Source organism: Aythya fuligula, chromosome 1 (genome assembly GCF_009819795.1).
Source record: "Aythya fuligula isolate bAytFul2 chromosome 1, bAytFul2.pri, whole genome shotgun sequence".
Taxonomy (NCBI): Eukaryota; Metazoa; Chordata; class Aves; order Anseriformes; family Anatidae; genus Aythya; species Aythya fuligula.
Window position 1 is genome coordinate 204,034,893 of NC_045559.1, and position 72,089 is coordinate 204,106,981.

Genomic DNA, 72,089 nt, shown 5'->3' on the forward strand with positions numbered 1-72,089 from the left:
GGAAGAAGCAGAAGTGACAGCTCTCTGCTGCACCTGCTGCATTATCGGCTCGGTGTTTCAGTCACCCATAGTGGTGCTGATCCAGATGTGGGCTTGGAAGTGTTTTACGCTTTCTAAAACACAGAAAAATTATTCCAGGATCCAGTACAGACAACATCATCTGCTCTAGTGACAGCTGCAGAAGGTGAAGTGTTAGAAGAAAAGAGGCAACAGCAGTGTCTCTTTTTCATAGCACAGAGCTGGCAGTACTAGCACCAAAAGGCAGCCTTGTCCCTACTAAATCTATCTACGGAGGCAGCCCTAGGACTGGGGAAATGATTTCTCATCAGGCCTCTTATTTGGCCTGCCATTGAAGGCTGCAAGCCTCACAGTGATACTCTGATATCAATCTGAAAGGTGAAATGAGAACTGGCTTGTCCACAGTTTCAGTCTGGGCTTGGGCTGGCTGTAGAGCTTAATTACCCTTAATGGGAAGTGAAGGCTGATGAAAACGGAACCATGAGAAGGCAGGACCAGCCCACGAAGCCACAGGCAGTTTGGGACTGGACTTTTCTAAGCCACCTCTGATTAGTCTCCCTGCAGCTCTCTCTACAGATCCCTGCAGACATCCATGTGCCCTGGCCTTGCCATTGGCAAACCAGCTGGTTCCTTGGGCAGAAAACCCTTCAGTGAGGTGCAACACAACCCAATGGCCAGAGAGAAAGCTCATTCCACTTCCCAGCACTGTCCTGGCCATGTACCCCAGGCAGACATCTCCTCGGGTCTAGAAATGTGGTCCAGATCCTGCTGCCCTTGTCTCTGGCCCTGCTGTGTCCCTGCCTCTGCCCAGCATGGATCTGATCCAAATCTGATCCAAATCCGACCACTGCTCATGCCAGCTACTTCTGCTTGCCATTGTCACCGATAAAAGCCAATAAAAGCCTTGTGCTAGGAGGAGGCCTCTTTGGATGTCAGCCTACGTCATGATTTAGGCAAACAGCGATATCAGGATAACCATGACCAGAAACTCCAGGGAAGCTGTAATGTTTTGCACCAGAAATGCCACCCCTGGAATAATCATTCTGAGCCTTCCAGGTGCAAGAGGGATGGAAAGAAAGCAGAAGGAATCCATGGAGGGCAATTCCTGTTCTTCGTGCACTACAGGGAAACACTGAATGAGATTTAGAGCAACAAGGAGGAGACCTCCATTCAACAGCAGCCAGAATGCACCCCAAGGACAACTGGAAAACTGTCAGAACACAGCTCTTAGGGGTCCCCATCCAACATTTCCACAGTACTGTAGATAACTGAAAAGCTTCTCCCAGGCCCAGATCAGAGGACTGGCCCCTCAGGAATGTGCTGCTTCACCAGACCTGGCTGCTGCTCATCAATTTTCCACGATTTCCAAGGCTGGATTGCAGAGCTACGGGCACTAACTACCAGCATCTCGTGTCTGCTGCCCATCCACGGCACTGCTGGACCCAACAGAGCAACACACAGCCAGCCTGAGAGGCTTATCATTATCGGCTTAGGAGATGTAGGTCTGCAGGGAATTTTAATCAGCAGAAACACTTTCACACCCAAAGAGACAAAGATATTACCAATTCCCTTAAACAGGCACCAGAAGAGCTGAGCTGCAGGACTCTTCCTCCATGCATCCTGATGATATAAGTCACTCCAAGGACCACAGGATGGCCATGGGGATCCCCAGCAGCTAATCCTATGGCTCTTCAGCCATGGATGTACTTTGAAAATTTAATTTCCCGGCCACGGAAGGATTTCCTTATCCACTTGAGACACCCCACTCGCTTCTCTTGCTGCTCTGAAATGCACCCTACATGATTGCCACCCCCCCAAAAAAAAAGCTGAACTGGGTGACATAAAAGTGACTTGCTGTCTTTGGAACATTTTCACGAGTCGTTTTGATCTGTTTTTTTCTCTCCCTCTCTGGCCTGCTGCAGTGTGCCATGCTGTGCAGCAACAGATAACAGGGACTTAGTGAGGTGTTAGCCCTGCTCTGCGTGTTTCAGACACAGGGATTAATACCTGGGGGCTTGCTGGGGACTGACTCCTGCAGAACCTGGGTTTGAAGTACAGCAATATTTACACCAGCATTCGGTTTTTGTCTTGCATCTGTCAACACTATTCATGAGAGTCTCCTTAAAAATCACACGGTTGGCATGAATATAGATAAAAGCACTTTATTTTTACTCTCTATTTTTTTTTTTTCATTGGGTGAATTGTAGGTTATTTGATGGCTGGGTCACAGTTCAGGCTGATTATTTCTTCGTGCTCCAGGAGGCAGAGAAAAAGAAACATTGGGGGTGTTTTCACTTTGTTATCTCAGGTCTTATCTTTACTGAAGAGTTCAAGCATGTGATTAGCAGATGAGCTGCTCCAGCTGGATTAACTGAGCTTGAGCAACACTACAAAATAACCATCTGCAATGGTCCCTGCAGTTTGAATGGCCTTCAGAAACAAACATCTCAAGGGTTATCTTTATGAGTGGCAATTAAAGGGCATTAAAAATAGGTGTGGTCTGAGACCATGTACATTGACCCTCATTAAAGTTTTGTGCAGGCTCTGGAAAAGAAGCAGGTGAAATCAAAACAAGATTGCTTTCCTTCGGACAGGATCCTCAGAAAGACTCTAATACAATTTAAATAACCACCTGTAGAAATTCCTTCTCATTAGCTTTTCCGCCAGTCTGAAATAAGGCCAGTTTATTCCCAGTTAACCGAGAATATTTATTCCCAGTTAACTATTTCCTCAACCCTGTAGGCACAGTGGCAGTGGAAAGGTTTGGGAGGACCACGGGGTCTTCATGGGAGGGGGCTTTGCAGGGAGTCAGCAGAGACAGAGCTGCAGGACACTGCCAGAGCAGCCCAAAGGGCTTGGACAACGTCTGAAACAGGAGAGATGAAACCCTGGTTTAGATAGCACGGTGCTGTGTCATGCTCCATAATTTGTTTATTGATTGATTGATTGATTGATTGATTTTTCCCTGGTGCTCCCAATTATGGATGAAGTGGTATTAGAAAATGGGGATATAAGGAGATCACTGCATATACTGCTGGTAAATTAATAAAGTGTGTTGTGATGAGAGGGCTCTTATGCAGAATTCAGGAGCTGGGCAGCCCAGATGCTGGTAGAGAAGTGAGTTGGGGCTGCATGGACGTGTGACTTGGGGCCTGGGGTGGTTTCTTCATCTGCTGCTGACTGGTCTTCTGTGTAACATCTGGAAGGTCATGCACCAGATGATCTCAGAGGTCTTTTCCAACCTAAATAATTCCATAAAACAAACAAACAAACAAACAAACAAACAAAGAAGACCTGGCCTAAGTCCTGCATGGTAGAAATTATAACTGAGAGTACATAACTCTTGAGTTTTTCTTTACACTAAAAGGAACATAAAATTTGCGGAGAGTATACTCATTTCCTATGCAGCCTGGGGTAGTTAGTTAAATGTTGTGTTTCTTCCAAAACTTTAAATGGTGATACTGTTTCTCTTCTACCACCAATATCTGCTAGAGATTTGGGTAGCCTGATAACAGGGGACAAAGGTTTTCAGGCGATGGGCAGGACTAGAGATGGAGGAAGAGAAAGAGCAGTAGTATATGGCCAGTGCAGTAGTTCAATATCCAAGTTAATGTCTCTCCAGTAAACATTTGAAAGTTCAGATATATAGATAAAGTTGTAAAACTGGCTATTTTCCTCAAGCTGCCAAAAATGCTGGAGGCTAGGAGCAATTTACTGGGACAGAAATATCCCGGGATTATTTTCTCCCTGGGGTTTGTAAAGTCTTGATGTAAAACAAATGCAAGCCGGTGTCATGTTCAAACTTTATTTTAGGGAGAAACGCCATTTATCAGATCTGGCAGGATCTGATAAACCCTCCAGTGAGGTTATGTGGTTGCGGGAAAGTTTGCAACATAGCAAAGTGTAAGTCATCATGCAAAACGCCAGCCAGCCATTCATGAGTCAATTGACGCATTTGGAAGCCGTGTTACCATTCACCGTGAACAGAGCTGGCCAAAGCCCATCATTCTTTGTCTGCCAGAAGGTTTTGTGTGATTTTATTTCTTTTTCCTTTTCATATTTTTGGCTGGGCTGCACTGAGAGCGTTTATTTCTGAACTGTCCGAGGAACTGTGGGCTTCCTGAGCTCTACAAGTACAGGGTGGGTTTGCTGTTCTCCTCGGGTTTTCTGTTAAAGCCATCAATGAAATTGTCATTGTCATGGAGCTGCTGTGGCTGGCTTCCAGGCTTCTTTGCAAGAGCCAGGCTTGCAGGGTTTATATCAAACACTCACCTGCTTTCAGCTTCCCTGCCTACGAGACAGACCTGCTCGGTATCTTTATTTACAGACAAAACTCCTGGCAATTTCTAAGGTCTCCAGACACAGATCCAGGCATGTCTCAGATCTTGTTGAACCATACTGCAAGAAAAACATTTTAGATTAATTGGGCAAGTGCTTTTTCAGTTGATACCACGTGAGACACTCACTCCATCTCCTCCAACACCTAATTTTAACTTGCTAAATAGTCCAGCCTCACTTAGCCTCATGTAAAGAAAGCAGTGAACAGTAGCCACTTTTTAGGTCAAATCATAGAGGGATCTAAGATGTTTAGAAATCTCCCCTGGAAGAGGAGTGTTTCTCTATTTATTGCTATGTAACGAGCTTCTGGAGATGAGGTTGTCAAATTAAACACTCGGGTTTCGATGCCTAAACAAATACAGATATTAATACCTCATCTGGTGTCATAACGCCAGCCTCTGCCAGCTCTAATATTGACTATCCAAACTACCTGCAACGTCATATATTCCACACAGGTCAGTGCCAGAGACCTCAGATTTCACAGGCTACAAAAGCAGCATCCAAGAAAATCAAATAAATGGAAACGTTTGGGGAAAGAAATCACCTGAACCTGACTGTACAGGACTGCTCGGGGGCTGACAGGTAGCAGCCCTGGTACAAAGCAGATAATCTGGGGAGAAAAAAAAAAAAAAAAAAAAAAAGGAGAGAAAGGGATTCCATGTGAAAACTTGAAAACAGGGTAATGTGCCACAGCAGGACACTCCCACCCCAAAAAAAACAGAACTGTCAAAACTGTGGGACATCAAACCTTCCTGTGCTGGCCTGCCAAGAAACTGATGTCAGATTGGGTTGACATCAAGCTCACTCCAAGTCACAGAAAGGACAAAACGAAGAGGAACTCGTAATGAATTACAGGATGGAGATTAACTAATGCCAGTCAGTGACGTTGAGAGATGATAAATCTTGTCGGTTTGACTTTACATCATTTTCTGATGGAGTCCTAAGTCTGGCAGATAAAGACAAGTGGTGATGTCTCAAACTCCTACAAGGTATCAGCTAACAGAAAGGTGATATTGAGGAAGAGAACTAGTGCTGCACAGTCAGTGTGCCCACATCATAAAGAGACAAAAAATGATTAATTGATAACACGAAATAAGATAGTAGATGTGAATGCCTCATTTGGCATTTTCTGGTGGAGCCTCTGGGGAATCTCATTTTTTTTTCCAGTGTTGTTCAATAACTGTATCACATTATCTTGAAAGAAACAGAAAAAAAAATCATTATTTATAAAACTTGCAGATTGGTCTGGACCTTTCATTTAGGAAACACATTTGAAAAGCGTCCTTTAAACTGGACCCAAATGGGTTTGTATACTTTTGGGAATAAAAATTCCATGTCACACTTCCAAGGCAGGGGTTTTACTGAGGAAACCAGAGACGAGCTTGCAAGCAGTGATGCTGCAACTGTGCTCATGTGAGCAAAAGCATTAAAGTGGAGAGAAATGAAATGAAATGGGTGACAAAAGATGCTATCAGCTCTATATTCACCCATTATGGAGTGGAGGATTGCTAACAAGTGCTGTTTCTAATTTATCCGAGAGAGGGAGAAGGGAAATTTTAAAATGAATGTGGAGAGTGCTATAGGGATGAAATCCTGAAAGGCACGCTCTATGGCAAAAGCCTGAAGGAGTTGTTTATTTATTTTACCCAGAGGATGACTAGGATGTGAGCTAATTATGGTGTGCAAGTGCCTTCAGAGAGGTGATATTTATTGTGCTTCCCGGCTTTTTGTTTCTCAGGCAAAGGCAGAGCGACAGCCAGGCGCAGGAAGCAGAAGCCAGACGCACTAGACACGAGGTGGATATTTTTAATGTTGACGGTAATTAACAGTTGGAATAATAGACAGGGGAACCTGGCAGATCCTCCAAGGCTGGAGCTTTTAATTAAGGCTCGGAGGACGTGAAGAAAGGCTAACGCCGGAGTTGCCATCCCTCAGTTTTCTCTAAAATCAGTGGAAATAGAGACTTTTCTGCAGGAAGAGTCAGAAAGGGAGCCAAGCCTTCCCCTGCCTCTCTCTGCTGGCTGCAGAGGGTTTCCAGCTTTAGTCAGCAGTACCCTGTGGGAGAAGTCATTACAAAATGCATTTTATTTCCAGCACGCTTGAGGAGCTCAGCGCAGCAGCTCCTGGGAGGCTGCTTGGCCAGGCTGATGCGGGAGGTCAGAGCAGAGATTAGAGCACCCTCTTCTGCTCTGAAAATTTAAAGCAAAGCGAGACAGCTGTGCCTCAGCCTTCCCTGGGGAAATGTTATGGATGTACGAGCACACGCATCGCTTGCTCGCTTTGGTGAATACTGAAGTGTTGGGAATCCGATGATATACAAATAATAAATCACATCACAGACAAACACTGTATGAGGTGGTTGTTGCAGCAGTGATGAGCTGCAAATTCGAGGAAAAAGCAAGGTTTTGGGGACATAGGATCTTTAACACTAATTCTAGACAAATAAATTATCTTATTAACATTTTTTTTTTCCTTCAGCTGCAAGACTTGCCTTACTGAGACAATTCATGCAATGCCAGGACCTGAGCTTGTTTTGCAAGCATTGCAGAGCCCTTTCGGGTGAGAGACCTGGCAGAGCTATTTGGGGTAACCAGCTTGCCATACAGAGGGTGGACTCCTGCCACTGGCATTATTTGATTGCACACAGTTCTGTTCTTTCACTGGGGAAACAAGAAGCAGAAGAAAAAGGAGAAAGTGGTGCAGGTTTCAACCCACTTGGCTATGTAAAAATACAAATTGTTACATGTCAGAGTAAGCACACTAGTAAAAAGACCTCCACATCATTATTTTTTTTTAATCTTTCAGTGGGGGCTTAACACACTTTTTTTTTTTTTTTTGCTTTCTTTTTTTTTTTTTCCCCCCCAACATGGGACACTTTAATGCTATAAACATCCCCCATAAATGAGCCAGTGGAGCTACTGCAGGAGGCTTTGAAACTGCTGATCCTGAGTGGAATTAAACTGCGCAGTACCATTGTCAATATAATAATATTGAATAAAATAATAGTAATAGTAATAGTAATAGTAATAGTAATAGTAATAGTAATAGTAATAATAATAAAGACAACAGGGGACATATTAGACATGTATGTAGCTATAGGTATATTTGGTTATAGACATATACATAAATTAAACTTTTACACTCAGTTCAAAAAATCACACTCCTAGTGCACGAGCTTTATTTTATTTTACTTTGATCTGAGCCTGGCGTGTAAGCCTAACGCATGAGTAGCATACATAGCAGTGTTCTGAGTTTAGGCCTGACGTTTGATGTCTTTTAAGTACTTTCCAAAAGTGAAGCACTTTGGTAATTCCTGATAACCGTCTTGAGCTGCTCCAGTCCCCAGTAAAGCACATTTCCAGGAACCTTCCTGAATCCTTGCAAGGAAATGAATGAACGGAAGGAAATGAATAAAACAAATGGAAAGAGCTGCTCTCCCCACTGCATCTGAGTGACTTTGTGGCTTCCTCTAATCATTAGTCACAAAGAACAAGCTACTACTGAACACACATCAAGGAGATTGTATGATTTATATGACATATTTCAAGTTAATACCGCTAAAAGGTTGAGTTACAAATGGTTCCCTCTAGACCAAATGCTGGTCCTACGGCCTCGGCTAAATTATTGCAAGGGGCTTCCTAGCTGGGGCAGGTGTGGTAATGTTCGAGGTCTTTCCAGGTTGACAGTTTTTTTGCCAGGTCTGCTAAGGAATGAAGGTGTCTGGGAATGTGGAGGGGGTTACTGGGGGCTTCAGCTGTAGGGAGAGATCTAAAGAGCCCAGGGAGACAGGAATATTATGCTGCAAATGTAAAAAACTCTGTGTATGTTATGATGGGTACTAGGGAAAAACAAGGAAGGTGGGACTGTAAAAAAAAACATCAGCAGGATGGTGGGGTCTGAAATCAAATATTTTGCTTACCCCAGGCCTGAAAAAGCTCTTGGCTCTGCTGCTTCAGGGTGGAAGGGGAGCTGTGGTGCAGAGACTTAAGGATCTGTTCTGCAAGGGGCAGATCCCAGGAGCTAAATCCCACTAATCCAAAGGCAGAGCCTTAAGACGCCATCCCTACAATTACTGAGTTAGATATGAATAAGTCCTTGCACTGAGGCAGTTCGGAGTAAGGCAGCCTTGGAGTTCTGCAAGACCTTCACCAAGGTCCAAAGATCTTGGGGTGATGCACCCCGAGTCATGAAACCCTGGAGGAGAAGGATGGTCCTCACCAAAGGGGGCACAGGAAGATTTTGAGACTGCTGGAGGGTCCCAGAGCTCCAGCTGGGGGGTCCTGTGCAAACCCCAGCCTGAAGGAGGTGGGCACTTGCACGGAGGCCCACCATGCATCACCTCTCCCTGGGGCAGGATCCACGTCCCAGGAGATCCATCACCACCAGTGAGATGCTGCTCTGCTGGTGGGTGGCTTTTCCTGGAGGGCTCTCTCCATAAAGGACCTGCGGGTGTATTTATAGCACACTCAGCCTCAGTGGATGAAGATCCAGGATAAAAATACTTCTCTGGTGATGAACAGGTAAGCTGGTAAGGGGGCTGCTGCTTTTAGAGCACAAACTTGTTTGGATCAGCAAATTTTCTCAGCCATGGGATGACACTATTGATGGTGGAGGAGCTGCTGCGGGTTTGGGATTTCTGTGCCTGGCTGTGAGGGGTGGGTCCTTTACTCCCCAAAACATATGGCTCTTAGTCTTTAAAAACAGATATTTTACGCCAAGCTTGAACACATAGCTTCTGCCATGGCAGTTGTTTAACAGTTCTTAGCTAAATTCCAATCATAATCCTGCTTTTCCCTTGTTTTGTGACTACCTGGATTTCAACCTTTCCATATGCCAGGTTTAAAAGACACTGGCAAATGAGATAAGTTTGACCTTGAAAAACCTTTTCAGAACGTTTTAATATCATATGCATTTACATATACAACTCTAAGTACCTACATATATGGGCCAGTACCTGTTTGTGTGCGTGTGTTTATGTGTATATGGGCTTTGGTTCATTTTCACAGCTCACTGAGGTTTTGGGAGTGGCAAAAGTTGCTGGCTCAGTGCATTTTATCTTTTTGTGCTCTTATTTATGTGTTTTTCTATGTGGTTTGGGATTTATCTTTCGAAGAACTGAAAAAATGCTGTACGCATAGGCTGCATTTTTTGCTGCAAACAGAGTCACTCTTCACTGGCTTGTTTCAAAATATATTGCGAAACTTTAAAAAATGTTAATATAGGTGTGCATTTTAGGACCACAGGGAGTTTAACTGGCAATTGGTAGGGTTTTCTGTGTGGTACAATGGCTTTTGTGGTGCATATCCATGGGGCTATGCAGGTTTTTGGCACCCCATACACTTGCACCTTGAGAGCTGTTGTATAATTTGGGCTGATTCAGCTCTACCTACATGCACAGAGCAAATACGTATACAGGAAGGCAAATGTAATCTGCTTTTCTTCCAGCAGCAGGTAATGCACTGCTTGGCTTCCTGACGAGCTCAGCTTCGGTCTCCCTGCCTGTAAAACAATGTCATTTCTCCTACCGTGTCCTAACAGCTTGCTCTGGGTGCTGTCGAGGCACATTAAGTTGCAGACGTTCAACACTGGAAATTCACTCAAGACGTTTTTCCACGCTCTCTGGTGGCTGCTGTTGGGAATAATCACAGTTTCCCCTCCGGTGCATTGTTCCATTTTTAAAATTGGTCTGCTCGGACCCTGGGACTGTGATCCCTTCTTCTCCAAAGCCTTTCCCCATGCGGCTGCCAGGTTAGCGGTGGAACGAATAAGCAAAGACCCTTCGCTAGACCTTGGCCAGAGATTGGATTATGTGGTCCTGCAAGAAGATTGTGAGACATCAAGAGCTCTGGTTAGATTCATTGACTTTGGAAAATTTTCCTCAGCTTTTGTAGGCCCTCTGAACCCTGGCTTCTGTGAGGTGGCTACTCTTTTAGGGGAAAACTGGAATAAAACCATCTTCTCATGGACGTGCATCAATTATAAACTGGATTCCACCACCCATCACCCTGCATTTGCCAGGACCCTGCCCTCTCCAACCCAAGTTTTGTTTACAATCATGAAATATTTTAACTGGGCTCACGTTGGCATCATTGCTTCCAACCAGGATGTTTGGATGGACACAGCCAACAAGTTAGCAAGTGCACTCAGGAACGAGGGGCTTCCTGTAGGCATTGTTACAGCCATGGGTAAAGGAGAAAAAGGCATTGAAGACACTTGGAACAAGATTAAAAAAGTTGGTGGCATTAAAAGTAAGTGCTTTGAGTGCTTTGAGTCTCACTCCTTTTCTTTTTACTTTTTTTTTTTTTTTTTTTTTTTTTTTTTTTTTTCTCCAGGGTATGGCCTGCATTGTTATCCATGAACATAACCTAGAGAATGAAATTCTGAAGTTATTTAAGTCAAGCAGAACTTTATCTCTGACCTTAACAGAGCCAGGGTTTCATGTGAAAGAATGCTGGGCATTTTGTATGTGAAGGAGATAGAATAAAATTGTAGTCTACAGCATCAAAGTCTGTGTCCAGCTCATGTGAAAAGACAGTATTTAGTAGAGATAGGTGTCTCAGCTTGACCCTATCAAGTGTAAAGAGGGGTTTGTAGGAAGGTTTTGTATTGTTGGTGTTTTGAATTATCAGAAATCTCAAGCTTTGGAAATGCTGTGTCCTTGCTACCTGGGTTCAGTGAATTTTTGGGGGTGAAATCCAGTGCTACACACCGCATACTAAAGCAACAAAAGCATCCCTGCTGGTGTACAACGCATGTAGTAAAGAATGCTCTGTTTTCTCTTAAGAAAATGGGTAAAAGCCTTGTTGTCCTGGTTCAAAGCCCTTCAGAAAGTCTGTGACACAGCTCTGATCCTGGATGTACATCTTTGCAATCAGCACTGCAAATCCAGCTGAGGATGCATTTTAAATAAAATTTGCTTTTTAGGCTAAAGGCGAACAAAAAAGGGTAGGAAGGTTGTGTATAACTTGAGTTTTATCAGTGCTCAGCTCTATGACGGAGAGCAAAACCACCTTGGGTGGGTTCATCTCATCTCCATCACTACTCTGTTTGAGCTAGAGATGATGGGCTGCTTCCATTAACAAAGAACCAGTCCCTTCTCAAACACGATTCATCTGGCCAGCTTAAGCTCCCTGCTATATATAGTACGTGACAAATCACTGCCTAGAAGTACCTGCTTGTTTCCTGTAATTCGAACACCTGAAAAAATGCTCTTGTTCACTTCAGCTCCTCATTTGTCAGGAATACTTTCTTTCCTAAGGAGTGTCCGACCAAAATCTCTATAGCTGGTGATGGGATGAATGGGTGGAAGTTGGGCACTGCTGATGACTGTGTGGTGTCCTTCAGCTCAAGGCACACAAAGGGACAGCTCACGTCTCAGTTAATGACAGCATAGGATCATGATTGCCCTCCTGTTTTATTTTGAAAAGCCCAAATGGATTAATAACACTGTCTGTGGTCCTTGTGTTTCAGTTATACTTCTGTGCATGCATTCTGTGCTCATTGGAGGGGAGGAACAGGCCACCTTGCTCACAAAAGCTCAGGAAATGGGACTAACGGATGGAAGATACGTCCTCATTCCATATGACACTTTACTTTACAGTCTTCCTTACCAAAATATCTCATTCTATGCCCTCGACAATGACACCAAGCTCCAGGAAGCATATGATGCTGTGCTGACTATTACACTGGAATCTGGGAACAGGACTTTTTATGATGCATTCAGGGAAGCTAAAGAAAATGGTGAAATAGCCAGGGAGCTGGAAGCTACACAGGTAAATATTCTTTTTCTTGAGCTTTTCCGGGACATGGTAACAGGACACGTAGTTCAAGCAATAACTACAGAGAAAGGACAGGGGAGAGAAAACCCAGACTGTGCGTGCTTGTATTTTGAGAAAAATATGGTGAAGGTTGGGTGTTGTCTGCACTTGTTTGGAAAAGGTATTTCTCCTGATTGTCTGGCAATCTAAGTCAGTTCAACTGCAGAGCCATGATGGGAATTCAAGAGAAATGGGCTGTCTCCAAGGCTCTCAGATTTAGTTTAACTTAGTTAACTGCAGTAAACCCAAGCTAAAGTGGTCTCTTTTCAGGTGGATAAAGTCTGTGACCCCAGCTTAAAGCACCAAAATAAGATTCCCACATCTGATAATTTTTTGGGGGCTACAACAAACAAAATACTGGATGCTTCTAGGTAGAAGTGCTGATTATTATTGCTGCCTCGTGCTTCTTAGCACTTCAGTCAAAACTGTTCTTTTGAACATGCCAGAACAATTATCTCAAAGTCTATCTAAAAAACAAACAAAAACCAAACCAAACCAAACCCTAAAGTCAAGTTCTACCTTTTAGACATTAGAATTGTAGAATCTGTTGTGCTGGTGAGGAGATGCAGGATTCAGCTGCACTAATCTTTGAATCTCACTAGGATCTTCCAAAAATTTAAGCACTTTTAAGGCACAATTTATCAGATCTGCATGGGTGTCTACTTTAGAAAGAAAGGAATCATGTCTTAAGCATCCATATCTTTTCCTTCACTGCAATGAGAGCCCAGGGTAACTATACTGAGTGTAGGATTCTTCACTGTAGGTGTCTACATCTGGTCAACAAATCCTTCCACAGACATCAAATTCTGTAGTTCCCAGCAGCACTTCTCATTTTATAATGAGTGTATTGGCTATAATCTCTCTTCAACTACCAACTGTGAATGATCATAAGTCTACAAAAACAACCATTTTTTGGGGGGAGAGGGAAAGGTACAGACTCTTAAATCAAGTCTGGCACAGAGGGGAGCAATGCAAAAGGCTCTGGTACCCCAGAGGACAGGTTTTCTGTGGAAGTGAATTTTATGTTTTAGGAATAATCAATGCTTTGACAGAGAGGACTGATAACCTGAGTATGACATTTTTCCTAGCTGGGTAGGGAGCCGAGTCTCTTGCTGTGATCTTTTATTTGTGGAAGATGTTTTAGCTCAATCCTTTGAGGCTGGCTGTCATAAAAAGCCAGATGAACGTCAGGTTCATAGTCTTGCTTCTTCCCATAAAGTAATTTGACTTGATTTTAAAAATATTTTGAAAGTGTATTTTGGGAAGCAACCATAAGAAATGTTCACATATGTTTTGGACAGAGCTACCTTCAATCTAAGATTCTTCAAACCCGTTTTTCTGTGAGCCTTGATGCTCACGGGTTCAAGTACCTCCCTTTAGCATTTTTGATACTTCAGATGGCCAAAAGTTTTCAAGATCTTATACCTAGACTTAATGTTGAATGGAAAACAAAGATATTCAAGTCCTCTAATATATCCTCCTAGATCCAGCTATCAGTCTGAATTTGCACAGAAGGTCTGTGACAAACCTGGAGAACAAAACCTATTGTCTCAATTCTTGAGTTTACAGATAAGCCAGAGGGACATCTTCTGATGTCGATGTTAAACCAGAAGTTAGCAGCAGTATGTCCTGACCAGAATTTTATCTGTAATTTCAGGTTTCTCCACTCTTTGGGACAATCTATGATGCCATTTACTTCATGGCAATGGCTATAAGCAGTGCTCGGAAAAAAGGAGCCTGGGTCTCAGGAGTTAACATAACAGAACACACGAAAAATGTCAGTTTCCCTGGATTTAGCCAGTGGGTAGAGACAGACAGCTGTGGGAAGTGGCTGAGCAACTATGTGGTACTGGACACAGATGGTCATGGGAGCCAGCTCTTCCCAACCCACTTGCTGGACATGTCTTTAGAGGATGTGACATCCCTCGGCCAGGACATCCACTTTCCCAGTGGAGCCCCTCCCAAGGCAGACTGCAGCTGTTGGTTCAATCCAGACGTTCTCTGCACTGGAGGTAAGGAAAACAAAATATTATGGTCAAATGTCATCAGGCCTACCCTTCTTATTTATTTCATCTTTTTTTCTTACGCTGTGTAATTATCTACTAAGTTAGATTTCCCCAAAGAGAAAAGACCAAACCTAAGAAATTCCCATGAAGATGACCAGTCTTCACACTACTTGTAGTGGGAGTCCTGTGCAGAGATCTTACATTTATCCACAAGATTCTCTTACTGTTTTTTCAGATCAATAATGTTGTTGCCACTTTTGGATTCTGGAAAGAGTTTTCCAGGTCTAACAGTCAACATCTGCAAGTAATATATGCTAGATAGCAACCAATATATGCCAGTGGCTCCACCCAGCAAAGTGTCCCTGTCCTTTTGAGGGACAGGGAACTAAGAGGATTTGTGCTGAAGACATTGTTCTTAGGTTGCACATGGCTCTCACCATCAGCCCTGGTAAACTCCAGCTTCTTTAAAGAGTTAGGTATGTGGTGTTAGGGCTCATCAGAGCTCATCAAGAAAAGAAAATAATCATTACTCAAAGTGTTGGAGTAGACAAATGAAGTGGTCATTGAAGACCTAAGAAGACTGAAGAAATATTTTCCTGGGTTTGCTAGACTGAACACCGGTTGCACTTACTGTTTTTAACTTGAGGCAACTGTGCTGCAGTTTTAAAGTCAACAGGGAAACCTAATTCTCAGGGTAGGATACTTAGCTTCCACTTGACATATTTGTTTATAATAATACACGTTTATTCCTACTGTTCTGGGATATGACTTAAATAAACAAACTTAACCACTTCTACAGAATATTTCATTCAGCAGCTGAGGAAAGCACTCCCCTTGGCTCAGTTGTAGCTGATTTAAGTCAGAGTAGCTCCATGGAGATTGGAGATATACTGATCTTAGAGCAGTCGACAAGTATATATAATCTCGCCATATATCTAATTCTTCATTGTCACTAGGAACAGCACAGCAATTCAGCATCCCATTGCAGTCTACAGAAAGATTCCACTGACTTTTAGAGAGATCAGGTTTTATGTTCCCACCTTTACAAAAGCATAAAAGCATTTGTCAGGGAAGTGGCAGTTTATTATTATTACTGATATTTCAGAAACTGGATTTTATGACTGGAACTAAACCTAGGCCTCAGTCTGGCTTTTGTATGGAGTTAGGGGTAGAGGAGGTGTGGATGTGAAGCTGCCAAGGTGCTAAGAGAGGGAGAGAAGGGTCTGGAGATCCCCAAGGAAGAGCCCCCAGCCCCTCGCTGGGCAGCCTGTGCCAGGGCTCCGGCACCCGCCCAGCCCAGCAGTGCTTCTTGAGGGGCAGAGGGCACCTCCTGGGCTCCAGGCTGGGCCCAGGGCCTCTTTGGCTCTCCCCAGGGTGCCAAACCCTTTGATCTCTCCAGGAGCTGGCTTCCACACCTACCGTCTCTGGCAGCAGGCTCCCAGACCCCTTATCTTACTCACTGATTTGACTGACTTGGTGCCTTCAAGCATCACACACAGGCAGAATAGAGAACACCCTCACCTAGGAGAAAAAAAAAAAAAAAAAAAAAAAAAAAAAAAAGGAATAGGAGATGGTAGGACAGATTGTGATAAGCATGTGCAGTGTTTAGCCAGAAAAATGCACGTTTGTGTATGACCAGCATCCCATCCTCTCCCTTACCCCATTCTTGAGCTTCAACCCATCCCCAGTGATTCCTTTTCTCCATTTTTATCCCTACCTCTATACATCCCAGAAGAAGTTTCACATACTCTCACCGTCCCTTTAATGAGTGCAACACAATCCCCCAAAGTCCCTTGAGTATGACTTAAATTTGCCCATTCTGGTGAGCCCATTTTAACCTTGTTTTCACTTCTAATGAGTTACAAAGTTCTGACTGAGTTTCCTAAAGGCTTTACATGGTGACATGAGCACTCTCATCTTTGGTATTGCCTCTGCTAACTCCTGTTACTTAAGGTTTGTTTATCTGGGTGCTTATTTTTCACTTCTTTTGTCCTTTTACTGTCTCTCATTCATCCCAGTGAATTTTGTGCTTCAACCAGGTCTCACGTAGCCTACCAGGTGCTGCTTCAGTGAAGGAAATGGGACTTAGGCATTTTTCAGTTGTGGAAGAGTCCTCTCACCATGATGGGTTACAGGGGGCTATCTGAGGAAGCTTAGGAGACAGCACTGGTAAAATAAAAACCAAAACAAACAAAAAAACACCAACAACAACAAAAATAAACAAAATAAACAACCATACCAAACACAACTGGATGCAGAAGAGAACATCAGCAAACTCCACATTATTCCTACCACGATGTGGTCTGGTATACAGATTCTCTCTGAAATTGTTGGATGACCATGCAGGGATGTGAGATGGGATTTTCATACCCCTACACTGTACCACTATCTAGTTGGGAAGGCATTTGCTCCTTTGTGCAGCAAGAAACCCAACCCATGCCCCTGTGACTGAGTTATTCGAGGGTATTCTCTCTTCAGTAATAGGTTTCCCAGCAGATAACCACAGGTGCAGAGCACCAGGTGTCCTGCAAGTCTGCCTCTAAGCTGATCCAGTCCCTCTTTTTTCATGGCTCTAGACATGAAAGCAGAGTGACTTATATGCATAAGGACAATCAGGGACTGGAGCCCTGGGCTGAAACAGAAAATTAGTACAAATCTAGCAGGAAAATTTCGACTAAAATGTTTTGTCTGCCCCTGGAAAATATGCAATTTTTCAAAAATTCCTGCAGCTTTCACTGGGAAGCTCCATGTCTCACAAAATGTCCTGAGACTTAGGTGCAAGAGAGACTTAGAGTCATGAACTTTTTATCAACCCAAATTTCTGCATGCTTGTTTGTGTTAGAGGATCTCTGAACACAGAGAGAATAAAGTAAATATAAATCAAAGACAGAAGAGGCAGAGGCAGCAAACTCTTCCCGCTGGAATTGAGCTCATCCATTTATGTCAGTTTTCCTTAGCTCCCTAGCAAATAAACTCATGAGCAAACCATCTCCAGTACGTTCTGTCAATGGGCCCATTGAGACATCAAACTCGTCTCCCTGCTCTTCTGCTCTTTTCAGCATTAGACATCAGTAGCAGGGAATGAAAAATCCCAGATGGACTGGTGACTCACACTGGCAGTCAGTTTGGTACCACATGATAAAGCTTCTTCAGTGTTTCGGTTCCTGGAGAGAAGAGGGTCAAATGTTCAGAAGTTATGAACTTTGTAGAAGCTGTCTGTACGACTTAATTCTTGTCTGTGAGTCCAGTTATTTACTATTTTTCCCACTGATTCAGGACTCTGTATCTCATTAAAAAAAAAAAAAAAAAAAAAAAAAGGAGAAAAATGTGCATGCATGTAAGTAAAAAATTAAAGTAGTTTCATGCAAATACAGTGAGCCATTGTGTATTCTCAAATTAACATTAAATAAGAACCGTTTTCTAGCATCTTTCTAGCTTAATATTTGACTTTGTAGTCTGAAGGCATTATATTTGTTATTTTAATATTATTGCCTAAATCAAATTATTTTTTCTTATTTATTCTAATTATTTAAATATCATTCCAATTCTTAATTATTATTCTAATGAATCAATTTTCTAATCCACCGATTTTTCCCCCTCTCTTTGCACAGGGATTGAGCCTACAATCATGATTTTGGGAGCAATGCTGGTATTTGCCCTGGTTCTTTGTGCTGTGGGCCTAGCTTATCTTATCAGGTGAGAATTGCAGCACTTATTTGATTTAGAGCTAATTTTACCTTCTGTGGGAGGCTTGCCAGCAGCTTGGGCCATGTGTTGCAGGTTTGGTTGCGGTCTCTGCCCTCCAGCCAAATGTCTCTTCATTTTATTAAGGGATTGAGGCTTGGGTGGTGTGATCACTGGTTCTGCAGTCTTGGGTGGAGCCATTTCACACTTAATCCAGTCCAGTTTTAGAAGAAGATTGTAGTTTGCTGCAGGAAGGATTGACTGGATGATGTCTCTGAAGCATTACAAAGATGAGTATCTCTTTGGAAGTGCAAAGTATGCCCTACAAATCAACAACAGGAATCTGCTTTGAGAACTTCAGGGTGGAGAACAAGAGGGCTGCCATTTTAAATGTCCTTTTTCTTATTCCAGATCATTCTTTTCTGCATTTCTGTCTCCTATGTGATTTACCTACCTAGCACATACGCTGACCCTCTTCCTTTTTTCCATGCATTGGAAAGAAAGAGAGAGAGACTCTCTCTGGAAAGGGTTTGGAGCAATGAACTAGAACACCTCTTTATTGTCAAGCCAATTTATTCCCTGCTACGAGCTGGAGTCCAGGTCCCTGGTCACTCACATTGCATATACATTGTTCTGGGCATAGGATTTGTCTCTTGAGGAAGAGACAGCTTCCACCAATTGTACAAACCACACTTCTGTCCCAACTGTATATCCAAGGTGGATATGAGCCAACATGAACTTTGGTGGCTTGATCTTTGTGAGGACAGCATAGCCACAATCTAATGTACTCTTCTACTCCAAACTCTCCCCTGGAGGAATCTGTCTGTCATTGGTGACACCTACATGGTACAGGACTGAAATGAGAAGGCATATTTATCCAGCAGCAATGGGTTCAGCAGAGCAGGGCTCCTGGAATTTCCCATCCAGCTCAGCCTGTCAGATCATCCTCAAACGTGTTCTCTCCCCACTCCTGAATCATTCCTCCAAACCCATATGATGTAAGGCCACCCAACAAGCAACACCTCAAGCAGCACCCCTGTTTATGACACACAGCTGCTTCTAATACTTGATAATTGCAGGCACCGAGGAGGTGGCCTCCATCCACCCACATCTTAAAGCCCTGCTCTATGCCTTGGCCACCAGCCTCTATGATTACACAAATAAAAGACATTTTTTTTCTGCCTATTCTACGTGAAAGCTGTTCCACAAGTATCAGACTGTGCCTGGGAAGGCTTAGTCGTAAAGTAAAGATGTATGGCCATCTGCAGGGGAAAAGAGAGAAAAAAAATAAAGTCCAGTGTGACTCAGACAATGATTTATGTTAGGGCAGGGCACGTCTGGAACTAAATTTAAACCACAGCGTGGACTGAGTTCAGATGTGGGAGCACTGGTCTAAGCTCTGCCAGGGATCTGCTACATGACCTTAAATGAGTCACTCCACTCTCTGTGCTTCGCTTTCAGCAGCAGGGTGCTTTCCTCCATGCCTGGGGGAGAGGATGTGCATGATCGAGCAGGTTTTTCTGCAGGGCAGGTGAAGGGTACATGAGTGATGAGCTTTTTGCATGGAGCTGACTTGGGTGGCTAGGGACAAAGCGGTTAGAGAATGATGATAATCAATCAGCCAAGGTGATGCGGGCATATGGATGAGGCTCCCTCTGAACTCCAAAGAGCTGTGCTGTTCTGAAATGCCCAGATTGGTACATGCAATGAAAAAGTAAATCACGGTGATCTGCGGACATATTGCAAAATGAGTTCTTCCACAACATGGTTAGTAAAAGGAGTCTTACTGCCAACAAGATCAAATATGTTTCTTTGGAATCAAATATGTTTTTTTGGGATCTCATCAGGAAAAGTTCTAGTTGTCTTAGCAGGCAATCAAACATGAACTTAGTCTTACCAGATGACCAGACATCTGCTGGAGTGTAAACAAAATACTTGAAAAAAAAAAAAAAAGTAATAATGGGGGCAATTGAGAGCTTTTATTTCCCTTTTCTGTACTTGTCTGATGAATTTTTGACTGTCTCATAGACAGGATGTTTCGTGCTCAGTGTTAGACCTTGGCATTCATTGAAAGAGTAGTGTGTGACTTCTATCTTGTTCCTGAGTCCACAAAATGTCCAAGTGCTGTCATGTCCGAGTGTCAGATGAATCCCAGCTGAAAACTACCCATGAAAATCTGGAATGTTTCATATTAATTTGTGCAAGACTGTCTGAACTAGCCCATGAACGTGTTGTCCTTGCTAGTGCATCCTTTCCTGCTATGCCAGTTTTAGAGAAGCTGGGCAAGTAGCAGGCAACATCTTTTTTTTTCTGACAAGTACATTGAATTTCCTATCTCCCCTGAGGCAATTCTGCAAATCTGGTAGTCTTTCCAGGAGTCCAGAGTCATCCCTTGGAAAACAAGCAGCAGCATCCCTGGGAGATGCCAGAAGAACATTTGTCCTGTGCTGCACAGTATGCGATAGACATCCCATCTGGCTCAGATCCTGGAAGTAGATCTGAATCAGCAGAGTCTTCTGCTTGATATAATCACTCATGGCCAAGAAGAAGAGCACTGTCTCAGCAATATTGCTTCCAAGACCTCCACGCTGCATTGCCACGTACAACAAACCTCTCATCCCTTGCAGACTTCCCCTCTGTTATGAGTTTGCAGTCATTACAAGGAGGTAGCTTGCTGTGGGGTTCGTACTGCACCATGCTACAATATTCATCTAGCATGCTTGGATGGTGACTGTTGTCCGGGCTGCTTTTATAAATTACCAAAGGTTCAGCCCTAAGAAAGGCTAGTGTGCCTGAAAGCTGGTTTGTTTTTTTCACCAGATAGGCTGGTCTAATAAATCCTGCTATTCTCCCTAGTACAGAATGGCTGGGGATATGAAAAAGAAATGCAAGCAGAACAAAGTATGCAATTACATACACCTCCGGTTCATATTTGTAAGCAGATTAACTCAAAGCCTCTATTTGTGCTGAGACCCTCTGAGATTAAAGATTTTGCTGTTTGTGAATTGGTGGCCCTTGCTGTTTGACTCAGAGGATTTCAGTCCAAGTGAGGACATCTTGGCTTGTCTTCTGCTTTCACCCACGTCCAGCACCACTGCACTTTCCTAATACTGCAGTGAAGCCAGACATAGGGGGATCACTGTCAGAAACTACTTACCTGGCTAAAAGTGGTAACCGTGGCTCTCTCAATCTCCCAGGCACAGCATCCTGAACAGCCAGTTATTCAGGGGGCCTAACAAGATAATACTGACCCTGGATGACCTTATCTTTATCAACCCAGAGCTACATAAAAAGGTAAGTCCTTCTACTCATGCAGTTAATCCTGTGGGACCCTCAAAGACAGGTTTTCTGCATGGCATTTCCATACCCCTGTAGCTCTGGGAAGGTCCTTCACTTTCCCATACCTCATTTCCTCCTGCACGTCAAATATTTTCCCATATGCTGAGTGGTTTTGAGTCTCAGGTTAGATGCACTCACAATGTTAGAGCTGTTAGAAAGTTAAAGGTTGGAAAAGCCCTCCAAGACCATCTGCTCCAACCACCCCCTACCACCAATGTCACCACCAAGCCCTGTCCCCAAGCACCACGTCCAACCTCTCCTTGAACACCCCCAGGGACGGGGACTCCCCCACCTCCCTGGGCAACCCGTCCCAAGGCCTGACCGCTCTTGCTGAGCAGAAATGTCTCCTCATCTCCAACCTGAGCCTCCCCTGGCACAACTTGAGGCCATTCCCTCTGGTCCTATCACTAGTTATGGACTGCTGCGGGGCAATCCCATTGCTTAAATTGATGGCATGTATATATTGGGCAGAGCTGGGATGGAGGATCACAACCAGAGGTGTGAACTGTCCTGCATCTGCTTTCTTTGCCTTTCAGAGGCTGACCTTGGACAGCCTGACTGATGCAAACAGTGTAGCAGCCGAAACCAGAAGCCAGAAGTCTCCAACCCGCTCCTTTTCCTTGAAAAGCACAGCTGCCACCCACGAAACCTCCAACGTGGCTTTGTATGAGGTAGGTATGGACACTGTACAGCCTCCCACTAATTTGGGTCACTGAGCTGCTTAGGTGGGGAAAATCTTGGGCTGCAGTACTGTAGATCCTGGGATGTTAGTACTGCTGATGGCCCCGGAGGGTGAAAATAGAATAAAATGAAATAAAATAAATAATAAAATAAAATAAAATAAAATAAAATAAAATAAAATAAAATAAAATAAAATAAAATAAAATAAAATAAAATAAAATAAAATTCACTCAATTCTTTCCAAAAATACAACTTTTTGATAAACGGCATGGCAATTCTTGTAAAGAGACAAAGGAAACTAGATTATTAAGGCCAGAGAATCTGTAGAGGGTTACTTTCTCTTTTAATCAATGTATCATTGTTTTTTAGATACTAATAATATTAATTTAATAATTTATATTGTTAGTTAGATACTAATAGGTACTTCCAGCTATGAAGTTCTGTGCTAGGTAAAGGTCCTGCCTCAACCCCATTTTTGTAGTGTTTCCTCTGGATTCTCACTTGGGTGCAATACAGAAAGAACCTACTGCCAAGGACGTTGAAAATCCCCAACCACTTTTAGAGTCAAGGATCTGGAATTCGGATCTAGGTCTCAGTGTTAGACGTTGTTCAGAGACTTGCTCTATCATTCACCCACCTGTATTGTGGACAGGGTGACTGGGTGTGGCTGAAAAAATTTGAGACGGGAGCAATTCACCATCTGCGGCAAAGCTCCACCAGCATCCTGAGGAAGGTAGGAACAGGGGCTGAGTGGGGACGCGGAGGGAAGGTTGTCTGGGGGCCTTTGCAACAGCAGGGCATTTTTATTCTCCTTGTCTCCTGTTTATACCCATTGAAACACACTTCCTGGCTTTCAGTAATTCTTGCCTGATTAAACCTGGGAGAAAGGACCATGCAGGATTGCATCTGACAAACCTGCCAGGGACCAATGTGTCCCAGCCCATCCTGGGCATCGTACTTCAGAGCTGGTGCAAGACTAAATGTACAACGAGTCCTCTAAACAAAGTTGTCTGCAAAGACAGAGTGGTTTGGGGGAAACCACACCATTTTGTATCAGGGCGGGGTAATGCACTGCTAGCTATTTTTATGTGCTGTTTGCTGACAGTCTAGCAGTTTGGCACAGACATAGCTGTGCATTTCTCTGGGATTTGGTTTGTATTTCCAGCTAAGACTCCCTTCAAAAGTTTAGTTTTCTATCCTATTATTATTAGCTGACAAGCAAACGCACTTATTTTCCATATTCAAGGCCATTAGCTGTTGGCAGTTATTGCTAACAAATGAATGGCATTATTATGCATAGAAATACAGCAAATTTACCAGTGTATTTAGCCAAAGCCACCATTGATGGATGACTTTGGATACTCCAGGCATGGTATTGCTTTTCAGATCAAACCAGAGCTGAAGCAAGGCCCCACATGCTGAACTCGGCTTACGCCACCTAAACCATTTTGTCCTGGTGAAAAATCCAGTCCAGCTTGTCTGAAGAAAAACACGTTGCGGCTCAGTTTGTCTTTGATATCTTACTTTTGTTGTCTTAATGGTTAGACTAAGATGAGCAAAGCTTAAAAAAAAAGTGTAGGATAGATGAATGTAAGCAGCAAAGATAATGTTTTCTTCCCCATTCTTGTGTGAAAGGTTGTTTGGAAAGACAGGAATGGTAAGGGCATCTGATGATGCTGAGCAGATGTCTGGCTGACTTGGTCTCCTGTGATTCACTGTCTTGTTTCAGATGAAAGATTTGCGTCACGAAAATGTGAATCTGTTCCTGGGCTTTTTCTCTGACTGTGGCATCTTTGCCATAGTGACAGAGTACTGCTCCCGAGGAAGCCTGGAAGACCTACTGAGAAATGAAGATATGAAGCTGGATTGGATGTTCAAGTCCTCCCTCCTGATGGATCTAATTAAAGTAAATCCATTGCTCCTGCTGAGGCCTGACCAGCATGTGATTTTTAGATTGACATAGCTATTTCCTCCAGGACTGTGAGATTTTAAGAGTAATGTAGGGAAAAACAATGTGACTGTAATTATTCTGGTATACGTGGGTTTTTAGTAGAGACCTCTTAGTCTTGTTCTGTTACCATCTGAGAAATACTGTTTAGAGTAATAGGACTACATCCTCAACAGCAGGCTGAGAGGTTAAAACCACACATCAAACTGGAACTGATCACCTAGAACAGTGAATTTGGTGACAAAATCCTACTTTCCAGAGCCCTTTTCCTGTCATAAATCAGAAATGGTTCCAGCACAGAACCAAACCATAGGCATCCTCTGCCACTGGGTGGATGCATCTGTGGTCACTTTGCAAGAGTGTTCACACACTTCCAGTCATGTCCTTTGTGTTTTTATCCCATAATCATGAACTAGGAGTCCGGGGTAGATGACTTGAAGAGGGTATACTTCCAGAAACCCACCTTCTGCTCCTCCTTTGAGGAGGAGGAGGATGCCAGGGCATCCAGCTCTCACCACCTCTGTAGCTTCCCTTCATTTAACCATTTGGTACCACTTGTGTCCACCTTCATAACCTCATCCAAAAGTACAGATTCTGAGTGCAATGAGTCCTAAGGCTACAAAGAAGGAGGCATTGGACTCCTAATGGTGCTAGTCTTTTTCAGTATTACTTCAGGGTGCAGCCAAATTCTTGTTCCTAAGCAATTTCTGAACTTCTCCCCTAGTTTCCTGGACTGATTAATGCTGGTTGTGTAGTTTGGAGCCTTCCAGATGATGATATCTTAATTGACTTCTGCATTTGCCATGGAGTCAGTGCTGTATTTGGTGCTCTCCACAGTGGCTTAGTGCCTCTGAACGCTGATGGATAACACAGTCTCAAAGAATAGTCTCAATCTTTTCTGTATTTTATAGGGAATTAGGTATTTGCACCACCGAGATTTTGCCCATGGACGTCTGAAGTCTCGTAACTGTGTTGTGGACGGACGGTTTGTGCTGAAGATCACTGACTATGGTTATAACGAGCTCTTAGAAGCACAGAAATGCCCTTATATTCAGCCACCCCCTGAAGGTAGGTGCCCTAAGGAAATATTTGGGGGAAATATTGATCCATTGATTTATCAGCCAGTGGTCACATGAGGATTTACATCTCACAACATCCAGGTACCAGTATACGATGAATTGTTGTAGAAAAGAACATGCAAAGTTTTTCAGACTTCCCAAAGGTTTATAGCAGAGTGTCGTGGTAATGGAAAGAGATTTTGTTGTAAGTAGTGACAGAGCTCAAGCTTTTTGTAATTGGAGAAGGGTTTAAGTGCACCTCAAATCTGAAGCAATTCTGAATTTCTCTGACTGGTGGAATTGGCTTCACGTTCTTAGCTCCAACCCCATCTTTGAAGTTTTATGTTAAGCCAAATAAAAAGAGATAAAAAGAGCCTTTTTTAAAACAAAACAAAACAAACAAACAAAAACAAAACAAAGCAAAACAAAACAAAATAAAACAAAAAAACTAATTTATCTGAAACAGTCTCTTTGAAATAGGTCCTTCACATGCCAGTCACCAAAGGCTGCCACACGACATTACCACCTCTTAGGGACAGCATCTCAAGGGACCGAGTTTGAAGATTTTGATGAGATTTATTTCCGGGTGAAAAGAAATTGCAAGCACTCATCTTGAATTCCTATTGTATCCCAGCTTATCCTAGAAAGCTGGTTTCAAGTGGCATGTAGTGCTTTGATCCCTCTATCACAAGATTTGGTTTCTATACATTACCTCAGCTATGTAAGCTGACAGAAGACCCATCTTCTTCTCCCTTACTTTAATTATATGTATTGCAGTACCTGAAAATTTCTGTATTCCCATTGCCCACAGTGCACAGCTGCCAGGGTAACAAAATCCCAGTTTGAAAAAAAATCATTTCCTGATAAGTCTGGGTATGTTTTTTCCAACTATGTCTTTCATCACTTGAAGTATAGGACTATAAAGACTGGTCATACTTCAGACTGCCACAAACTTCTGTGATGGAAACTGCTTTCATCTGAGAACTACGTAAAATACTTTATTAACTCTTTCGTCATTGATAAACAGCACCTGTAACAAGAAACCCAAGCTTTAGCAACAGCATTTTGTCTGAGTGATGTTTTTTCAAACAAACAAAAAATAATAGTTAAAACTTCTGACACTGGTCAGATGACTTCTTATACAGAAATTCAGGACTACTGTTATACAATGTAAATTATTGGTACAGCAGAATTTTTTTTAAAAGGTAGAGTGAAATTTGGAAAATTTCTCAACAGTATGGAAGTTTAGTATTTCTAACACATTGCAAGAAATAAAAGATTCAATAACCAATGAAATATGTTTCCACCTCTTCTCAAATGACTGAAATGAAGTATGCATTTAAATACGGGGAGAATCACTGCAATTAGCAAGTCTGAACCCAAGTATAAGAAATTTGATACCCTTGGTTTTTTTTTAGAATTGCTCTGGACAGCCCCTGAGCTGCTGAGGGACCCAGACATGCGCAGAAAAGGCACATTCAAAGGAGACATTTACAGCTTTGCGATTATCCTGCAAGAAGTGGTTGTTCGGGGCCCACCATACTGCACGTCAGACCTCTCAGCTGAAGGTAGGCCATGATTTCTGTTCAGTTTTAAGGCTTTACACAGAGCACTCACAAAAAGTCTGCTCAAGCCCCTTGGGTAAAATGTTGCCGTGAAAGTGACGTCTCAATCTCATGACCATTCTCAGTGAAAAAAAAAATCAAAAGTATATTTTCAATAAAACATCCGTAATGAACATCAAAATGTACACTTCTGATCTCAGCCTTGGTTTATGAGTAATCTCTCCTGTTAGTGGGGTTGGGGCACTGGGTCACCGCCCTAGATGCTTCAGAGCTGGCCAGCTCTGCTGTAGTTTCTTCCCACCCATTATTCCTTTTATGTCTGTTGTAAGAGGGGTGAGGTTTTTGAGCTGGACCCCATGCTAGCCATGTCTTTTTCCTGTTTTGTCCATCAACCCATCTATTTTTCCTTAATTGCTTCCCCATTTAAAGGGGTTCTGTCTCCTCGGCAGAGATCAAAGTGATGCATCATGACCCTGGTGACTTCTACTGAAGGCAGCTTGGATCAGAAATAGCAAATAGGTGATTTCCTTGGGAACTGTTCATGGTGCAGCTCACGTTTGTTCAAACCCTGTTGGGAGGGCATAGGAAGAGCAAACACACTGCAATCAGGGTCAAGTCACAGCACTTGGACAGGGAGGGGGGTTGAGAAGAGTCAGAAAAGAGCTGATTTCAGTGAATGCCCATTGTAAACCCACTTAGGTTGGACAGTCCCCAGGTGGGGTATGGCCATTTGGTGCCTGGAAAAACGGCAGTGGTCCAAGCTGCTGCTGCAATGCAGTGACAATGATGATTATGGTGTAATTCAGAGGTGGACTATGATGCAATCTATGATGTGATTTGCAGGTGTTCTCCCTCCTGGACCCCTAGAGGAACCCCCAGTAGATGTTGAACATAGTGCACTCCAATTCCCAGACCTGATAAAATGATAAATTTCTATTCATTGCTTCCTAATCCTCAAGGAGCTTTTGTACATGGTGTGAACTTTAAAACTCTCTGCAGAAGGCATTTCCCCTTGGCTGCCCCTGGAAATACTTAGCCAGGTGTTTTGGTTAATTCATTTGGTGGAGACTGGTGGGATGGTCCAAGGAGCTTTAAAGTAAGCTGTCAACGCTGAAAAGCTCTTGGTACTCACCGTAACAGCTGTGGAAATGCAGGGTCTCTGCCAGAAGGAGGGTGGTTTTCACTCCAGATGACTGCTCTGCACTTCACAAGATGAAACCTTCGAAAACAATCACAGTTGTTGTTGTTTTTTTTTGTGCAGGAACATAAGAGTTCTACCTTACACTTTTTTTCAGGGGCAAGGTTGGCTCCCTGAAGGTATCTTCTCAGTTTAAGTTGCAGAGTCAGGCTAAAAAGCAGTAAAACAAACGAACGAACAAACAAAAAACCACCTTGTCTCTGAAAATCTCTCTGAAGTTTCAGGGCTCTGGCTTGCAGTGAGCTCCCCAGTCACCTCGGTGTGGCTGCAGGAGTGCAAGCTGCTAATGTGGGATTAGGAGTGAAATGCCAGGGCAGGGAAGAGGGAGCTACAACAACAATTTCCTCCAGGATATTCTTAACAAGAAATACCTAAACTGAAGTCAGGGTTGGGTTCAGACGTCACACTCTCCCATCCATATTCCAGCTGTCAAAGAAACCCGCAGCTCAGCTCCTTCGCTGTAGGGCTGCTTTATCTAAAAACTGCAGATTCAAGGACTGATTTCTCAGGACCTGTGAGCCAGGCATTCATTAGGTTTCACCTCTAGCCAGGGAGTCACTTCCCAGATGTTGTTTTGAACCCAAGCTCTCCCTCTTAAAATACTTTCTTCTGCCTCCATTCCCATCAACCTCCTACGTACTGGTTCCCAGTTAACAATGGAGCGTCAGTGGCTGGTATCCTTCCTGTCTGGGCTTGGACATAACTCTCTAATCTCTTAGAGGACCACAAATCCTGATGGAGAGAGTCGGAGGCAATTTCATTAAATACAAGCCTGAAGGCTCACACATCGATCTGTCACACAAGCTTCCCCCATCCAGCCACTTTATTGCTTGTAACCTGTCTCTCCAGGGACAAGAAGGCAATTGAATTTCTTGCCTTTTAAATCCTCCAAGAGACTCCTGACAGAGGAAAGCAGGAAACCCCCGTCTCATTTGACACAGCCATGGGGTTGTGAGAAATAATAGTGATGGTGAAGGAATGAGCAAGGCAGGGACGAAGAAGCCTGTGCTCTCAGCCCCCATTTCACCGTGTGTTTTGGATTCTTCTCTTTGTCACAGAAATTATAAAGAAGGTGAAGAAACCCCCTCCCTTGTGCCGCCCAAACATAGCCCCTGAGATGGCCCCCCTGGAGTGTATCCAGGTAATGAAGCAATGCTGGGGTGAAGCCCCTGAACGACGTCCCACCTTTGAGGAGATATTTCACAAGGTCAGTGAACACAGCAGTAGGTGCAGTCCTTTGTTTTTACTTGCCAGGAAAATGGTTTGGTTTATTTTAATTAATTAATTAATTTATTTTTGCAAGCAAGGTCTCAAGAAGTGATTGAGAAAGTCCTAGAGCTCTACTCTTGCCTTTACTCTTGGGTTGTTTTATGCTTTATGCACATCTTACAGCTTGTCCTGAAGTTGGACTTCAGTGGGAGCACCACACGGGATGTAAAGCAGGAAAGAAATGGTCTTGGTGTCATCACATTTGCAGTATACCTGTTCTGATGGTCTCATGGAGATCAAAGAGCTGTGAATTATGTCTCCTTCAGATCAATATGTTGCTTGATCCTACAAAGTTTCATAGAGAAAAATGTTTTTTTTTTGTGTGTGTGTGGTTTTTTTTTTTTTTTTTTTTTTTTTCTTCTTGGCCTCAATCTCAAGAAGATTTGTAAGATCCCAAACTGACAGCAAACTGAACAAAACTGAATGGCCTTTGGTGCCAAAACAAGGATGAATGGTTTAAGACCATGGTTTAATTGTTTAAGACTCTTTGGCCTGGAGATGAGGCAACTGAGGGCAGATATGAAAAAAAAATATCAAATCCTGATTGCTATAGAAAAGGAGATTAGGTAATAACTGTTTACCATTGCTCATAATATAAGAACTAGGAACATCAAATAAAAGGAGCAAATAAACAAAACTCCAAGAAACAAAAGGAAGTGCTTCCTCACATGATACATACATGTATATGAACTGGGCAACTTGTGACTACAGGTTGATTCCAAGTATTTAAAGGCAGTTCATGAAAGGAAAATTCACCAAAGGCTGTTAAACACAAAGACAATTTTTGATATAGAAGGTCTCTGAGCTTCAAAGACTTCAAATTGGTGGAGGCTGGGTGCACATCCCAGGGAAATATGATTGTACATTAACCCTGTTTGAACATCTTTCCCAGATACCTGTTACTGTTCACTATCATGGATAAATAAATCTTTTGTCTGATCCAGTAATGCCATTCCTATACTCATTTAAGGTCAAACTAAAAAATATTATATCCATCATTCCATCATTTTTACCTTCCAATTCTTTGATGCTGTGATTAATTTCACACCCATGTGACTTCATTCTTGAGTCTAATACAATACCTGAGTCCACAGATTATCCAAATGGTTCCAAGGCCCAGTTTCAGGTCAAGAGGAGATAGCACAACATATTGTGGTTGGGGGTGGCAGTACACATACATGCCTGTGTGCACAGGCAAAATTAAGACCAGTACGACAAAAGTAAGAATTTCCAATGCCCTGGAATTTTGACCTCTGAATGGAAAGGGAGGCTGACGGGAGGCCATCACCCTCTACAATTAGCTGAAAGCAAGTTGTAGTTGAGAGTGTTGGTCGCTTTTCTTGGGTTTCAAGTGACAGGACATGAGAAAATGGTAGCAAGTTGCACCAGGAGAGGTTTAGATTGGGTATTAGGAAGAATTTCTGCATGGAAAGGATGGTCAAGGATGTCCATGGCAGGAGGTTGGATACATGCTGTCATCCCATTGGAAGTGGTGCTGCACTTGAGCCTCATTGAAAGTTAGTAGAGAAGCAATATAGACCCAGACAGTTTCCATAGTTAGTGGCACAAATTCTCCATCCAATTTACCTTTTTCATTACTACTGAAGTTTTGTCATTGGTTAAACCTGTCTTACAGAATAATGACTTTAAAATGAGTGCTTGCTTTTGGTTTCTTTCCAAATTTAGAGTGCTGTAATGATGTAATGAGATAGGGAAATAACTCTCCAGTTTGATTTTCCAGTTCAAAACCATCAACAAAGGCAAGAAGACCAACATCATTGACTCAATGCTCAGAATGCTTGAGCAGTATTCAAGCAACCTGGAAGATTTAATCAGGGAGCGGACAGAAGAGCTAGAGATTGAAAAACAGAAGACAGAGAAACTCCTATCACAAATGCTTCCTCCGTAAGTACTGCTATTTTAGATGGCAAAGAGTGCTTTGACAATACATAGCTGGGTTGGGCAAAAGTGTTCCCCACTGTTGAGGAAGTTGGAGGGCAGATCACTGGTTTTGGCAAGCACCTTTCATTCAAAGCAAGAAACTTTCATCAGTGCTGATTACATCTGTAAAGATCCTTCAATTTATTGGAAGATCTTTTAGGCATACTAGGGCAAGGGTGTCTGAGCTCTTTGGCGTGCTACAAGGGCGTTTGCCCTGTCACCTTCTTTGTGTTATTATTTCAGATCAGTGGCAGAAGCCCTCAAGACTGGTGGCACTGTGGAGCCTGAGTATTTTGACCAGGTCACCATCTACTTCAGTGACATCGTGGGCTTCACAACCATTTCAGCCCTCAGTGAACCTATCGAAGTAGTTGACCTCCTAAATGACCTTTACACACTGTTTGATGCTGTTATTGGAAATCATGATGTTTACAAGGTGAGAGTACCCAGGGATGAGGATCAAATCATTGCTGAGTCACACGCTCACAAAATTTGATTCTACTTCTCTTTCCCAACTTCAATTTTTATCTTTTTTTAATGCCATGGTATATGCTAGGTAGAGACAATTGGTGATGCCTACATGGTTGCCTCAGGGCTCCCAAAACGGAATGGAAACAAGCACGCAGCTGAGATAGCCAACATGTCCCTGGACATCCTCAGCTCAGTGGGAACATTCAAGATGAGACACATGCCGGACATCCCCCTCAGGATACGAATTGGGCTGCACACAGGTAGGCAGCAGCACTTGCCTGCACCTATACATCAAAGAACTCCTGCACAATTGTATTTCCAGCTTTGAATGCCTTCTTCCTGCTCACCCTAAAACTGGATACCTTTAGAAGGTGTTTAAAAATCTTCCATAGCAACAAGGGCATTAAAATGAAAGTGCAAACACAAAGCAGAAAAGTGGCTCAGTGTCATTAAGGGGAGAAATTGTGTATTCCATCACTGTCAGGAGTTACATCAGAAATGTTAGTCCCAAGGGTTGCATTGTAAGTGTGGCTTTTTGATGTGCCGTAGTATTTTCACTGGTATGATATGGAGACATCCACAAAATGTCTTTGTAACTCTGTTCTGAAATGAAAAAAAAGAAATGCATAGAAAAGCCATCATATATAGTGAATGAAGAGATTGGTATTGTTTATTGTAGGTAGGATGTAACTGGAAGAATATATGATACAGATATAAAAAGCAAGTTATGCTATAAAGAAAGTAAACTATCTCTAATACAGAAGTCATAATCTATTAAATTAACAAAAAAAAAGTAGCTTGTTTAAAAAGAAATGTTTTTTTTGTTTGCTTGTTTGTTTTTTAATACGAAGTGTAATTGAACTCCAAAATAACAACAAAACCAGAAAGATTGAAGTCATCATATAACTGAAAGCATATGATTTTAAATGGACTGGGATTTTAAATGGAGGAAAAGACAGCTGCTGTTATCAGAGTCTGTATGTTTTGTAGAAATATGAACCTTCATAATTTTATACCACTGTCAGCCATTAATAAATTTCTCCCAGCAGTTCATCGTTGGACTTCCTGCTTCTTCCTCTAAAGTACCAGGTACTGGCTGTTGCTAGAAGCAGAATAATGATTAAGGCTGTCCAGCAGTCTGATCCAGTATTACAGGGTGTTGTTTTTTTTTATCCTGCTGCCTATCTAATAATGCCCACATTCTTGCAGCTGTGGCACTGCAAGTGTTTTGCAGAAGTCAATATCCTGTCCCTGTTGTAAAGGGAAACAAGAACAAAGGAAGTATCTCACACAGAATACCCCAAGAACAGAGCTGTGGCTTGAGCAGAACTAAAATCAATATTTCATATCTCCTAGACCATATAGCTTCTTCTTTTGGAGCTGTCTCTGAAAATTCATTTCCTTATTGTTTTCTTCGCAATATGGGAGTCTCAGCTGACCCTTTACAGAAGTCCTGAATGTTAGGGGATGATTGCAGACACTGTGAGTTTTACATTCTTGTAGAAATCAGATGAGTCTATGGCCCCAGCTTGTCTTGCCCAGAGCAAGAACCTCTGGAGCCACATCAGCACATTTTCAACATGGGAAGAGAAGAATTCAGCGTGCAACATCTGCTGCTGCCTGTTGACAGCACTTCTGCAATGTGCCTTCCATGCAACCAGCCAAAAATCTATCCCTAGGCGATGTGTGCAGGGGGTTAGTTATGTTTTCAGTTGTTTTTATGGACAGTTTTTCAGTTATGTTTTTATGGTGTCTGGAAACAGACATGAGCTATGCTGCTATGAGCTGTTGTGTAGAGTATGGGAAGAGGGAAAGGAGTTGGTGTTCTTTTTATAAAGAAGCAGAAGCCAGATCTTATTTTGCACAGATCTGTCAATGTCAAGCTGTCATGGGAGCAGCAAGAAATTCATGTTCCAAGGCAAAACAGTTCTCTGAACCTCTAAGACATCAGAGTTTGATTAACCCTAGACCCCATTTCTCCTGAGAAAAGAAACATGAAGAGGGAATCACCAGCATCATGAAAGCACTGAGGAAATGCTCAGGAAGAGGAGGGCTTGGCTAGCAATTTAACCACCCTGGAAAGGATGGAGAATGGGTGTGACCACCAGCTTTGTGGGCCAGCTGCCCTCTGGAAAGTGGTGCAGGGAAGAGCTTGTGATCCTGCCTCTGAAAAAGCAGGAAATGCCATTACAGAGTGGGCTGCCCACGTCCCTCCTGGCTGCTGTGTCTTCTCTGACCACAGCAGAGAGCTGCAGCTCTGGGAACATCTGTTGGCCCATGCACATGGCCTGCTCATGGCAATGCGTGGGGAAGGCGGAGGACAAGAAGACCGGTGTTTGGTCTGCAGTTCCTCCCCTGCTTTAAATGCACTCTGGATTCTTGGCTCTCCCCTCTCAGCTCCACTGCTGGTCCAGGAAAACTCAGCTGACTCTGCTGTTTCCACACCAGCTCTGTCTGGGCTGAGGCTGGATGGCTGGGGAAGGAGATGGTGAAAAGACAAGCATCCCCATGGAGGCCTAAGGGGGTCTGTTTATCGGTCAGGCTCTCTGGCAGGTAGCCCTGCGTTTTGATCAAGCTTATTAACCTCCACGGCACCACTGATGGTTGCTGCAGAGGCTGAGCCAGCATGGCTCATTAACTGACCCTTTAAGCCCTGGCAAAGCTCCATTTCAAAACAAACTGGAGAACCTGTATAATTAAACAACTAGGACCAGAGCATTCGCGTCACGGGGTGTCTGGTTTCCTCTGAACTTGTTACTGTGGGAGATTGGTATCTGGAAGTTTTAGTTAGCCCTTTGCTGAGGCTGTCTAGACAGGGGGGAACACACACAGGCAGTGAAGGCAGCAAGTGAATGAACTCTGGGATGCTTGCAACACTGAGAAGTCCTTTTGTCACGCTTACATCGTAAGGTTGGCTTTGAATAAATCACTTTCTGCAAAGGGAGGTCAAGGTAATAAGCAAAGTGTTAGATATTAGAATAATAGAATAGTTTGGGTTGGAAGGGACCTTAAAGATCATCTAATTCCACTCCCTGCCATGGTTAGGGACATGTCCCCGAGCCCAGGCTGCCCCCAGCCCCCCCCCAGCCTGGCCTTGGGCGCTGCCAGGGCTGGGGCACCCCCAGCTCCTCTGGGCAGCCTGGGCCAGGCCCTCGGCGCCCTCAGAGGTCAGAATTTCTTCCCAATTTCTTCCCGAAGCCTCCCCCCTGCCAGGCTCCAGCCGTTGCCCCTTGTCCTGTCCCCCCAGCCCTGACCAAGAGTCCCTCCCCAGCTTTCCTGCCCCTGGGGCCTTCTCTTCCCCAGGCCCACCACCCCCAGCTCTCTCAGCCTGGCTTCGTGGAGGTGTTTCCAGGACTGTTAAATGGCCTGCACTGTCTGTGTGGTTGGTGGAGATCTGGCGGACATGGTAAGTGGGCCTTGGAGATCTGTTCAGCTGCAGGAGCCTTCTCTGTGGTGAGCAGAGAGGTTCTTTACAGGTCGGTTAACTGCATTGACCTGGCCTCCACCAACTACAGCTGGAGCTCAGCTACCTCAATTTGTGCTTCTTAAAATAGAATCAAATCCTCCTCAGTAAAAGCTCAGTTTCATCAAGGGCCATTTATTTGCATCTTGGTAACATCTATTACAGATGGAGCTTTGCTCCTTTCTGAGATTTCTGAGTGCAGCACCATGCCATTACCCAGATGATGCTGGGCTAATCGGTATTTTCTCAGGGAAAACTCTTTTTGAAGTATGAATTATAATGTCTCCAACAAGACCCTTTTGTATGCCATAGTGAGTACACATTAAGGACCAGTTACAGATGCATTATGTCCTTAACCCAGCAGCATCAGCAGTGCCTTTACAATTGTGCTATAGAGGCGTCTAGACTGCCAAAACCAGACCCTGAAAAATCTTCCTCTAGTGCATATTGCTCCTCTCCTGAAGAACTTGAACAAAAGTAGAGAGTACTGGTAAGAGTGAGAATTAAATTAGAAGAGACTCTGAAGGGCAGTGAGTTTTCCAAGGTTGCACAGCGTGTTGTTGGCAGTAGAAGCATTAAACCAAGTCCTCCTGATCTGCAGCATTCCCTGCATGCTGTTTCATCCAGGCATGCTGTTGAAAAGTCCTTGTAACATTTGTGGTATAAAGCATTCTTCCTCTCTATTTTTCAGTTTTTGAGTAAGTGATGTCTCATCAGACAGGAGTTAAAATCAGTCTTTCCTCTCAATTTGCATCCTCTCAGTTTGCATCCTCTGTAAGTTGTATAAAAATATTTCCTTTGATGAAGTAACATTTTTTCAGAGATCATAGCAATAGGTGTTCTTCTAAAGTCCTCCATAACTTTCAGCTTTACAAGTGTGGTATATTTCAGAGTGCTTTTGATTCCATACATGCATACATGTATATATAGGTTAAGGTTAAAGTTAAAGTTTTTGTGTGTGTGCCCTGGTGGAGTTTCATTTTCCTTAAAATACATCTGAAAACTATATGAGGAAACAGTTTTTGTGGCAAAGGAGGTTAAAATCACAGATAAATTACTTGCTTTGTTACTTTGTGATAAATACCCAGCCGCAAACGAGTAACTGATCTCACTTCTAAATTAGGCTACAATTATTTTTAAAACATTTTAACCTAAAACTTTTTGTATTATGAAAACCTTATATATAACATACCTTTAAATATTGTTGATGATGTACTACATTCACAACTCTTGTAACTTTGCATGACAAAAGTTTTCCTAGATATTATTTTTGCGAAATCATAATGCAGAAGGATCATGACATTGAGGAGGTAGGTAGGCAGAGCCTGAAAAGACATATGTCATAAATGCATTCAATATTAAAAAAAAAAAAAAAAAAAAGACCTGCCTTTTCTTGCATATATCCCGCATCTCCTAATGTTACTGAGAATATTCTTTTTTGTGTGTGTGTATGTGCGTGTGTTTATTTTGCAAGCCTGATACTGCAGAATGTGGGTGATGAAATTTAGCATCTCATCCTTCAGAGCCCAGTCCAAACATTAGCTGATCCAAGCGCCCAGATGACACTTGTCTATGCTGCTTGGCTGTCACACTTTACATTCTGTGTATGTGCATCTTCAAGTGAATCCTACATGCATAGCTCTCGCTGAAAACTTGGCACCAGTTCTTTGGGAGCTACTCGGAAGGGAGTGATCTTGTCTAAAGGATGAGAGAGAGGAAAAATAAATAACTTTTGGCTAGACAGGCAAGCTAATGATGTCTTCCTTTCCAAGGAGGGGACACAGGGTGGTCCAGCGTGCTGCCAGCATCTCTTGATTCCTAACGCTGACTCTGAGTCCTGATTCACTGGGACATAGGGCATGTCACAGGATCTCAGCTTCAGCTTTGTCAGATGGAAAAGGAGGTCAGAGATGAATTTTAAAATGAGATTTCAACAGTCCTTGAGCCTCCATGAACTCTGAATTAATTTGTCCCAGATGACAATGAACTGAGACAAGAAGAACTCTGTTAGGCATAAATCACCACTGTCCAATTCAGAGAAATGACTGTATTTTGACTACTTGTAGCAAGCATGAAGGCCAATGACAACTTCAAAAATCCTTCTCCTGTATTCCCAAGTGGAAATTTTTGGATATCAGAAGGGAGGATGAGATTTGCCTAGGAGTGAACCCCATTGTACAGTATTATCAGTTGGGTTATGTCTTTCAGGGCCTTGTGTGGCGGGTGTTGTAGGTCTGACCATGCCACGGTACTGCCTCTTTGGAGACACAGTGAACACAGCATCGCGGATGGAGTCCACAGGCCTGCGTGAGTATTTGGAACAGTGCCTGGGGTGGGTGACTGACAAAATTCTCAGGAAAAATGACAAAATGTGCATCTTTAGCTATAGGCATTACAATTGAATCAGCTTTGCAGAAAGGGGCAAGTCCATCGAGGAAATTAAAAGCTGTCTGAAGGGGAGGGTGTCAGCTTTGGCCTCAGACGTCAGTCTTTAAGACAACGAGATCATTTTATTTTAGTCTTTTTTCCTGCAAAATCTCAAGAAAAATGTTCAGTCTGGTCCAGTGACCAGTGTGACTCACACCCTGCATTATAGCTACAGTCCTTTGATTTGGATCCCCTCAACCCAAATGAACACGAATCTTGCCCTAGATTTTCCTTCCATGGGGGCAGCTAGTTGTATCTTGCTTTCAGACTGGTCACTGCTGAGAACCTTTCATTCAGAGCTGTTCTTGTACAGTAAATAATGCACCTACCTTACTGGCTTACTGGCATATTTTGTGATGGTTTCATGTATCAGCAGTAGAAACTCTTTGAACAAGTGGTGGCAGGTCCTAACGAAATCCTTAAGATTCACAGAATCACAGAATCACAGAACTTCTAGGTTGGAAGAGACCTCAAGATCATCGAGTCCAACCTCCGACCTAACGCTAGCAGTCCCCATTAAACCATATCCCTAAGCTCTACATCTAAACGTCTTTTGAAGACTTCCAGGGATGGTGACTCCACCACTTCCCTGGGCAGCCTGTTCCAATGCCTAACAACCCTTTCAGTAAAGGGTTCCCTTCCCCTTTGGGTTTTCTTAGTGTCTTGATGGGTTGATGTTCCCTCAAGTCCTTGCCATTATTTTCCCAAGACTTCCAGTTACAAAAGTGGAATATTAATCTGCATTTCAGTCATATGCATAAACAGCTCTGTTTTCTGCTGGTGTCCTTGACTTAAACATTGACCTCAAAACCATAGTGGCTGAACTGTGGGTGACACAGTGGACAGCTAGGGACAGCAGTGTCAGGGCCCTGGGTGAGATTTCAATTGGCTTTTGATGTTCAGGCCATCAGAACAAGCTGCTTTCCAAAGTCAAAGTCTCTCACATGTTTTAACCCTTGCTCTTGACACTCTCAACAGTTCTAAGAGATTAGCCAATACGTCTAGTTTACAAACTACAGGAAGTCTGTGATATTTAATACTGAAATCTTGAGGACTTGCCAGGCTAGAAATACATTGTAATATATATGTCACATAAGAATTTTTCTTTTTCTGTCACATAGCCATCACATTTCTAGTTCAACTAGTAATTTAAACTAGTCTAATTAAGACTAACAATTACACCCATAATTAATTAAGGAAAATTGTCTCTCTTATGATTATGTCTGGCTTATTTTAAGAGGCATGCACAGAATTTGGAAAGCAGTGGAAAGGAAGAAGTACTAATAGAAAGGAGATATTTGAAAATTCTCAAGGTTTAGACCCCTGGAAATGCAAAGTCTGAGACTGGAACCTGCTAACACTGCAGAAACAAGATCTTTGTACATTAATAGAAACTTGTACAGATACACAGTAATAGGTAGACTGTAGTTTACTGTGTCACGAAATGTAGATCAAAGCTGTGGTGTTCCTCTGTATCAGTTTCTCTAAGCTGATACTCTTTTTTCTGATCATTCTGATCAACTACAACAATAAAATAATACAACTATTATGGGGGAATATTTCCTGGGTATTCAAATCAATCGCACAACAACAAATTTCAGTGAGTTCCAGCAATGGCTGTAAAACAAATTGGGGAGATGGGAATTTGATAAAGATTTCTGCCTTTGCCCTTTTTGTACATAAAATGTTAACGGCAGCTCTGGGTGGAATAAATTACTGAAAAGTCTAGTTAAATCTACATATATAGCCACGTTCTTGTTATGTCTCACTGCAAACTCCATCTCTTTGCTTTTAATCCCAGCACCTGTTTTTCATATGATGCTGCCTGTCTGGAGCAGGACTTTTGTTGGTTATTTTTATTTTCTTTCTTGCTGCCTCATTACACTGTGGCAATAGGTATTAAAAAAGACATTCTTCATTGCAGCCAGCACTGCTGCTCAAACACCGTTTGCTATCTTTGTGAAGAGCTGGACTTCCTATGCTTACTCTGTTTGGCGTTCTTCCCCACGAAGTCCCCATTGTAGATCTCCTCTTGACCTGTGCTTGTTGCAGCCTTACCTGGAGGACCCAATCCATCAGCATCACACTCTGAGTCAAGGAACACCACACAGCTACAACATCTTCATGCCAGCATGGCTTGGAGAATTTTTCCTTGCGTGTATAAAGTAGTGGGGGGTTCCCAGTGTGTGAGCAGTAGACTGATCCATCTGTTTTGCTTTCCATTCCCAGCTTACAGAATTCATGTCAGCCAAAGTACAGTGGATACACTTCGGAGTCTAAATGAAGGCTATGAAATCGTACCTAGGGGAAAAACAGAACTGAAGGTAAGAAGGCCAGGGCCGTGTGAAATGCTTCATAAGGGAATCTTCCTACTTACGGAATTTTCATGTTAAACTTTGTTTGACCTTTATCCACAACTCTTCCATGCGGTCCTTCCCAAAACATTCCCCATCGGTTGCTTCAGTAAGTGAGGTAATTCTTGAAGGACCATGGAAAAATCCACAGTGTCAAGCACACAGATGTATGTTTTGTATCTAACTATTTGTTCTGAAAATTGGAAGGAGAAAAAACTGTTGAAAAAGTTGGTGGCAAAAGAGAAAGCATTTAACAATGCCATTCTCATTTGAAATCTTCTGTTGTGAGTAGATTCCTGGTGGAGAGGGTGAGTGAAAAGGTAAAGGTCTTATCCCAAGTTATTTTTTTTCCTGGTCCTTGTTTCTGAAGTTTATAGGGAGAGTTTATCTGAACCTTAGATCACATACCAAAATTCTTACCCCTGCCAGCTACCGCCACGCAGACAGAGTTCTGCAGGATATCAAATTCTGCCTATTAGTCAAGCCCAGTTCTGTCACCCTCTGTTTCATTTTGACATCATCCTTGAGTAATACTATACACACAACAAGAAGCCACTGGTTGCAATAAGACTGCTCATTCTCAGGGAGGGAACCATAGCAAAATAAGGTCCTTAGTAGAATTTACCAGTCTTTCAGTGGTTATCAGAGAAGTGCAAAATACTGGCAGAGAGAAGGAAGAACGCTCAGGGTATGAGGCAACTGTATTCCTCATTCAGAAAGAGCTTATTTTGCCTCTTGAGGTTGATAAATACCATGAGGAAGAAGGAAGGGGGTAATTCATTAGAAAAATTCCATGATTCCAAAGCATGTGGTGTTTTTTGTTGGTTTTGTTGTTGTTTTTGTTTTTGAGGTATTATGTAATCATGGGGGCTGACAAAGGTATAAGGGATTTTGTTGAAAAGACACATATAAAGGCAAGGGGTCACTTGTTCTAAAGTTAGTATCTACAGCGTATGTGTGCATCTCCACCTGAGCTCTGTTTTCCCTGTCAATGAGAGCACTGTAGGTACAAGTGCAGCATCCTTCCAAGGTGGACATTCACAGAATCACACAGAATCACAGAATTGTCTAGATTGGAAGAGACCTCAAGATCATCGAGTCCAACCTCTAACCTAAATTCAGAACAAGCCAGAGGAAACACAATGGAATCTAGAAGTGCAGTCTTCTTTCTCATGCTTACAAAGGGTACCTGGTGACTTGCTTGCCTAAAGGTATCCATATGACGGAGGTTTACAAATATTTACATGAATTAGTATCTTCAACTTACCCATAAAGGACAAAGTGGGTACATTCCGCTATTGACCATCCACTCACTCTATGAAATAAGGACTTTTGAGATCACAAGAATACCTCTTAGCATTCAAAATTTAACTAGTTTTCAGCCAGAAATGTTCCCAAAGTTTGGAACTCTGTTTAGTCCACCAATGACAGAAGATGCTATTTTTCACAGTCTTTAAACCAGACAAACTAAATAATTCAAAACATCACTTCTCCCCTTATGTAGTCAATAGAAGTTGGAGGTTTGCTTACCTTAAACACCTCCAGGAGAAAGTATGAATATTGCCCCAGCTCTCTCAACAATCTTTTATGAAAAGTGGAATCATGTCACCCAAGTTTGTGTGGCTTCAACTGGATATATCAGGTAGCTATTCAAGGTTTATTCAATTGAAAGACACCTTTACATAGGCAGTGAAGGTAAATTGGCACTTCAGGAAATTATTAACCTGATTTACTTTCAGTGTCCAGTTTCTGTGAGGATGAATGTCACCTTAGAAGTATCTGTTCTCCTCCACTGGTTCCAGTCAAGGATGATTGACTCTGATACAGTTGTCTACCTTGCATCAGATGTATCTCACTTCAAAAGTTAAATTATTGATGCAGGGAGAGGAAGTGATTATTCTGATAGTCATCCCAGCAGCAGCTGTGAAGTCTTTCTATTATTGATGTTAATACTGCAAAATAAGATGATTAGAAATCTTGTAGCTTCTCTTTTCTATTAAGTTATATAGTTTCAATGACCCAAGTTAGTGAGACTCATTTGTGCAGTTTGAACAAGGCCTTCTCTCTAAGGACAGTGAAATGTCCTTAAAGACATTTAGTGTTAGGTCAGAGGTTGGACTCGATGATCTTGAGGTCTCTTCCAACCTAGACAATTCTGTGATTCTGTGATTCTGTGAAATTAAAATTATCCTTGAACCATTGCAAAGGAGAGCCCAAGATTTCCAGCCATACTCTCTCTCGGGATATATATGAAGCCCTCAGAAACCCAGTAACAAAATCATATATTGAGCAGAGGGTGGTCCAAAAACTGCTCTTTATCCAGACTTTGTTTTTATTTTAGGGTAAAGGAGTAGAAGACACATATTGGCTAGTTGGGAAAAAAGGATTTCTGAAGCCCTTACCTAAACCTCCTGAAATAAAGCCAGGGTAAGTGTGACTTCATCGCTGTTCAATACATTCATTAAAAGGTCACTGTTGGAGTTCGCAGGCTAACTAGCAGTCTTTCCATGGTGTCTATTTACAAAGTCTACATCGTTTTTCTTAGGCTACCTACATTTTTTCAGGCATAGTACTGGGACTCAGAAGTGGTGCACTTGCTTGAACACTTCTCCTTAATCACAATTCCCAAGAAGCAGCAAGGAAACTTGTTGATTTTCCCCCATGATACATTAGAAATGGAGCACCAGGGAGTTCCTTCCTGAATGTCCTTCCTCCTCTGTGTGTGTACAGGAGATGTTCTGATAGAGACACTTTCTGGCCTCTCGTTTCATCAGCACATGGTGACACTCAGATTTTTCTCTCATTCCATCAAACTCCTTCAGAAGACACCATCCTCATTACAAACACATTTCTTCCCTGTATCACTGTTCATTTCAACCAAACAATAAGGAAATTGTTTTGATTTAAAAATATGTTGGCATTATATAATTAAAGACTTAATGGTGTTGCTTCCTTATGAGAGGTGATGAGCAAAGGTTGCCTACTTGAAATCCATCCAGCCATTTTGCACCTTTGCAATGCCTGACTTTGCAAACTGAGCGCTCCCTGCTCAGCTGTCACATGCTGAATGCCTAGGAAGGATGTTGTGGTCAGGGCATGAAAACCAGGAGTGGGATTGGTTTGACAAGAACAGTGTAGTCACCCACATTAAAGTTACTCAACCTTGACTGCCTTTATAGTCAACAAAGAGAAATAAATGCTTGGAGGGTGTGAGTTGACTGGCCTGCTTAGAGTAAGATGAATTACCCTTGAAAGATGCCTGTTCTTGTTGACGGTAAAGAGGTCCTACAGTGACTAGCTCAGAGATGGATGTCTGACAGCAAACAGGGTCTGTTTTTGCTTTGACTCTGACTTCCCCTGAGTAATCTTGTTCTCAGTTTTGCCTCATTTCCTCTTAGTAAAATGAAAAGGGCATTCAGGGCAGCCCATGTGTTCAGAGCACTCCCGGAGTTTTCCTGGCGTAGCATTGAATTAACAGCATTTTGGGACATGTCTCTTAAGGTATTTAGGTGTCAGACAGGGTGGAAGACAGAAGGTGACTGGAAAATAATTGTGAGAGAAGAACAGTGTTTCTTAAACTTGGAGGCATTTGGTACAAGTCATGCATTTTTCTTGGGAAATATGAAACCTGGAGCACATTTGTCAGATTATTGGAAGGTGTCTCTGCCTATGGCATGAAGTTTGGAACTAGATGACCTTTAAGGTCCCTTCCAACCCAAACCATTCCATGATTCTGTGATTCTATAACTACCAAGGCGAATTGCCTTTCCATGAAATCAAGGAAGCACTAAGATTAGGTCTTTCTCATCTGCGTTTCACCATCTAAAAGTCACTCGTCAGGCCTCTGTTGACTGTTGAGGTTCCTTATAAAGCGCCTAAAGAGACAGTCTTCTGGCAACCTGTGCCTGTATTTCATCAGATTTATGCAGGCCAGAGCTGATTCTAAACAAGGATTGTAAATGATAGAAAATACATCAGGTCTGGGGGCTGAAGAGTGGGGCAATAAAAGCAGGAAAAAAAATTCTCCCACACAACCAGGATCAAGGGATCTTGAGCATCCTTTTATAACATCAGAAGAATCCACCAGTAACACTGCTGAGAGGGAGGTGATCTTCTGCTCTTGCCCCAGAGCCTTGATCTTCACTGTTCTGTAGAAGTATTTGTGTCCCTAAAGATCCAAATACAGCACTTGAATGAATGTGAGAGTAATCAGACACTAAAAGCAGAGTTATATGAAACTGAATCTGTCCTAGGGAAGGGTTCAAAATGAAAACTAAAGCCTGTAGAACAACTGGATATCCAAGCAAGGCAAATAATTGGAGAACTGCCTCATGCACAGGCAAAGTTATTATCAGGCAAGGATCAGAAATGGTGCCCTGCTTTTCCAGCTTATCTTGAGGTTCAATTTTTATGCCAGATTATGAGGTATTGACAGTTGCTCCTCTGTTATGGCTCTGTCTTGGTCAATATGGTGATTCAAGCCACTGCTTGACGTTCACCTAAATTTCCTCATCTGTAGGCTTTTGAGCTAACAAAGAATTAATTCCTCCTGGATACAGGAGTGAATACATTTCTCTTCTACTCCTCTTTTCACCTCATCCTGAAGCAACTCATCTTCCACTTAGGTCTTTCCTTTCTATGAGATCTTGCACATTCTGGTCACTCATAACTGATGGGATCAGTGAGCAGAAGTAGATTTTCTCCTTCTATTCATGAGAGTGAAGAATGCATTCCTCATCACTTCATTCATCATGGATCACTAGAACTAGCAACCCTCCTCTGAGAGGTATGCTGAGAGGTACTTTCAACTCATAGTTTGACTTTCTGTTTGAACTCTTGACTTAGACCACCAAAGGGATCACACTCATTAAGTATTGAACAACAAGGAAAGGGGAGTTGCTTCAAGGAAGAAAGCTTCAACTCTCGGACTGGGAAATTCTTCTTACCCAAATGATCTTGTAATGTCTGTTTTAATGTAACCATGCGGGGTATTTTGCTTGAGCATGTCCTTAATTCCTCGTGTTCTTGCAAGAGCTGCAGGTGCCCATTGCTCAGGAATGAATGGTTGCCAACAAGGCTGGATGAGGGTATTTCTCACACTGCATTCTCTGAGGAATTTCACAAAAACAGAACTAAATTTAACTATATGGCTACAAACTTTCCCATCTGTCAGCTGGATTACCTTTACTGCCAACGTGTGCTTTCCCCAGTCATTCCAGTTGAGAGATAAAGATGGCATTTGCTTGTCTCATGCTTTATTTTGCAACTTGGGTGACCTAAACATCTGCAGATGGGCAGTTGTGGTGGTCTTGCTGAAAGCTGGTGCTTGTTAAGAGAAGCTTAATAAATTGTGTTTGGTTTCATCCCCATATTATTGAAAGACAAACCTATGGGCCATGGATTTAAGGTTTGCATCCTGGGGTTGGAAGTGCTTTGTGAAGAAAGGTCTCAAAGTAGTTCTAAGAAGATTGATTTCGTCTTCATAACATTTCTGAATCTCTGTCTGACCCCATGAGTTATCTCCTGGAATTCATAGGAACTTGGACTACTTGATGAGCTTACTCTCACTGACAGTCTGTTAATGCTCCTTGCTGTCACAATAAGACCATGAGTACTGTCCATGACAATACTCCATGAAATATGGAGTATTTAAGGTCTTCACCTCAGAGGTTTGTGAAAAAGATGGCAGGTAACATCAAAAAAAAGTGTTAAATTTATCTGCCGTGTACAACCCCTCATTGTAGAACCCATCAGCCAGACAAAGCTGAAAGCACAGTCAGTAGGAGGAGGATCTCTTGACACATGAAATCAATTTTCTAGCTCTGGTGGGCAGTCATGGGCAGATCAGGTAGCTCATACAGCAGTTCATATATATTTATGGATCAATCAAACTACATTATCTTACTTCAGGCTATCGCTGTGCTTGTAGTAGTCTTGGCACCCTCAGATCTGCAGAACAAACACGGACTTTACATAGATGATAGACTTTGCATATATGAATCTGCTAGAAGCTAAACTTCAGCAAATGTAAAAATGTGTGAGGATATTCAGTTATGTGACTTGGTTAATACCAATAGCCCATAAAACACTGGGAAAACAACCCCTTCTGGCATTGCTGAAATTACTGAGAGAATATAGCTGATTATCTAGTAATAAACCTCAAGCCATAACCAAATGACTAACAAAGGAACAATTATTGCACCTACATAATTTGAATTTAATTGATATTCACCAACCTCTGTGTTTAATCCTAATTACAAACTTATTGGAGGCATTAATTGGAACATTCTCATTGATTTTCATTGCCTGCACTAGGCTTTCATACATTTGCAGTTGTATAACGAGGTTTGGGTAAACACACATTACTCTTAAAAGCCAGGTGCTGTGGGTAATGTTCACATAGGATACAATGCATTTTAATTAAGAAGAAAGTAAATACCATTAAATTACCTAACACGCTTCTTACCACCCCAACTTTCTTCCAACCGTGCATAAAATCAAATGAACAAAAACACTATTCTTAAAATTGGCCTTATGCCAAGCTGCTCAGGGTCTGTGTGTGTTTTTGGAAGTAAAAGCTTACTGGAAATCAGGTAAGAAACCCTTTCACGTGCTATTTGTAAGAGATAGGGTGGATGTTCGTTAGCTGACCCAGGGCACAAGGAAAGTGGAAGTTTAATGCCCAGACTGCAGTGTTGCCTCCTGCTCCGGAGAGTTTTCTTTTCTGAAGGTTAACCTTCTTCTTTCTGGGTCTGCTCAAATTGCAGTTTTATCTGCTTTAAGTGAGACCTTTAGGTTTTCTTTGCATCACAGAAAACAGGGCAGGCTGTTAAACAGGCTCCTTAGTCCTTTCCTTGCTCCAAGGCAAATTCCTACACCTTCCCCAATAGATGTCTACCTTGTGATGGGTATTATTTCTCCTCCTTTCTTGCAGCTTGTTAGGATTTGTGTTGCTGCATATCAGGATTGGGTTGGGGCTTCATGGTGCAATAGTCACATAAGGCAAAGAAAAGGGATTTCCACAAAAGCCTTATACTTTATTGGAGGAAATAACAGCCAATTGGGGTGGGCACAGAGAAAGCATACCAAGATGATGAACAATTGAGCAGCTGCCTACCTACAGACTAGATTATTTTTGGAGATTTCACAATCAGATAGGTTTGAAGGAAGGCTGGGAGGTTTCTTTGATGGTACACAAGGAGACTAGTTTTGGGGCTGAAGAGCATACAAGGAAAAAACACAAAGATGCTAGATTACAGATGTGAGAAACTAGATTGGGGCACTGCTCTTGCCCCAAACAGCACAAAGAACATGATGTTATACAAATCTATCAGATATAAGCCTAATCTAGACTGAATCATAAATGCTTTTGGCAAAGCACGGAAATATTATCTACTACTAGGAAATATTCAACAGCCATTGAGATTCAAACAACAAACAAACAAACCACAACCTTCAACAGGAGAAAGGATCATGTTCATCTGCAGTTCCATGGAGTTAAGTAACAGAAAGGGTCTTCTAACTTTCCAATTTCTGTGATCCCATTTTAGAAATCCCTTGCTTTGGTACAGAATATAGGGCCTTCAAGCAGAAATCTTCTATCCCAGAAGGTAGCTTTATCTGGGAACTTTCCCCTTATAACACTATTTTAAATTAAACAGAATATCAACTGGAGAAAAACAAATACAATTCAGTGATGAAAGATATACATGTAGATCATGGTTGCTCTCAAGGTTCTCAAGGGTTTTTAACCATAAACAGTGCCCAGGGAGGGAGCATGTAAGAGTTCTGGATTATTATCATCAATCCTATATCCCTGCTCTTGAATCAAATGATGTAGAAGGTCTAAAGTCCAGAAGAGCCCATAAGACAACCAGTCCAAGACCATCAGAAGTAGTAAGCACAACATGCAGTGAGAAATCACTGAAAACTGATGGTGCAACCAGGTACAGGAGAAAGTCTGGGGGCTTTCCCATCCTCCCATACATGAGGGCCACCCTTGGGAAAAGCACCAAGAACTTAATTTAAAATGAAATGGGTTAGAAGCAGTGAAGGATGCTCAAAGAATCCATATCCAAACACCAAATGATAAATGTCAGGAAGAAGATACCCACTGGGACAACAGGGTTTCTTGTTCTACCCTATGGGAAGTTCTCTGATTCAGTGTCTGCAGGAGACACTCGGGCAGGATGGGAGAGGATCAGTGGAGAATCTTTACTGTTGCTGCTGATGCTTCTCTCTGAGCAGCAAGTGAAAGGATTTCTCTTCAGGATCCCATTTGAAGTTTTTTACTCAATGCACATTTTAACCTGAAATAAAGAGCTTGTAGAGCAAACAGTAGTGAATTTTTTTTTTCTGTCCTTAGATGGCTGGACTTATATAATAGCATCACAAGATTTCATAAAAAAACTTTGTATAACATATAAGAAGAGGTTTTTTTGGGGAGAAATAAAAGCATATTCTGGCTCATAGACTTGATCACCCAAAGACAGGACAGATACTTTTTGTTTCACAGTCAATGTTTGCTTCTCAAATGATTTCTGAACCCCTAATACAACAGCAAGATAAAGAAAAAGGAATGTTCTGCTCATGTGTATGGCAAAAAGCAGGTGAGAAAGAAGATTATTTTTTTTCTCTTAAGTTTGATCATTTAAAAGGGGGAAGGGAAAGAAAGTTAGTGAATCATCTTCCTTTGAACAAAACTCTCTGACTTGGAATGCAGTTGCTTCAGCTGATTTATTTAAACAGGCTCTTTATGAGCAAGCTGAGGCTTCTGGAAGAATTGGCTGGAATATTAGATTAGAGAATTTCTGCCTTTAGCAAGAAACCCCAAATGAAGTGTTCAGAAAGGAAGCAAAGTCAGGTAGGAGCACTGCCTAACTGGAAGATGTGATTCAATGTGTCACCCTTTCATCTGCAGGTATTCATATGCAGTCCTGAAATTGTGCTCAGTATCTGTCTGTCTTTGTTGTCCATGAAAAGTGAAAAATGGGGAAGCCTGAGATGAGATGTAATGGGCTGCCCAAGATCCCTGCACCTTGCAATAAAGTATGCTTTGCTCCAACACAGGGGGTTGTGTGAGCTGGGGATAAGAAAAGGAGAAAGAAGGGATGAGAAGACAATGTCTTCTGCAGTTTTTGCCAAAGGGTACAGGGTGGCCAAGTCATAACAATGCTCTCTGTGGACCTGAACTTTCCCCATATAACTGGGAACTAGAATTTGTACTGGCTGCCTCCGGTTCAAGCCAGGAGATTGTTTTTTCAATGCTCAGGAAAAAAATAAATGTGGTTCTGTTATTGTAATACACCACATTCAGGAAAGAGAAGGCAAATTCCTTAACTTCTCTGGGCAGCTGCTGTAGGACAGGCAGGCAGATCGTGTCCAGGGAATTGGAGTGCAGGACTTCACATGAAATTTTCTCCAGCTGGCTTCAGAAACAAGGTGGAGGGAAGAGAGGATCTTGGAAAATAACAGCTGACAGGCAGAGGGGTTTTGCAAGAGGTTAGGAGGGAGGATGCAGAATCAGCAATCTCAGTTATTCAGACACTGGCAAGTTCGGGAGATGTGTCAGTGCTGTTTGTACTGGATCTCCCTTCTTATTATTGTGCTGTGGATTGTGCCAAGTCATTATCAAATGGTCATTTGATATTTGTGTGAGCAGTTTTTGGAGCTAGAGCTCAGATAATCTGATATTGTGCTTGACTCACAAAGACCTTGGTGAGGTCTTGGCCTTCTAGTGGGTCACAACCTCCTGCACCATTGTGCAGAAACAAGCAGCAACCGCTTCATTCCCCTATGGATAAAGTCCTGGAGAGTGGAATCAAAGAGCAAGTCCCCTCGTGCTTACTCTTTTGTGACTGAATTTTACCAATGCTTGCATAAAGGGCCTGAGATAGAAGTGTTCCTCCTCCCAGCCCAGTTGGTAGGATTTTTTCTTATGTAAAGTTATTCGTCTCTGGCATTAGATACATCCATCTGAGCTCTCTTATCTTTTTGAGTCAATGTAGAGAAATGGGCACTTCCAGGTGCCACTCTTCTGCCCTGCAGAGGACATCTGCTTTGGGATAAACCCTAACTGTGATCCAGCAGCTTCTATTTCCCTCCACTGTCTCAGAAGAGAGCCCAAGATTTATGCCTCCCATGGAGACATCTCTGTTGCAGGTAGTTAAAACTCAGTGGGAGGAATCCCACCTGAGTTGCAGATTCCCAGAAGAAGCCATTCCTTATCCAGCCCATCAGGATTATGTCTTTCAGGCTTCCCTGTCCTTGCAATCCAGCCCTGTAGGCTCCAGCACTCACGGGAAGATTTATAAATAGAAATCAATGTTTCTATAAGAAGGAAAGATGTTCCCAGAGCCAAGGATTTAGGTAAGGCATAGAGGACAATGTGGTTGGATGTTACCATTTGTGAAAAACAGGCAAAAAAAAGCTGAAACCTGTTTCCTGTCTCTCACCAGAAAGGTGGTTAAGTTTGTGCTAAGTTTTCAGAGGAAACTGGCAGTCCTGAGGGACATTAAAATAGGATTTCCACTTGGAAATGTGCCCATAGTTTTGAGAGCTGAGAATCTCTGAAAGCATCACCCCATGGAAGGGCAAATTGCACTGAATGGAGCTGGACTAACCAAAGGCAAGGTCTTCATAGAAGTTTGGTTTTGCTCTTCTCTTTGATGAATTAAAGGGGGATCAGAGGAATAATGGAATGAGTCACGGAGAGTTCATCTTGTCGAATACACTCAGAACACAGCCATCTAATAGAAACCTAGTTTGAGCTCCTCCATCAACAAAACCATTCATCTCATCCTGGGAGAGGTGTGTAGGACATGTCAAGTGCCATCTGGAAGTGTCTGGCTATACAGATCACAAAACATGTCTAGGCATTACAAAAACATCTCAGGGCAACTTCAGGACATTTAAAATGGAATTAGCTAACCTCACCCTTTGCAATAAATCGAGCTGAAGTGATACAGGAGGGGAATAAATGAAATCTGAGCAAGGCCCAACATTTGTTTCCCTTTTTCACATCAGAAGACACATTTCACATAGTCTCCGCTATGGTCTGTTCGTTATTGCACATGAAACTGAATTGGTTCTCTCTCTAATGGCCTACATGTTCACTGCAGGTGTAAAGCTCATGGGTTACCCTCGGAAGAAATTGCCGAGTTCAAAAGGAGGAAAGCTGCAAAACTGCTTGAGAAAAAGGCCTAGATCTGAGGTAGTAGCTGTAGGACAGTCCCAAGTAGCTCTGCTATTTTAGTGTCTGCTTGTGTGTTATTTGTCTGCACTTCGCTGGGTTTAGTGCCACGCTTTTTCTTGTCAAAAATATGTATTACTCTTTTAAAGTGTCTTATTCAAAAAGGTGCTGGGAATTGCGACAGAGCTGTCTAGAAACTGTAATAACTTTGTTGGGTGATTTCCTAGCAAAATTACGACCTGCTCTTGCATGATTTGGTTGGAAATCAGAAGTTATATGTGTATAATAGCATGAACTGAGGTACCTGATCAAATAGGTGCTACTAGAATAAAGCTGGCACATAAGCTTGCACGCACACACAGGATCTGATGCCCCTTGAGAATGTTGCATGGTTACGTTTTTTTAGTATCTCTGAGAGCAGCAATAATGCTGCTACTCTGTGCCACTGAATTTGTCTTAATTTAGGCTTTCTTAGAAAAAGACAGATGTGGATGCAAGCCCCCAGTGCCTCTATACAGGCTGCTTACAAACTTCTAAGGTACACAATATCAAACTGATAAAAAAGTTCCATCCAATTTTCTCACAAGGCTGAAACCCAACAGAGCACTTCTGGGTGTGTTTCTCTTTCCCAGCCATGACTTTTAAAGATCTGGGGGGTGTTAAGCTGTTTCAACTCCCTTAAGAGATACATTTATTCATTTATTTTTCTGAGAACAAAATTTGGGACATACTGTGGAGAGACCTGTGTAAGTGTTACCATACATGAACACTCACAGCTAAATATAAGCTCCAAAGCCCAGAGGACCAGCATGCTGATCTATACCTATGATCATGAGCTACTCCTCCAAGGCCAGAAACAAAACTTGGGTTAGCACTGCCTGGCAGAAACTGTACATATAGTAATATAAAAACATTTAGCACATATATCACCCACAGATATATTCTTTGGTTAAGGCTGATTAGCAATACATTATAGAGAACAGAAGGTCCTCGTTAGCTCATTTGGCTTGATTCATAGGAAACAGCAGAAAAATCAGTAAGATATTCATACCTGGAGCTTTTCAATGATCCTTTTCAATCCTTCCTGTGTGTCTGAAGCTTTCAATGGAGCAACTGCATTCTCAACAGCCACTTATCCCCATGTCTCTGCTTCATGTCGTAGTCGTATTCCCATCTGATCTTAGGTGTACTTCATAAGATGAAAGGAATCATGCCATCAATAAGCTTGTTTTTCCCTGATAAGAATAAAGGGACTCTAGACAAGTATTTCAAATGCAGTAATCTATAATTCTTTCTCTCAGTTTACAGTCCAATTTGTTTGACATCCTTTAACAGTCTTGCTGTGATAAGATAAGGTTCCCAATCTCTACTTTTGGAACATTCATATGCTCTGGAGTCTAGAGGCGTGCCAAGACTGATCCTCATGCTCAGAAGATGAACCCTTTAGCTGTGAAAGGCTGTGGACTCTGTTGTCCATGCTGTATCCTCCTTTCTAAAACAAGTGATGGTTCTGGCCAGATCTTGATAAAAAGGTGCAGCAAAGCATGAGCACCATCAAAGTACACCTCAAGGCATCCAGAGATAATGTACTTTCTCCTCCACCAGAATCTGTAGGGATTCTACTGGGAAATCATAACGTGGATCATAACATGGGTGCAATGACCCACACAAGCAAGTGGGGTACAGCCTGGAGCACCACAGGTGTCCAAGGCTGTTGTACAAGTCTGGCAGATAAAACAGCAGCTGAAAGCACCAAGGCTCAGTTTCTTGACCTATTCTCTCTCTCGTTCTCTCTCCTCTTTTTTTGCCTCTCCCTCTGTTTTAATGACTTGTCCCATGAACTCATCTCAGTAACAGTAGACCTCTCAAGATTCCTGTTTGGAAAATACAGCAAACACCCAAATCACTGCATCTTGCTGGCCAAACCACAGACTAGCAAGGTGTGGTGGACCAGCAGTTAAGATCTCAAGGAGAAGTCTGAAAGCTCATTCAGCACAGGGTGTGTGATAAATCTTCGCTCTGTCCTTAAAGGTGAAACTGACCCTTACACAGAAGCACAATACAATTACAGCTTACTATTTCTTCTTCCAGCTCACTGCAGGGATAATCTTAGGTGATTTTGCCTGCATGATCTCTCCAAAGACTAAAACCAGAACTTCAGAAACCAAACACTCATTTCTATTGATTATTATTTTGTCCATCACATTTTTCTTCTCTTCCACCTTTCTTCTGCTCTGCATCAGCTACTTCTTCTGCCTTGGTATGCAAAGACATCTCCCAGAAACACAGTGGAAGTAAAATCTTCCTTGTTCAACACTAGAAAGGCTTAAAAAAGACACTTAAGGATATTTATTTTCCTTGTTTCATTTGTGGTTGCACAACAGTTCTGATCATTTTGACAGGGGCATCAGTTCTTTCTCATAATGTTCAATGAATGAAATGTCAGGGTCAATTCTCCACTGAAGCCTAAATCACATTGAGATGATATATTTGTAATTTCTTAAGACTCAGGAATTGCCTTTATTTTTCTTTCCTGTTTTTTGCCCTTGGCTGTCTTTGGCTGTCCATGGTCTCCCACCAAGTGTGAGAGTGAAGGGGGCAGAGTGTGTGCTGAGGTTGGAGGCCCCAGACCTTCTCTTGTTACATCCAGATTTAATAGCCTGTCCTCAGCGGCAGGTATCTTATACCTTTGGGATCCCTGCTTTATATAGTCACTTTTACATATATTTTTATTCTAAAGCAATTGCTTGTTCATTGTACGACAGTGATGTTTACAGTTTAAAACCTTACATATCTGTGTGTGTACAAAACAGTTTCTCGCCTATTTCTTTTCCATATTTATGTAATCATAACAGTGTTATTGATATGTGTTAGAATTTGGTTCTTTTCAGTTTACAACAGTTGGAATTATATTTTCTTCTTTTATACACAGTTAATTTGATTTCATGGGATGCTTTTACAGGACATCTAGAAAGCTGAGACCTACCTAAAACCCTGCTATTCACTCATCTGCTGGCCTTCTACAAATTCTTGATGTTTCATTTGTATCTGAACCCCCCGTTATATTATAATAAATCCATGCCTACCAACAAACGGTAGAACCTGAGCACCATGGACACTTAGAACTTCATTTCAAATGAACCTCTTCAGCTCCATCACATCAGTTTACCAGCTTGGATCTAGATTTAATCTCTGAATTAGACAAGCTCTTAAATCTTAAATCTTGCTCAGCAGAGCCTGTTGTGTTAGGAGCAGTGCCAGGCTGAGGCAGCAAAACTGCACCTGGATCTGAGGTGGATGTCAGCATTTTCTGTTTCTCTGTCCCTCCTGTGTTGGTAACGTTAGGATCATGGGGCTGTCCAAGCAGCTGAGCCTTCAGATTTCCAATAAGTGGCAGTGAATGACCTCAGACCCAAAGAAACCCACACAATTAGCAGGGAATCTCTGCTATTAGCAGACAGAGGCTTTATCAGGCTTGCAATGCACAGTTAGAAATGTTCTTCATAAGCAGAAATGATGTTTACCTTTACAAAGTGGATATCCTTGGGTGAAAGCTCTGTCCATCCCATTAACCCATGCAACTTCTCCAGCACTTGTATGGTCTACTGGGACCACCACATCCCTGCTGTTCTGTATCAATGACCCTCCCTGCTTGATGCTTCTTGATGGCTTGAAGAAAATCTAATGTTTTTGCTCTTTCTGATGCAAAATGATGTAAAATAAAAAGCTATTCCTTAGTGAGCAGGGCTGCTAATTCCTCCTGTCTTCTGTTTTACAGCCACAACTGGTCAGGCATGCTGACCAGGAAACTCAAATTTGTCCTGAAGAACACAAAGAGGACACTGACAAAAGCAACCTTTAAAGAACTGGGGAGCCTGAAGGAGACTGAAATGAGTCTTGAAGAGGAAGAAATCTAAGAAGAACACGGCAAAGAACTAGTAAGACCAGGATGAACAGCGTGAAGTCAACCCCAGTAGGGAAGTCCAAACCCTCCTTTTAATTTCCTCCCATCCAAAAGCAGTATAGTTGCTGAAGCCTCTTAGCTCTTGCAGGGGAAGAGCCTGAGAAGGCAGATGAACCCCAATCACCATTTCTCATTGAAACTGGGCACTGGATCAGAGCTTTATTCACCATGGTTCCATATGTGGAATTTTTTGACTGATGTCCATTGGAAGGAAAGCAACGGTGCTTTCCTTCATCAGCACCTCAGTCACAAGGATGGGCCCGAGGCATATTTTAGGTAGGTCAGTGTGGCAGCACAAACATATCCAGCTGCACTTGGGTCTATTAGAACAATAATGCCAAGTGTTAACTCATTAACCATTTTGCAATAAATAGGTTTGTTGTTATAAGAAATGCTGGTTAAAAAATAAGATCGACACAATTCAGAATAAAATGTTTTTGACTACAAGAAAAAAAGATTTTTACTCCCCCACAAAGGGAAATTTTGAATCAAAAGGCTTTGTTGCTGTATGCCAATTTAAGCTGAAACATTTTCTTTTGAATTGACATTTCAGCTGCAAATGCCATTTTAATGCTATTTTCAAACTAAAATGACTGTTTTGAAATGAAGCAGTTTGGTATGAATCAATATTTGTTTCCAAATGCCAAAATGTGATCTGATCAAAATGCCAAAACATGTCATCTTCACAATCCCAGATCTCAACTGGAAGTACATTTTTTTCTTTATAAACACATATATATAACATATCTAAAACATTTTATGCTTTTCATCCCAGAGCAGGATGAAAAGAGAATGTCAAGATACTGGAAAACTGAGATGTAGAGAATGATGTTCTACAGTCCCTTTAGCTGAGTGATACTAATAAGACTAATGAATTTTCTTACCTGCAGAAGTGAGGCAAAGGGAAGGAAAAGTTCATTATTTAATCAGTAGAAGAAGCCTAAAGCATCACAGAATTTTTCCTCCCCAGTCTCTAAGTAGTGTCAAAGCCACTAATATCCAAAGTAAGCCTCACAGTGGGTAAAAATAGCTTCTTACAAAGGGCCAGCATTTGGCCTGTAGGCACTTCCCACAGAGAACACTTCATCAGAGTCAAAAATTTTTATTGTTGGCCACTTCTTCTTCCAGATTTTTTACTTCTGTTCACTGTCTGGCTTCTAACAGACTCCTGGAAATTGTTGTTGTCTCTCCAGCCAAGCTAAAGAGAACTGCAGATATGGTAATTTAATCAATATTACCACGAGAAAGTGCTCGTTGAAAACACCAAGACCTTTCTCAAGCCCAATTTGAACTCATCAACACTGCACCCAAAACAGGTTTTTACCAGTTAGAAGACAAATAACAGTGAACAACTCTCTTACGTTATTGCAGATGACTTTATTAAAGAAGGCAAGCCAAACTCCACAAATCTCAGAAGGATACTAAGTGAACAGCTATTTCACCATAGCAAGTATAAGACGTGCACTGTCAAAGTACATGTAAAAGCTGTTCATGCTGTATCTATCTGAACAGTGAAAATGGGTCTAGTATCTACAATACCCAGACTGAGCTGATAAGTAAGACACAGGAGCAGTTTTGCACTGGCAGCTGGATTGCCAGACACCAAACCTTAAGATCTGAAATAATGCTAGGCAGATATGTTTAATGAAATACACCTTTAAAGTTAGGTGTTGTAACGCCAAAGTGAAGTCCATCCCAGATATCCTCATTCAAATGGATGAATCGTGCCCTAAAAGTGCTTGCCATTGACTGTAACAGAATCTGCACCAGTGGAGAAACCTGCATCACGGATGACTAAAGTCAAGCTGGATCAACCTCATTCCCACATAGTTCATCACCAGTTCGGAGGAAGTGCTGGACTCATTGACATTTTCCCTGGAAAACTCCACCACTGTGCTTGTCTAGATGGCAAGTATGTGCTAATCCTCTCTGAGACACTTCTTATTCCCAGCACACAGGCAAAGCGGATGTAAAGGAAAAAGCATGTGAGCAAAAAACATAAAATCCTGAAAAACTTCTGATTGATCCCTTTATCTGGTAATGTGACAGCAAGCAGGAGAGAGCAAGACTTTCTGCTTCTGATATATGTCAAATTACACATTTGTAAATGTATTAGAAGGAAAAACACACAACAAACAACAGCAAAACCCAACACACTTCTTCAAACTACTGCTATGTATGTATTCTCTCAATATCTACCCATATGCACAGATACATATGTATTTGAATTTTGGGGTACCCAGTGTTTTTGTTAGTCTGAGACAATTTTAAGATAATGCTGGGTAGCTGCAAACTGAATTCTTCAGACGAAGAGCATTTAAACAAGAAGATTTCAATCTGCCCTTCTGCACACAGTTTTTGAATTCCATCTTCAGCATGCTGTCTTCAAAAATAAACAGCATTCTTTGAATTTATTAAAAAACACATAAAATAGTAGATCTGTGGGAAAGGAGAGCAGAAAGGCAAAGTTCTGATCACTGACGACTTCAGTAATCCCAGGATAATTCCTAATTCTCTTTGAAGCCAGTGTAGTTTTTTTTCCCCTCTTAATTTCAACAGGAAGAAGCCAAGGACTCATCCCCAAGTGTGATAACCTCTGCTGTTAAAAAGCCATAAAATATATTTATATTTTCCTGGTATTGTTCTGTTTAGACAGGTTTAGGTTTACTCGTGAGATTTCTTCCCACACTAAACATAATTACTGTATCACACTCTTCTTTTGTTATTCTGCTCCTAAAAATAGTGTTTGGATGTTATGATGTTAAGATGGAGCGTGGAAGCAGCAAATGTAAATCTCGTAGCTCTGCAGCCAACTTTTCAGGTGATTGTGGGCAGGTTGCTTGGTTGATTTCTTGGATAGTGAAGCACCCACTCTAGAAAACACCATTGCAGGAGGGTTTACTGCTAATGTTATAGGGTAAAATTTAATGTAATCATGCAAATCTGCTGACAGCTGTAAAAGATGTACTTATGCACAATATAAACCATCTGAATATAGTTTATATTTCATACAGGATCCACAGTATTTTTCATAGTGAATTAAAACCAAATGCCAATAAAGATCTTTGGATACCTATCCCTCCACATGAAAATCTTGTTCTTTTATATATCTTTACCTTTATCTCAGATTACTTTTCAGCTCTCTCTGCAGATAAGGTTCCTATAGAGAACCCCATATATTCACTCCATTATTAATTAATTTAGAGGCAGACCCCAACAAGGTCTCAAAATAAGCAGGCAGTGAAAGTATGAGGAGATGCAGAAGAACCTAAGGATGGTGTGGAGCAGCCGTGGCATGGATGGGTGTCAAAATAGCTGCAAGAACCTGTATCTGGGAAAGTTTCCCATACTAGGGAATACTGCAATGGGAAGGGAGTAGCATCACTCCCCACAGCACATTGCTCATTGGAAAATATCAAGATCCCACCCTGGGGTTTGGGATTGCTGCAACGTGGCAGCAGAAGTAAGGCTGTGGGTAATTCTGCAGCATTACCCCTCTTTTTAAACACACAAAATTATGTTGTCTCTGTCCTGGCATCCTCATGCAACAACACCTTCCCTGAAGCTCTGGTTATTTTCCTTGGCATTACAGAGATTTGTCTTCCAGTGGTGAGGTCAGGGGCAGCTCCATGGGCAGCTCCACTGCAGAAGTTGCCCTCACTTCTCTACAACCTCCTGTCCTCACATCAGCAATGGATTTGCCCCTTTGTCAAATGGATGGGAGACATCAGGGCATCCTGCCCCCTTCTGTCTGTGTGACTGTCCTGGAGGCAGCAGCTGGATGCAAGTCCACAGGGATCACCAATGAAGGTGGGCTAAGGATTTCTTACCCCTGTAGTCACACACCCTTGGGTTCCCCTTTGGTTATGCCACAGAGTCCCAGAACGACCTCATCTGTGATAATCATTTTGAATAAACATGGTGAAGCTTTTCAGTTTTTGTCCCACCCCTGGTCTTTTTGCAATGGCCAGCTCCATGTTCTAGGCAGTGCAAGAAACATCTACCACTTTCCCACTGATGCTCATTACTTTGCAGCTGTTGGTATTGTTTTGTTCACCATCCTTTCCCTCACTCACAACAGTTCCTCACAGCCATGATATCTGGCTTCATGATATCTGCAGATCTCAGTCTGCCTTGGTTCTCCTTCCTTCCCTGACCAATATGTTTTAGCACCTCTAAATTCTACTGAACAGCACAGGACCCAGCAGGGATCATCAAGAACCACCCACAAGTGTTGTTGCACAATTAATCCTGATGATTCAATTCTGGTCTTTGCTTCCTGCCTCCGCTCCATGACATTTGCCCCTCGCATTGTCATTGCTTGGAGCAACACAGCCTCCTTAAAAATAGGACAAGTTTAAGGTCTCATGAAAGCTAATAAAAATTTTATCATCTGGTTCTCCTTTCACTAACAGACTAAAGTGATTTTTGTTTGTTTGTTTTATTTAAATGAATTAAATCCCCCTTTTGCCACTCTTTCTCCTTGACGTGGTCCATGAACCAAACTAGGTAGGACAGGCTGCAGGCGCAGTTCAACAACTGTACAACAGACCTTGGAAATAAATATCCTCAGTTTCAAAAGGCAAGATGTCTAAACATTTTTCATTAACATATGTGGAGAAGCTCAGGGAAAGTCAATATGGGGCCAAGGACCAAAGCTATCGTAGGTTATTTCTGTGTAGGTCGGATGTCCAAATGAAATCCACAACGCGGAGCGTGAAATTCAAGTTGGTCTCGAACAGAAGGCATTTATTAGCGTTGAAGCTTTCTCTGTTATTGTTGCTAGAACTTGCCAAGCTGTGAATATTCCTCAGTTTCCAAATGGAAAATGCTCTGGTTGTCTCCCATTATCTGCCAGACCCCTCAGCTGCCCATCTGCGGGGCGATCCCAGCCACCCAGCCCAGCCTCATGCTACAAAGCAGCCCCGGAGGCAGATGTCTCAGATCCAACCTCCGCATCCAATTTCCTTCTTTATTTATTTTGTTGTTGTTCAGAAGCTGGAACTGAAACGGCATTTCAAAATACTGAAATCCTGCAGGAAACCAACTGACCTTTCTCCACGCTAGTAAGAAAGCTGTAGGCAGGAAGAGAAGACAGCAAACAGGCTCTGCGTGCCTGCAGCTTGAGTCTTGAGCCCTTTGCTCACCAGCACTGTCTGAATGCCACATAGCACAGGGTAACAACTAATGGCAAATGTACCGCAATTAGCTGCTTTAATAATCAGCCCAGGTTGCGTGGTTTATTCAATATTTCTTCTGCAGTAGTAGCAGAGGACTCCACTCATGTATTGAGATTCTAGTGCTGGAGAAATCACTTACAGTCTGCTCTGACATATTATTGCTTTAAAGCACAAACCTGAAAATTGTTAATCTGAACTTTTCTGAGTTTAAAGGAAGTTCAGGCTTGGCTCTGAGCACTCAGTTTGTGACTCAGGGCTGTTTGTAATAAGAAAGCATCACAGGAGCTGAGCATTCCTTGCCAATCCTTGTTTTGAGCCGTCTGTGAAATCTTGGCACTGCGTCCCAAGAACGCTGTGTGGAAATAAAGCTTTTGTTTAACCTACTTGTGTGGGCTTCCTGCAGAGGTGATTGTCTGCCTGGCCAGAGTTGCAGCTCTAGCTCCCCAGCCACCATCATCACCAGAGAATAACCACGGGTTGTTATCCAAGCAAGGTGACAAAGGTTATTCCCAGGAAGATGTCATCGGGGTTGCTCTGGTTGACTGCACCGTCACTGGAATGAGAGGTAAAACTATGGCCTGGTACACGTGCTGGGTCCAAGCCTCAGGAGCAATCTTCAGAGTGTCCCAGCACATGCTGGGGAGCAGGGGTCAGCCTGAAAACAGCTTCCCTACACCTACTTTGTAGCTTTGTCCTGGTGGCTGGGCATTGGAAAGGGTGCAGACTGTCCACCACTGGTGTGTGTGGCCAAAGAGGAGTAACTTCTTCATCAAATGAGGCTAGAAAATGAAAATGTACTTATTTAGGTGGAATGAATCATTGCATGTTCAGGCACTGCTCTCCATGTGTGCCCAGCCAGCAGAAGATGGGCAGATGGAAACGTACAGAGTGAAGAACCTTCCTGCTATGGTAGAACAGCAGGCTTCACGTCCTCAGAGGTCTTCAGCAACTCATCATCATATCTGAAACTTCAAGACAGCCTGAGCAATGAGAGCAAACCCCCTCGCATGGTGCTTTGTGGTCTTAGAAAAGGAAAAGAAGAAATGGATGCTCCTTAGAAAGCAATGGGGATGCCTGCATGATTAAATATTACATGCCTCGTCTCCTGCTCTGTTGCTGGAGCCACCTCTTTCCCCTCTCAAACATCCAAAAAACCTGTTGGGAATATTCCTGGTGCCAGGAACATTCTCATAGACATGCTATGAGATTGGTCGGGATGGTGTTTGCTGGCTGGGGGACAACCAATAGTAGCAATTTAACAGCTGAATCCAGCACCCAGGAACTGGTCTCTGGTTCAGCTGTAGCTACATTTGTTTTCCCAAAGTGAAAAGAATGCAGTTTCACTCAGAAATGTTGAGTGGAGAACCAAGGTGCTTAGATAAGAAGTTCCCCTGGTTCATTTCCCAGTAGTAGGCAAACCCCAACGTGAGTACAGCCTGAGAAGTCACCATTGCCAACCCTCCCACTTTAATAGGTCAAACCCAAAGAAAAAAAGCCTGGGGACAGTATTTTAGGCAATGTCTTTTAAATTCATGCAAGTCCTGAGAGCTGCACTGTTGAACATCCTTATCCTCACTACCCATGCCCAGGTGCTGGACACTTTTGCACCAAGAGCTGTTTCTGCCACCTTTGCCAGAGGAGTGCCCCATTGCAGCTCCTCCCTTCTCTCCATCATCCAGCCAAAGGAAAGCCAAATTGGTAAGAAAATAAGGAACCAGAGCCACCTCAGCAAGGAAGGATGACTGTATTGCCATTTAAATCCTCATTTCCTGCAAGACACTACCCTTTCTATGAATCTATTGATTTTGCTCAATGAACTGGCCAGAAGATGATTCCCTTCTCCTCGAACACAAGAGCTGGGGAACTGAAAGTTTCCCCTTCACAGCTGCAAGGGGAAAAGAGACATAAAATAATGTCAAGCCCTTGCTGAATTGAAAATAGAGAGGCTGAAGGAAGGAATCTCTCTCCTCCAAACACGCTGCTGTCAGCCCAGGGCCACCTCTGTCTCTGCGCCCTCCTGGTAACCCAGACTGGCATTGTGTAAGGAAAAGCACATCCATGCTGCAGCGGTTATTTTTATGCTGTCCTGTACTTGCTGTAAGAACTGGTCCTGCAAAAACATTTTGCTCTTGATTTTGTGCAGCTCACCCAGTTTCAGCGAGGTTTATTTATAGAGAGGAAAAGGACAGATGAAGAGCTCACAGGTCTCTCCAAGATGGAAAAAATAATAAAAATTAAAAAAAAAAATAAAAAAAAAATAACTATGCTTCTATTATTTTCATGCTGAATTATTTTAACCGAACTAAATGTTAAAACAATCACAGTAAGGTAGAAAATATTCAGCATAAAAAACAAGAGCTAAAGCCCATGGCAATAAAAATCTACTGATCACATCTGCAACATTCAGATTTAGATTGCAATTTAGATGACAGCATTTTCTGCCATATGTCAATACATATACATAAGAATATACATGTATATTTATACTTATATATGTGTACAGAAATATATGTAAGTATGAAAAAAATTAATCATCAGCCATCCACCACCAGAGGGCAGGCAAAGTATATGTAAATCAGTCATCCTAACGTGTTCCCTGCACATGTCAATGAATGAATTTTTCAGTGGCCAGAAAGGTATTGCCAGTGTTTTCTTTGACCATCTCCAATGACTTTATTATCTTGAATCTTGAGCCTTACGACATCCTCATATTGCACAATGTACTTTCCTTTTTTATTATCATTATTAAGTAAAAAACTCTCTGCATTTTTCAAGGATGAAAGCTGGGAGCGGTGCACCATGAGGTAACCACAGGGAGCATTGCATGAATGGTGAGAAACTTCCTCAGTGCTAAGGCTGAAAGGGGAGAGGACATTGCCATGTGTGTATCTGGAGAAAGCAATAGGCCAGAGGGAGCTGTACACATCCACTTTTCAGTAAATATAACCTAATATTACTCCTTCACAATCAGCAGATATCCACTGATGCACAGCAAAGGGACTGGTCCCTTTTGGGGTGTATTAAAAATCGATTAAGAGTGTATCACTTGACAGCAGAAAATGAACGAAATTGAGATCCAGCAAGGCTGATGTGAACCATTAAGCAACGTGGGCATTCCCTTCATCCTGAATGCTAGAAACATCTCATTTCATCAATTTACATGTGAGGTTGGTAAGCCAACCTTCTAGATATATACAATTAGCAAAAAGAAGAGCTTCTCTTCCTTTCATAATATAGAAAGGATAAAAATATGGGAGTCTAGTCACCAGAAAGTAAATCCTAAAAAGCTCACTCCTCCAAACAGGGGATGCTTATGGTATGGCATGGAAAGGCAATGACCTTCTAGATGTGATGGACCATGAGCTCTGTTAAGACCATGGACTAAATCCCAGTCAGAATCATTCCAGAAATACCAGTTCCCAAGTGGCTTCTCCCAAGGAAATTTGGAAATCATTTTAAGTGACTGATATGTCCTACCTGGGCTGGAAAGCTGGTTATACCCACACCACCAAAAAATCCAGTTGGTCCTCTATTTCCTGCCTGTGAAAGGGACTTGTTTCCTTTCCTGCTGAAGCTGTGTCTGTGTTAGTCACTCCTCACCCCTATTGTGCTCACAGTAGAAAGTGGGAGCTCCCCATGGGTGATTCATCTGCCCTATCTTTGATGTCTGCTGGAGAACAAAATGAATCACGATCAAGGACTCCCATTTCACCCCTGTAAGCTGTGCAGTATATCAAGATGAGTGGCTTGCTTGATAGATGCAGACCTTGCAGATGTCTACATTTGATCAGAGCTATCTCTTTTGTCTCTGACATCATTCTGGGGTTACACATTTGTGTAAGGAAAAGGAGACCAGGAGTTTACTCAGCTCTTCAATGCTGCTGCCATGGGTTCTTCTGTATGTGCTTGGCTGGGAACTGGTGATACAAATTTAAGCAAAATTGTATGTGCTTCTAAATTCTCCATATTTCATCATTCCGGTGCACTAAAGCTCTCAGTGGAAATGCAGCCTGTGCAATGGCTTTAAAGATTTTGCTGAGTGCTTCTGACCTCTGAAATCTGGAAGGCAGTGTTCAGCATCGAATTAAATGCTCACTGTTTGGAACAATCTGAGACTGATAATCAGGGTTAAAAAGGCAAAATTTCCTTCAAGTCGTTGTCCTGTGTCTGCTTTCTCTCTCCATTGAAATACCTCCATCATCCCCGCACATTTCCCAATGTACCCCCCACTTCATTATTCGGTGTGGAGGGGTTGCTAGATGGTGCAGGTGCCTTCCTCCTCCTTTTTTTTTTTTTGTTTCAGCAAAAGCACTGTGGAAAGGGACTGCTGTGAAGTACTGTGTCAGCACTGCAAGGAGCACGCCGAGGGACGAAGCCAGGGTTTCAATGTTTTTCCTTCATGCAAAATATCCAAAATACATCATTGAGTGCTGCATTAGATTACTCAAGGAAAGCCAGCATTTATACAGAAAGCACAGACGTTTTGGAAATAATCCAGAATCCAGCTGTGGGCTATTAAAAAAAAATAAAAATCAATACATGATGACGTAGGGATGGATCAAGGGGCTATGGGAAGGATCAAAGGGTTTAAGGAACATGACAAAAATAGAGCATTTCTAAGTCATTTCTTCTATCCCTAGGATTATGATTGCAAACATTTTTTTTTTCTTTTCTTTTTCTTTTTTTATTTTTTTCAGGGTTTGCCTGAAAAAATCAGCACAGAAAGAGCAAAGGACAGGGCAGATCACACTCTTGACCAACTGTAGTGAAACACTTTCCACAAGAGCTGAAAATTACTCGTTTCATGATCAGCTTCAAGACCTTGCAGATATAATGCCAGTAATCCCTTTACTACAGCTTCCCTGCAGAAAGATACCACCTACCCAAAGCAAACAGGGAAAGAAAAGGGACAATAGAAAAGGGAAAACTGATTGTCAACAGTGGTTGGTAGCTTAAAGTCATTTTGGCAAGGTCTGAGTCAACACTGGGGACTAAAAACACCAAGGGAGAGACTGGCTTTCCTCTTTATTTCCCCGCTCAAAAGAAAATGAAAAGAATGAAGAAAAGTGGATGATATTTCAGTTTGAATTGACTGGGGGATCTAAAAGGGAGACAGATGATCTTTGACAGAGCCAGCAGAGCAAACTGTTCTCCTGCCTGTTGGCACCACCTGATTCATAGCTCCTCGTGTTACTGCAGAGATATGAGAAGTATTTGCAAGAGAAACCACATCAGACTCATCTGGTTTTGCCATTTCAAGATAAACCAGATCTGTCACATGGAGCACAGCTCCCTGAACCTGTTGATAAAGCTTGGGACATTTGAAGTGCCAGCTAGAAGAGGGCCCTGGAGATGGTAGAGGAGCAGGCAAAGCCCAGAGATGCTTGAAAAAGCATGGGTCGGATGCTGCTGGACGAAGACTGCCACCAGCCATCAGAGCCGGCAGGCCAAGTGCAAGGCAAAAAGTCCCTGCCCTTATTTTTGTCTTCTCAAGACCCAGCAACTTTCCTGCAAGCCACACCTCAGAAGTCACTGGGGACGGGTGTGAGTCTGAGGCTCAGTCATTGGAAAGTAAAACCAGAGGATGCTGGAGACACTTTTAGCCCTCTACAATCCAAACATGAATCCTGCTTGCCTCATTCCCCTAAAAATTGTGGGAGTCTCTGAAACTCCTGAGCTATCCTTTTTCTTGCTCACGTTTTCCCTCCCTTTTTCTCTTGTTGTCTCATGGCTTCATGTTCCAGCAGCCTCCGTATCTGGCTGCCATTTCCTCCCCAGCTGTACTTTTTTTTATCTCCTGCAGTCTCTCACTCTGCAGAAGACCCTTTATTGCCAAACCACCTCATCTAAATCCTGCCGTGATACCTGCTCACACTGAGAGTTTCAATAATATCTGTCATTCATGTGGTGTCCAGTGTCCCTCAAACACCACAAACGTCCCAAGCACCATTACGTGCATTTCATTTTTTTGTTCAATTCTGGAGCACTGCCTGAATCCCACTGTGCCTTGGGATGGGCAGCCAAACAGCAGTGACAAGATGAGCCAGGAGAATGCCAACCCTGAAAATCAATGATTTGTAGAATGGACACTGCTGACCATTTCCTAAAAATTTACATCTGGCTGGAAGGGCGAGTCTGGAATGTCCCAGGAGAACTGGCCACGCATTTTTCACTCTGGTTTTCAGATTAATTTTGCAGATGCTTTTAGGTTACTGGTAGTAGGGTTAGAGTAGCTAAGGGATATCTCCTTTGCAGTTGTAAGTCTTCAGCTTGCAACAGGAATGTCTTCATGGTCCAAGGTCAGGTTAACCATTACCATAACCTGGGGAAGGTTATGGTTGGTACCAGAGGGCAGTAAGTAACATTCCGAAAGGTGCTCGTCCCCCTTTACTCTGCTCTGGTGAGGCCACCCCTCGAGTGCTGGGTTCAGCTTTGGGCCCCTCACTCCCAGAAGGACATCGAGGCCCTGGAGTGTGGCCAGAGAAGGGCTCCGAAGCTGGGGAAGGGCCTGGGACACAAGTCCTGTGAGGAGCGGCTGAGGGACCTGGGGGGGTTTGGGCTGGAGAAGAGGAGGCTCAGGGCAGAGCTTATTGCTCTCTGCAACTGCCTGAAAGGAAGGGGTGGGGAGCTGGGGGGCGGCCTCTGCTCACAGGGAACCAGGGCCAGGAGCAGAGGGAACGGCCTCGAGTTGTGCCAGGGGAGGCTCAGGTTGGCAATGAGGAGACATTTCTGCTCAGCAAGAGCGGTCAGGCCTTGGGACGGGTTGCCCAGGGAGGTGGGGGAGTCCCCGTCCCTGGGGGTGTTCAAGGAGAGGTTGGATGTGGTGCTTGGGGACAGGGTTTGGTGGTGACATTGGTGGTAGGAGGTGGTTGGAGCAGGTGATCTTGGAGGGCTTCTCCAACCTTCATGATTCTGTGATTCTGTGAGATGCCAAGAGCAGTGTCTTCCTCAGAAACAACTCAAGACAGAGTCCTGAAAGCTGTAGGCACCATAGGATGAAGCTGAGGACAGGAACCACAGCTACCCTGGTGACCTGCACAGCCCCTGTCCTGCTCCCTACTACTGTCAGCACCAAGGCAAGCCAAAATCCCAGTGTGTAAAGCATCAGCAAGCTCCCAACGGCAAAATTCCCCAAGGAGCAACAGGAAAAGAAAAAGAGTGAAGAGATCAGAAATCTTGGCCCTCTCTTTCCTCATGCTTTTTTTTTTTTTTTTTTTTTTTTTTTTTTTTTTTTTAAAGAACAGGCTATAATCAGAGCTGAAGGAAATGAAGCAGAAATATCAAACTTTGTTTAGTCTGGGGAAATATCATTTATAATTAGAGATGGGCATCCTGTTGACATGATACAACCTATTTTAAGCGTGAGGTGAGCACGTGGTCAACTGCTAATCTTTTGCAAGTGATTAAAAACTGCCAGTTCATCTCTGAGTGTCTGCTTTCTTTCTTTTTTTTTAAAGTGTCGTTTCTGAAAAGCAACTGGGCTAACGTCATCTCGAGATAATGATGCTTATACTGGCAGTGATGTCTTGGAGCATCTCAGAAGCTGGGAGTTTTGGTTTCTGTTTATGCACTCCATGCCAGTCCCAGCAGGCAAGCCCGCTCATCTCTCCCATGGAAGAGGGGGAATCCCAAGGGAACTGCAGGGGCTGAGCCTGTGGCAGGACACGGCCCACAGTTGACCTTGTATGACAAACACCAACTTGTGGACCTTTTTTTTGGAGCAGGGTTTGGCAGCTGCCACATCCTACTGCCCCAGGGTGAGGCTGGCAGGCTTTGTGCACAGCAGGTATCAGCAGAACCCACTGCAGGACTGGTGCTTGCAAGGAGCTTTGGGGACACAATTCTACAAGGTTTTTGGGTGTGCTGTCCCTTGTAGTGCCCTTCATTCACAGGACCAGCACGAACACATCTATTCTGCCAGATAACCTGGTCACCCACGTTGTTGGTGGGTTCACTCCCTGGGACAGACATCTTTAGTGGGAGAGAAGTAACCAGAGTAGCATCGTCCCTCAGGTGTCACTGGAACCAGCCACAGGTTGACCCAAGACTTCTGGACCCACACACCAGAGCTAGAGGTCTAGCAACAGCAGGGTCTGTGTGGATAAGTCCTTCTACTTCCATATGAGGTTGAAATTTATTTTTGGAAGACTTACCCTTTCTGTGATAGGTCATTTTCCCATTAGCTAGCCATGCTCCACTTGGAAAATACAGCTGGACTTACTTCTCCAAGTAGCAGGTCCACAGGTTGGCTGCCAAGACATCAAATTGGCCACCAGGTTTGCCTGGCATGGTGACAGGAGGTGAAACAATACGTCCTTGTGCCTCGGTGAAGTCTCTCCGTGGGTAATTCCTGGCCAAGTAGGATAGCACAGAGTAAGAGAGGAGTTACAGCTTGGGTGGGAGGCGTACATCGATAAACCAATGTCAAGCTCATGCCAAACCAAACAGTACAACCATATTCACTTGGCTTGGTGCCACAAGATGAAGAAATAGTGGAGAGTTAATTCAGGCACTGCGTGGAGTGGCCAAGGCCATACAGCTTTCAGACCACAGTCCCAAGCTCACTTCTTGGTACTTGCCATGTACTCTCTCTTAAGGGGTCAACATACATTAGACATAAATAGCAACTCTGATGTCAGTCATGACATTGTAGGATGCTCTTGGAACAGCAAAACTTCTGTCAAAGGCACAGGGACATGTCCATCCTTAAATCTGTTATCCAGGGTAATGTTTCTCAGGGCTAAAGCTGAGAGAGTTGGGGTTAATTGGAGAAGAGAAGGCTCCTGGAAGAGCTTATTGTGACCTTTCTTATAAAGAGGGGTTTATAAGAAAGATGGAGAAAAATTTTTTTACCAGGGTCTGTAGTGATAGGACAAGGGGCAATGATTTTAAACTAAAATAGAGTAGACTTAGATTAGATATAAGGAAGAAGTTCTTTACTGTGAGGGTGGTGAGGCACTGGAATAGGTTGCCCAGAGGAGCTGTGGATGAGCCATTGCTGAAGTGTTGAAGGTCAGGTTGGACGGGGCTTTGTTCTAGTAAAAAACGTTCGTGTCCATGGCAGGGGTGTTGGACATGGCAATCTTTAAGGTCCTTTTCAGCTCAAACCATTCTGTGATTTGATTATTTACCAAGAGGTTGGATTTATTGTTTGCAAAACAGGAGCTTAAGAAGACGACGCTCTATGAACAAGTGACATCCATCTCCATACTGCGGAAGAACTCGAGAGACTATCTCAAGCCTCATCAAAATGGTATTCCAAGGATACCAATAAAGGTTTGGGATCGATGCACACAAGCAGCCTTCTCCATAGGATCTGCTTCTGTTGCTAAGAAAAGCCAATGATTCCTCATTCACTAACTGTTACTTCTAATTGTTAAGTGAATTTGTCCATTAATAAATGAAGTATACAGCTAGGTGTGTACACAGGTCATAGCTATTGCAGTAACAAAATCATTTTTTTCTGTATTATATACTCTTATTACTTCATTTATTATCCTTGTTACATGCTTCTTGCAACAACATGTGCAAGATATATTTACTGCCTTATTTAGTGAACCACATCTTGCACATCTGTAGATGCTTTCATCTAGAGCCTCCCAGTACACTGCAGATCTGAAATAACTCTGACTCACAAGAGCTGGTGGGCTACAGGAGACGATCAGGAACCTGCTGTGGAGAAGCAGAGGCTGGAAGCCGGCATATGTTTAGCAGAATCCCCGAAGCCTCTTGGCACACGGTATAAAAGGACATGGCTTTTATCTGACTTTATAAGTGGATCCAGGGAAGCGGGACAGAATTGATGCTATCCAGGAGAAGAGAGTCAGCACCACATTTTTTATTTTTATTTTTGGGGGGTGGAAATCATTGCAAATTGTGGTCTAAAATGGGGTAAATGCCCAATGCTGAAGCCAAACATCCCTTCTGAGGGGCTTTGCTCAGCACAAGCCCATCCTTGGCACTCACCCCTGGCACTTCAGGGTGCCTTCCATGCGCAGGGGAAGAAGCGTGACTGACATCCTCCGGGACTTGTGACATCCTTCCCTGGGGGAGTCGTGTGCCCTGCTCATTGTCTTGGTGCAGAAGGTCAACATTTGTGTCATCACAGCCACACGTGCAGCCCCACAGGTTAATGTCAGTGATGAGGATGCTCCCCAGGCACTGTGGGGAGAAGGAGTGAAGTTTCAAGTGGTTCCTGATGCCCTTTGGGGAGTCCCCAGTGGGATGGGGTGGCCCAGGGAAGGCCAGGTCTTGGCTGGGGAAGCTATGCTCATTTTGCTCCTCATGCATTGAGTCTGGAGCTGGCAAAACATTTTTAGAGGTTGGTACTCCTGCAAACTAGTATTTGGAGCCAGTGGATGCCCACCCAGTTATCAGGGCACTTCTAAGCAGGAGAAGACAACGTGGGTAATGCTCAGGTCTCCCACCCATTTATATGAAAGCAATGTTTTGAAGAATAATGACCAAGTAAAAGACATCAGGATCTGTCCCACTGCCCTTTTTTAGAAGGCACTTGTGTTGTTCCTCATTCAAGCGTGAAATTGAATTTATCCTTTCCCCCAAGGGTACGTTTCAGTCATCCCACAGAGAGACCCTGGAGCTCTTGGGACACCAAACATGCTGTGCTCACCCTACTCTGAAATATCCTTACTACACACCCCATCCTGACTTTCTGGCTTGGATAGCCAGGGTGATGGGTTTGTGCTTTCATGGGGGTGTGCGGTTTGCTGGCTGGGACTATGACCCCAAAAGGGACCCATCTTGCTTCTGTGTCCCTGTGTGTGTGCATCCCAGCTCAGTCCTCACAATTCACCCCAGCCCCAGGGTATCTAGGGGTCTGTGCTACTCAAAGCTCATGCTCCCATCTGCGGGACAGGCACAGCGAACTTCAGAGGCAGCACGTATCGCCCAAGTCTGTGCGGAGGGGATTTTTGTGGTATTCACAGACCGTTTCATGTGTCAATGTGAGAGGAGCGTAATTACCAGCTGAGAAACTGCAGGAAATAAGCCAAGGTTGAGCGAACGAAATGGAAAATAAAGAGAAGTGCAGAGGACACACACATTTTAAAACTATTACGGAGGTATGCATTCACGTGCTCATGGGAGCCTGGGAATATATAAGAGCTCATGACTGCGAAGGAATGAATTCAAGGACCGGTCTATGGGGAGTATTTTTTTTTCCTGTGACTTCAAACTTCTCTCCGAGCTCGCAGAGTTTTAGTCAGCTGGCATGCAACAGAGGTACGACTTCCCCAAGGAAACTCTTCCTCGGCTCGCACTGGAAAGGCTGCTGGGAGAGTCCGGGAGGCAGAAGGCTGCAGGCAGAGGCGAAACCACCTCCTCCTCCTCCTCCTCCTCTTCCTCCTCCTCCTCCAGCCACAGAGCAGGTACGTGGAGCAGCACGTGAAGCCAGCTGGAAAGTTGAGCCGGGTGCCTTTCGGCTGCGGGAGAGACGCGGGCTTCGGTGGCTTAGGGCAGCAGCCTTTAAAAATATCGCAGATGAGGAAGGTACTGTATAAATAAAATGGGCTGTGTTTATGAATAGGCTGAGGAACTGGCTAAACACACTGTGTAAATGGCTCTATCCACACAGCTGTATATTTAATCCATTGGGGACTTGCGCTGCAGAGAGTTAGACCCTTTAAGTTAAGGAGGCACTGCTTAGTTTATAACAATACAGTTGTCATACTCCTGCTTTGTTTTTATTCTCTGTGTTAGCAGCGACGGAAGATGGGGAGATTTTTTTTTTTTTTTCTTTCTTCATAGGACTTTAGTCTATTTATGGTGTTACTGCATTGTAGCGCTCTGAACCAGGAATGCTGCAGAGATCAGCATCGTGCGCTGATTAAATGCCACTCACCCAGCTCTCTGACACTGCGTCCTAATACAGCCTTGGGCAAATCACACCGTCCCGGGGTGACATGAAATGCTGCTTAGCTCGTCTGCTCCTCTTCCTATCGGTGCTGTCATTGGGCTCTCCCTGTTGGAGCACAAGGTGCGGGATGGCAGGGCTGCTTTTCTGCTCTGAAGATCCCGACAGCTTGAATGTCACCTTGGGTGAACGGGGACTTACTGAGAGTAGCTGCTTTGCTGCATCCGGGCTGTTATTACGAGGAATTGATGGTTAGACAATGTTTGGAAATGAAAAAAGTTCTAGAAAATCCTGGTTTATATAAA

General features: G+C 42.9%; 2 protein-coding genes across 2 annotated transcripts in view; both read left to right on the plus strand.

The window, feature by feature from the left end:
• The first annotated feature begins 8,835 nt into the window (after nt 1-8,835).
• On the plus strand, nt 8,836-50,782 carry GUCY2F (guanylate cyclase 2F, retinal). The gene is made up of 19 exons (XM_032207720.1): nt 8,836-8,876; nt 10,105-10,592; nt 11,827-12,128; nt 13,831-14,185; nt 17,791-17,875; nt 21,061-21,157; nt 21,739-21,873; nt 22,536-22,616; nt 23,613-23,789; nt 24,743-24,899; nt 26,308-26,457; nt 28,711-28,859; nt 30,663-30,826; nt 31,106-31,298; nt 31,419-31,593; nt 37,005-37,103; nt 39,453-39,547; nt 41,919-42,004; nt 50,698-50,782. Exons 1-19 carry the CDS (start codon nt 8,836-8,838, stop codon nt 50,780-50,782), a joined length of 3,114 nt encoding a protein of 1,037 aa, XP_032063611.1.
• A 20,573-nt stretch (nt 50,783-71,355) lies between these two features.
• LRRC32 (leucine rich repeat containing 32) overlaps nt 71,356-72,089 on the plus strand; it is a 16,496-nt gene continuing 15,762 nt past the window's right edge. Inside the window, exon 1 of the mRNA XM_032208301.1 lies at nt 71,356-71,420. The gene's annotated coding sequence lies outside the window, so the exon portion shown is untranslated. The remainder of the gene's footprint in view (nt 71,421-72,089) is intronic.

Excerpts from the sequence above, each read along its gene's own strand:
- GUCY2F (XM_032207720.1), top strand. The coding sequence starts at position 8,836 with ATGAAGATCCAGGATAAAAATACTTCTCTGGTGATGAACAG. Across the intron at positions 21,874-22,535 it reads CCAACGTGGCTTTGTATGAG|GGTGACTGGGTGTGGCTGAA; the intron begins GTAGGTATGGAC and ends TATTGTGGACAG. Across the intron at positions 22,617-23,612 it reads CCACCAGCATCCTGAGGAAG|ATGAAAGATTTGCGTCACGA; the intron begins GTAGGAACAGGG and ends GTCTTGTTTCAG.